This window comes from Cervus canadensis, chromosome 7 (assembly GCF_019320065.1).
Source record: "Cervus canadensis isolate Bull #8, Minnesota chromosome 7, ASM1932006v1, whole genome shotgun sequence".
In the NCBI taxonomy this organism is placed as follows: domain Eukaryota; kingdom Metazoa; phylum Chordata; class Mammalia; order Artiodactyla; family Cervidae; genus Cervus; species Cervus canadensis.
In genome coordinates, this window is record NC_057392.1 from 79,838,485 (window position 1) to 79,910,573 (window position 72,089).

Sequence of the window (72,089 nt, forward strand, 5' to 3'; positions counted from 1 at the left end):
TTTGATTTGCGTTTCTCTAATAATGAGTGATGTTGAGCATCTTTTCATGTGTTTGTTAGCCATCTGTATGTTTTTTAAAATACAAATGAAATATTTTATCAAGAGTCTCCTGTCTTCAGCTGAGGTGAAAGAAAGTTGTGTCCAACTCTGCGACCCCATGGACTGTAGCCCACCAGGCTCCTCCATCCATCGAATTTTCCAGGCAAGAGTACTGGAGTGGGTTGCCATTTTCTTCTCCAGGGGATCTTCCCAACCCAGGGATTGAACCTGGGTCTCCTGCATTGCAGCTGAAGTGATCACCCATCAATTGTTTTTCCTTTGGGGTAGAAGAAAAATTGGATTTTCTAACCACCATATCATAGCCACCTCCCCTGAGTCACCAGTAGGAATAAAGATAGGTTATTGAGAATGGCATTTTCACCCCTGCTAATTCATAGCCACCCAAAGAAAGAAAGTTGATAGGAAACTAAATAAAGTCAGTAACACAATATATGTTCTAAATAAGTGGGCCAAAATTAGTTCTTTTGATATTAAGTAAAAATTTTCACCAATGTAAGTAAATGTCCAACTATTTTTATTTTCATTTTTCAGTTGACAAGATTAAATATAAATGCACATTTTCCCCTTCCCTGCCTCTCAGAGGAAATAGAACAGAAGAGGCTAGGAAAGGCTAGGAAAAGGATAAGAAAAAAGAAAAGGAAGGAACAAACATGACTAGAAAACATTTTCCCCTCTAGTGTTGTATTGTTCCATTCCACCTAATCTCGTCCCTTGGTTATTTTTCCCTTTAGAGGTGATTCACTTGTGCTGATTCTTGACATTCTCACTTTCCACTGGTGAAGAGCAGCCTGCATTTGCAAGATGGATGACTTGTCATAGAGTTACTCTCTGAGGCCAAATAAAGAATGAAGATGCCTCCTCTTCCAGTGGGCATCTTCCCCCTCCACTGGACCTTCATCATCAACGGACTTCATTACTACTGCGTATTCCCGTGCCCACAAGCCAAGGAGAAGAGGTGGAACAGAGAAAGGGGGCAAAGAAGAGAACCTTGCAGTACAGAAGGGGGTGCCAATGGTATCCAGAATTTCTCTTAATAATCTTCTACCAAGACCAGATAGAAATGCAGCACTTTTCCTAGTGTCTATAGCGGACTACTTATGCTTTTGACAGCTCTGTCACAGTTCCATGAGTTCCCAACAGCATCCCACCCCACCTCACCCCACAAACCACTGGGAAGTTAAATTAGTGGAGTTTGCACTGAAGCTATGGGGGGAGCGGGGAAGAGACCAGAGTACTAAGGGCTCCAGCAGAATCAAGAACAATGTAGTGTCAGATTTTAGCCCCAAGAAAATGTTTAAAAAGAACTTCTACCAAACTTGGACTTTTCAAAGTTGGAAAATTACAAAATTACAAAATTTCAAAGCTGGAAAATTACAGGTTCCTGCCTACTTATTGATTCCCTACCCCCAAGAAGTGTTGGTAGCTGCCCAGGTGTGGTATTGATAGTAGCGGTGATTGTTGTAGTGGGGTTGGTCTATTCTGGTTTTGCTTTCATTTAATATCAAGAGTCAGAAATGTAAAACACCTTTCAGTTTCCCCTTACATTTTCATCAACAAGATATTCAGGTGGATATATTATAAATGTAACACCAGAATTTTGAGTGGCCACGAAAAACAAAATGTATGGATTCTTGAGATTTATTCTGACAGTGGTAAATGTTTTCACATCATATGATTTTACAGTATGATCAAAAATTCTCCAGAAAGTAATTAGCTGAATAAAATGCAGCATCATGCAAATGTAGTCCTTTTAAGATATTGCTCTGACAATCAGTATTAATAAAACCAAAATAAAAAACTTAATCAGATCAAGACGATAAAGTTACATTTCTAGAAAAGGGCACACATGAATGCAGGTGCTGGGGGGGGAGGGGTCACCATCCCAGCCCGGGGCCCCCCTGCCTGGCTCCCCTCCCATAAGCCCAGTGCCCTCATGGTCGAAGGTTGGAGTCTTCATTTGTACAATGAGAGTAGCCCAGTACAGCTCCTGGGACTGTCAGAAGGTTAAAAATTAAAGAGTTTGGTGAGAAAGTATCTAAAAACTTAGAAAATTGTGTCACTATTTATTATTTGCTAATACACTTGTCAAAGATAAAAACCATTCTTAAGATATGCGCATGCTCAGTCACTCAGTGATGTCCAATTCATTTGCAAGCCCATGGACTATAGCTCACCAGGCTTCTCTGTTCATGGGATTTCCTAGGCAAGAATACTGGAGTGGGTTGCTATGACCCCCTCCCTGGGACCTTCCTGACCCAGGGATCGAACCCATGTCTCCTGCATTGCAAGCAGATTCTTTACTTGCTGAGCCCCCTGGGAAGCCCTCTTAAGGCATACGGGAATTAAATTCTGGGTGAGAAACTGAAGCAAAGGCATGGGAACTGTTATTAGAGGCTACATTTTTGTCATATTAGCATTTATAAAAAAACTAAGACAAAGCACTCTATCTAGTAGAATGTTTCAGGAAACACTAATAACAACAACATTAATAATAAGCTTTGCATCTGTATGTTAAGCAACTCAAACTTCACTTCACTTTCCCAACTTGAATGTTATTCCTGTTTTATAATTAAGAAAAACATTAAGCAATCTGCCCAAGGTCGCTCAGCTCTACACTTCAGAGCCAAGACTGAAATCCAATCCTGACAGGTACTGATATGCTCTTTCCAAGAAGTGCTATTTAATAAGCAAATTTGTTAATGAAGCTAGATTCTGCTATTAAATGACCAAATTCAAGCAAAAAGTTTTTAAGAATAAATAACACACACAGTTAAGTTCATTCGCTCATTGATGTCCAACTCTTTGTGACCCCATGGACTGCAGCACACCAGGCTTCCCTGTCCATCACTAACTCCCGGAGCTTGTTCAAACTCATGTCCATCGAGTCAGTGATGTCATCCAGCCATCTCATCCTGTCGTCCCTTTTCCTACCTTCAATCCTTCCCAGCATCAGGGTCTTTTCAAATGAGTCGGTTCTTCACATCAGGTGGCCAAAGTATTGGAGTTTCAGCTTCACCATCAGTCCTTCCAATGAATATTCAGGACTGATTTCCTTTAGGATGGACTGGTTGGATCTCCTTGTAGTACAAGGGATTCTCAAGAGTCTTCTCCAACACCACAGTTCAAAAGCATCAAATCTTCGGCATTCAGTTTTCTTTCTAGTCCAACTCTCACATCCATACATGACTACTGGAGAAACCATAGCTGACTAGAAGGGTCTTTGTTGACAAAGTAATATCTCTGCTTTATAACATGCTGTCTAGGTTGGTCATAACTTTTCTTACAAGAAGCAAGCATCTTTTAATTTCATGGCTGCAATCACCATCTGCAGTGATTTTGGAGCCCCCCAAAATAAATCTCTCATTCTTTCCATTGTTTCCCCATCTATTTGCCATGAAGTGATGAGACCGGATGCCATGCTCTTGGTTTTCTGAATGTTGAGTTTTAAGCCAGCTTTTTCACTCTCCTCTTTCACTTTCTGGAGAAGGAAATGGCAATCCACTCCAGTATTCTTGCCAAGGGAATCCTGTGGACAAAATAGCCTGGTGGGCTGCTGTCCATAGGGTCGCACAGAGTCAGATACAATTGAAGCGACTTAGCATGCATGCATGCGTTGGAGAAGGAAATGGCAACCCACTCCAGTATTCTTGCCTGGAGAATCCCAGGGACAGATGAGCCTGGTGGGCTGCCGTCTACGGGGTTGCAGAGTCGGATACGATGGAAGCAACTTAGCAGAAGCAGCAGCTTTCACTTTCTACAAGAGGCTCTTTGGTTCTTCTTCACTTTCTGCCATAAGGGTGGTGTCATCTGCATATCTGAGGTTATTGATATTTCTCCTCATAGCAATCTTGACTCCAGCTTGTGCTTCATCCAGGCCAGCATTTCACATGATGTACTAAGTTAAATAAGCAGGGTGACTATATTGTACTCATTTCCCTGTTTGGAACCAGTCTGTTGTTCCATGCCCAGTTCTAACTATTGCTTCTTGACTTACATACAGATTTCTCAGGAGACAGGTAAGGTGGTCTGGTATTCCCATCTCTTTCAGAATTTTCCACAGTTTATTGTGATCCACACAAAGACTTTGGCATAGTCAAAAGTTCACTTCTGAATTGAAAGCAGGGTACAGACAGATAATGGCAACCCATAATCATAATAGTATTCCCCAATCCCAAAAGGTAGAAGCAACCCAACTGTCCATCCATAGATGAGTGGATAAACAAAATGTGGCACATACATACAACAATAATTCAACCTCAAAAAGAAGGAAATTCTGACATACTGCAACATGAGTGAAACTTGAAGACACTTGGCTAAGTGAAATAAGCCAGTCACAAAAGGCCAAATATTGTATGATTCAACTTAGGAGATGCCTAGAGTGGTCCAATACATAGAGACAGAAAGTAGAATAATGGTTACTAGAGACTGAGGGGGTGGAAGGATAGGGGGTTATTTTTCAATGAATACAGGTTCACTTTTGTAAGATTAAAACAGTTCTGCAGACAGATGATGGTGACAGTTGCATAACAATGTGAACATACTTATGTCACTAAACTGTCCACTTAAAAATGGTTAAAATGGGGCTTCCCTGGTGGCTCAGTGGTGAAGAATTTTCCTGCTGATGCTGGAGACTTGAGTTCAGTCCCTGATCTGGGAAAATCCCACTTGCCACAAAGCAACTAAGCCCCTGTGCAACAACTATTGAACCTGTGCTCTAGAGCCCAGAAGCCACAACTACTAAATCCACACACTGCTACTACTGAGATCCACATGCCCTAGAGCCCATGCTCTGCAACAAGAGAAGCCACTGCAACGAGAAACCTGCGCATCGTAACTGGAGAGTAGCCCTTGCTTGCTGCAACTAGAGAACAGCCCGCTCAGCAGCGAAGACACAGCAGAGGCAAAATAAAGAAATAAACATTTTTTAAATGGTTAAAATAGCAAATTTTGGTCGTGCATATTTTCCGTAATTTTAAAATAAATGAACAAATTTTAAAATAGCATCCATTCAATGAAAGGCATCTGGGATGGCTAACTTTATCAATCAACTTGGCTAGACTATGATATTTGGACTAATTTGGTCAAGTACTATCTAGTTATTAGTGTAAAGGTATTTTTAAGCTGTGATCAATATTTACAATCACTTGACTCTCAGCAAGATATTACCCTCCATAATGCGGGTGGGCCTCATTCAATCCATTAAAGGCCTTAAGAGCAAAATGGAGGCTTCCCAAAGAAGAAAAAATTTCTGCCTCCATACTGCAACAGAAATTCTACCTGAATTTCCAGCGTTTAGACTCAAGACTATAACGTCAGTTCTTACCTGAATTGCCAACCTGTAGATTGTTCTATGGAGAAGGACATGGCAACCCACTCCAGTACTCTTGCCTGGAAAATCCCATGGATGGAGGAGCCTGGTGGGCTGCAGTCCATGGGGTCACTAAGGGTTGGACACAACTGAGTGCCTTCCCTTTCACTTTTCACTTGCATGCTTTGGAGAAGGAAATGACAGTCCACTCCAGTGTTCTTGCCTGGAGAATCCCAGGGATGGGGGAGCCTGGTGGGCTGCCATCTACGGGATCGCACAGAGTCGGACACAACTGAAGTGACTTAGCAGCAGCAGCAGCAGATTGTTCTATAGATTTTACACTTTCCAGCCTGTACACTTGTATAGTCAATTTCTTCAAATAAGCTAAACACCTCTCTACCTCTCTCATATTCTATTGGTTCAGTTTCTCTACAAATCCTTAATTAATATATCTAAAAACTTTAAAGAAAAGCAGTCTTCTTTTTAAGTCATGTGTTTAATATTAGTATCCAGCAGAAATGCAAATTAAAACCACAATGAGATATCATTACAGACCTATCAGTGGAACTAAAGTGAAAAATGCCAAGTACTTACAGAGATGCAGAGAAACTGGATTACTCATACGTTGCTTGTGGTAGTGTAAAATAGCACAACCACTCTGAGAAGTTTGGCAGTTCCTTTCCAAACTGAAAATGGGCTTATTACATGATACAGCCGTTGTACTCTTGATCATTTATCCCAGAAAAAAAAAACATTTTCACAGAAGAACTTAGATATATTCATAGCAGATTCATGCATATGAGCCCAAACTATAAACTACCCAGATACCTTTCAACATACTGGTATATCCATGTCATTGCATACTACTCAGCAAGAAAAAAATCAATGAACGACTATGTGTAATAACCTGAATGAACTCCAAAAAAATAATGCTGAGTGAAGAAAGTCAATCTCAAAAGTATTCATATTGCAAGATTCCATCTGTGTAACAATCATGAAATTACATAGTTATGGAAACAGAGATAGGACTAGTGGTTTTTAGGAGGTAGGAAAAGGGGAGGAGACAGATATGCTATAAAGGAGGATCGCAAAGTAGTCTTGTGATGATGGTGCAGTTGAGTATCTTGATTACAGTGGTGGTTATACAGATTGCCCATGTGACAAAACTGCATAGAGCTACATACACACACACAAATGGCTCATGTGTAATTGATGAAATCTGAATATTCTGCGTAGATTGTGCCAACGTCATATTCTTGGCTGTGATATTATCCTGCAGTTGTGTGCAATGTTGGCATTGAAGGTTTACAAGGGATGTGTGGGACTGCCCTCTACATTTGTTTGTAACAGTCTATGAATCAATAATTACTACAAATTAAATGTTAATAAACTAATGAAACACCTGTTTTTGAATACTCATAAAAGCTTTCTCTCTATAAGAAATTAGACTTTATTCTGAATAAATTCTTTGTTCTAGAGTTCCTTTAATAAACATACATTTTTCTTGATCCACTTTAAGACCAATATTTTGTCCATTTAATTTGCCAGCAATTTATTTCCCAAACAATAACCATCTATGTAATAAAACTGCCAGGAGGTAAACTTACATCTTTTAAGACTGTTTACAGGTTTGTGAAAAGTAATTACACAAAAAATAAAGCCCAATGAACAAAATAGTGACTCCACTCACACTAATAATGTGATTCTATTATTTTAATAGTTAAGGACCCCTTTAAGACAAGTAAGCTTCAAAATTAAGAATGCCATAGACCATTCTGCCACCAGGCATTTCTACTGACTGTGTTAGTGCCCTTTCAATACCAAACTGATGAGCAATCATGGCAAACAATCTTACTAAGCTAGTTTGCATATTTATGAAGACCCAATAGCTTAATAAACTGTTATAGGGTAATGAAAGCTTATGGAGATCACTAGAAATGTCAGATTAGTACTCTAAAGATACAATAAAATTTAGTAATTCTCACTTAAATCCCAACCTATCTAAAATAGAAACCAGTAGGAGTTTTTTACTAGCCCTAACTCATAACAAAACCCAATTTTCTTATGTAGTGTTCTGTTTACTAACATTTAGTTGATCATATTGAAGTCCTGCCACGAGCTAGAGTAGATGCAATAAATTTAAGGGATTTAGGTTTAATTTCATGAAAGTTGACTTCTACTCTCTTTAGCGGTACATACAAAAGTTGATGGATATTTAGAGAGAAGGGATAGGATAGCTAAGATTATAAATAATACACCATACCAATAAAACTGCAACAACATTATCCCTAAAGCTAAAATATTATGCTATCACACTGTGGTTTGGACCTAGGTAATCAATCAGATGCTCTTGTTTTAAGCAGAGCATTTATCAGCTTAGAGTTTATCTCCACAGTGATGACTGTTACTGCTCAAAGTAGAATTATAGTTAAGCTTTTATGTATTATGGCAACTAAAAGCAATTGACAAGTTTATAGTGATAATAGCTTTAAAAAGTAGGATTCTGTAAGTTACTTGTCAAGCTCCAGTTAGAGCCTGGCCTCTTTTCTCTCAGTTGCAGCATCTGCCAATTTTCCTTACTCCTGAGCCTGTTAGTCCCCAGTCTGTACATCACAGAACACCAGGACAACCTGGCCCCATTTTCAGGGCTGGCTGAGAGAGGATGGAAAAACATAAATATCCAAAAATGTATATTCCAGCCCATCACATCATATAGCACTATTGACATGATCTCTGCAAAAATCAAAGAAGACATGTTTCTAAAAGATATTTGTTGCCTTTTTAAATAGTTCGCAAAGTTTGTCCCTCAGAAAATCATAGTGGAGTTAAAATCTCTGAATAGACAACAAGTTTAGCTAAGTTTTTTTTTTTTAAACTAAGTTGCTAAATATTTTTTCAAAGGGGCTTCTCTTTATAGATCCAGCCAAAACTGTCTATACATATAAATCAAGATGCTTCAACAAATATCTTTTCTACATATCCTGCCAGCCAATGGATGATGTTTGCAACAGCTAAGAGTACAGGGAAAACATCTGGATCTAAACAAAATCAGAAGAAAAATGGGCGCTAGATTTTGTATTCTTTACTTTACAGGCAAATTAAATAATTTTTGAAAAGACTCAGTTTAGACTTAATTTTAGAGTGGAAGCTTTTCTTCTCCATATAAAGCTTTCGTCACCAAACCACATAATCATACCAAATTTGCCTTACAGTACATTGGCTACGAAAAGATCATTAATCACTTTATACCTTCTGCTGATACAGTTTTTTTAAATTTCATAAATATACTTACATTTTCTTTCTCATTCATTAATTTTAAATAAAGTAAGCAAATGTAATATTTTATAAAGTTAAATTATAAGAATTTGCATTGTAAGAATAATAGTTCTCATTTAAATTATATTTAAACAAGTTGGATCATTTTTACTTCATTGAATCCTTTTAAAATAATTATTTTTACACAATAGAGAAGACTCTACACATGGACATCAACAGATAGTCAACACCAAAATGAGACTGATTATGTTCTGTGCAGCCAAAGATGGAGAAGCTCTATACAGTCAGCAAAAACAAGACCAGGAGCTGACTGTGGTTCAGATCATGAACTCCTTATTGCCACACTAGACCCTTCAGGTATGACCTAAATCAAATCCTTTATGATTATACAGCAGAAGTGAGAAATAGATTTAAGGGACTAGATCTGATAGACAGAGTGCCTGATGAACTATGGACGGAGGTTTGTGACATTGTACAGGAGACAGGGGGTAGGACCATCCCCGAGAAAAAGAAATGCAAAAAGGAAAAATGGCTGTCTGAGGAGGCCTTAAAAAGAGCTGTGAAAAGAAGAGAAGCAAAAAGCAAAGGAGAAAAGGAAAGACATACCCATTTGAATGCAGAGTTCCAAAGAATAGCCAGGAGAGATAAGAAAGCCTTCCTCAGTGATCAATGCAAAGAAATAGAGGAAAACAACAGAATGGGAAAGACTAGAGATCTCTTCAAGAAAATTAGAGATATCAATGGAACATTTCATCCGAAGACGGGCTCAATAAAGGACAGAAATGGTATGGACCTAACAGAAGCAGAAGATATTAAGAGGAGGTGGCAAGAATACACAGAAGAACTGTACAAAAAAGATCTTCATGATCCAGATAATCACGATGGTGTGATGACTCACCTAGAGCCAGACATCCTGGAAAGTGAAGTCAAGTGGGCCTTAGGAAGCATCACTACAAACAAACATAGTGGAAATACTGGAATTCCAGTTGAGCTACTTCAAATCCTAAAAGATGATGCTGTGAAAGTGCTGCACTCAATATACCAGCAAATTTGGAAAACTCAGCAGTGGCCACAGGACTATAAAAGGTCAGCTTTCAATCCAATCCCTAAGAAAGACAATGCCAAAGAATGCTCAAACTGCCACACAATTGCACTCGTCTCACACGCTAGTAACGTAATGCTCAAAATTCTCCAAGCCAGGCTTCAGCAATACATGAACCATGAACTTCCAGATGTTCAAGCTGGATTTAGAAAAGGCAGAGGAACTAGAGATCAAATTGCCAACATCTGCTGGATCATCAAAAAAGCAAGAGAGTTGCAGAAAAACATCTATTTCTGCTTTATTGACTATGCCACAGTTTTTGACTGTGTGGATCACAACAAACTGTGGAAAATTCTGAAAGAGATGGGAATATCAGACCACCTGACCTGCCTCTTGAGAAATCTGTATGCAGGTCAGGAAGCAACAATTAGAACTGGACATGAAACAACAGACTGGTTCCAAATAGGAAAAGGAGTACGTCTAGGCTGTATATTGTCACCCTGCTTATTTAACTTATATGCAGAGTACATGATGAGAAACGCTAGGCTGGAAGAAGCACAAGCTGGAATCAAGATTGCCAGGAGAAATATCAATAATCTCAGATATACAGATGACACCACCCTTATGGCAGAAAGTGAAGAACTGAAGAGCCTCTTGATGAAAGTGAAAGAGGAAAGTGAAAAAGTTGGCTTAACCTCAACATTCAGAAAACTAAGATCATGACATTTGGTCCCATCACTTCATGGGAAATAGATGGGGAAACTGGAAACAGTGGCAGACTTTATTTTGGGAGGCTCCAAAATCACTGCACATGGTGATTGCAGCCATGAAATTAAAAGACGCTTACTCCTTGAAAGGAAAGTTATGACCAACCTAGATAGCATATTAAAAAGCAGAGACATTACTTTGCCAACAAAGGTCCGTCTAGTCAAGGCTATGGTTTTTCCAGTAGTCATGTATGGATGTGAAAGTTGGACTATAAAGAAGCTGAGTGCCAAAGATTTGATGCTTTTGAACAATCGTGTTGGAGAACTCTTGGACTGCAAGGAGATCAACCAGTCCATCCTAACGGAGATCAGTCCTGAACATTCATTGGAAGTGCTGATGCTGAAGCTGAAACTCCAATACTTTGGCCACCCGATGCGAAGAACTGACTCATTGGAAAATATCCTCATGACGGGAAAGATTGAAGGCAGGAGGAGAAGGGGACGACAGAGGATGAGGTGGTTGGATGGCATCACCGACTCAATGGACGTGAGTTTGAGCAAGCTCCGGGAGTTGGTGATGGACAGGGAGGCCTGGCATACTGCAGTCCATGAGGTCTCAAAGAGTCGGACATGACTGAGCGAACGAACTGAACTGAAGTTCCACAGGGCCAATGTCATTGTCTCCATTTCATAGATGAAGAAACTGAAGCTTATAGAAATTAAATGATTTTTTAAAATTATACAATTAACAAAAGAAATGACATTTAAAACTTAGTATGTAGTTTTCTTTCACCTCCACTGTGCTTACTCAGAATTAATTTTCAAGTACATTTTTAAATAAACTTAGTTTTAAAAAAGTTTTTGAATTAAAACACATAAATTCATAGTATACATCATTTACTTCCCTTCTAATTTCAGTTAGATCATCCCATTTGCTGTTATTACTGTCAGTAACTGCAATATAATCTTAAATTTATCTTTAATCAATTCAAAGTAGGAAATCTTTGAACAGACACCTTTTTAATGACTTTAATTGATTCCAAAGGCAATTATGCCTTATTTTTAGTCTCCTGCAGAGCCCAATTCTTAATAATCTTCCTTTTGTTGCAACTTAACCATTTGCATGAATCTTCTGACTTTTTGGAAGCTACGCGTGCATGCTCAGTTGGAGGGAGTTTAAATGCATGTCTATGGAAGCACTGTTCACATAAAAAGATAGTAGAATTGTGTACCTATTCAGAAAAATTTCTAAAAGATGGGTGCTCCTGTGACTTGTTCTAACAAAATCATTATGAGTGGATAACATTCTAACGGATGTAAACAAAATGTCTTGCAAAAGAGGACCTTCTCAATTCACAAAAAGGGCTAAGCTGTGGTCCTGCAGAAATCAAGTATCTATAGTTAGCTACACAAGGCAATTATACAAAGATCTCTAAATGTCTCCAAAAATGGGAACTTTCAAAGGAAAAAGGCAAACAGGTAACAGATGTGATCAAGAGTTAATACCTTTAATTTCTGAAGAGCATGTTTAAATATCTAAGAAAACTTTAAAAAGAAAAAGAATGTAAACAAAATTTTCAGAAACAAATTATAGAATAGCACATTGGGAATGTTCAATTTCATTAGTAGTCAAAGCATGCTGCCAAGGCTATGATGAAAGTATGATGAAGGTGCTGCCAAGGGCACTGTGAACTGGAAAAATCCTTTTGAAAAGGAATATAAAAATAAGTAGTAAGAAACATCAGAAAAAAATTCATGGCACCTTGACCTGATCACCCCACCCCTGGGACTGTATGCTAGATACGGCAGACACTTCAGAATCACTGACTCATCCCTAACCCTTTTCTCTGCACATCTTCTGGTGCCAGGTAAGGCCACATATCATAGTTCTCATTGAGAAAAGTAACAGCGAATCTGCACCTTTCATTCCTCCTTCTTCCTGCTTTAAACGGGCAAGTGGCAGTTGAAGGTGTAGTAGCCATATTCTGGACATAAAAGAAAGATCACAAACATCACAGATTCACTGGCCTTAAAACCAGTGCACCCCCGAATCAATGCCAACAGCCACCACATACCCTCCAAATTCACTACGTAGGAGAAATCAACCCTGGTTTGTTTCAGCCACTTAATGATATACAAAGGGATAAATTCAGTAAGAGAATTGTTGAATATGCTTCTGACTATAAGAGTGAAAAAAAGGAAAACAACCAATTGCTTCCTAAGTGGGATATCTTTAGGAATAGCGATGCAAACATATCGAATGATCAAACTGAAGATCATTGGTGGATTAATTGTATTAACAACCCCAATTTTTTTATTCTTTCTGATATTCATACCTTTTCCCTTGAGGCTCTGCAGTTACTCTCGACAAAGAGACAAGATGACTTTCCTGCCCTTGATTCTGAGTTCAGGCATGGGACCTGCCTTGAACAATGGGGTGCTAGCAACCATGGCAGAAGTTGTCTTGAAAACTACTTTTGCAGTGTGCTTGTCCTCACACGAGCACCTCAGCCATCTCCATGAAAACCATTCCAGGCTAGCCTGCTGGAGGCCAGGGCGTAGAAGTGGTGCCAAGTCTCCCTAGTTGTCTGAGCTGTCTGGCTATTCCAAGCCATCTGACAGCCAGACAACTCTCAGACACATCAGGGAGCCCAGCCAAGATCAACAGAACTGCCCTCGACAGCCCACGGCCACCACATAAGGAAGCCTGCACGCAGTCAACTGCGCCAACCCCAGACCAGCTGGACTCTACAGACTCATGAAACATTTACTGCTGCATGTCACAAGAGGTTTTGTGGTTGTTACACAGTATTTATATGGCAATAGATAACTGACATAATGCAAAAAGCAAATTTTATTAAATATTTATTCATCTATTTATTATCTGGTACTCATCTACAATATACCAGGCATTGTATTCAGCAAAGATAAATAAACAGGCAATTGTATTACACTCTGAGGACAAAGTTGTAAACAGTATGAGGTACATGGGAAAGGCTAGAAAGGATGCTAATGCCATACACACATTGTCCTCTTTTTGCTTTTTGGATTTTTCTATTTTTTGGCTTTCTTTGAAAACGGCCTTTCACCTGCCATGTTTTTAGGTTGGTGGCATGCAAAGGATAAAGGAGTAAATGTGAATTAAAAGAGTGGAGAGAATGAGGGGCAAGAACAGTGTAGAAGTAGGTAAGGAGATATTGGGATGACCAGTCAGTCCTTTCTAGGATGGAGAATACAAAAACACGTTTATAAGCACGAGTGAAAGCACTGGAAAAGACAGAGCCTTAGAAGAGATGAAGACAGTAAGACTGATGTGTGAAGTCAGCGAGGAGAGGCAGGACACAGGTCACCCAGCGTAAGTGAGAGCCAGTCTTCAAGGAAAAGAGGCCACCTCTGTCTCTAAAACAGCAGCAAAGAGTGGGACAGTGGTATGTGCATTTAACTGTAGAAAATGAGAAAGCTGCTACCTTAAGGGCTGCACTTTCTTAAGCTGCAATGCAGCAAATTTATCTGCTAAAAGTGAAGAGAAAGACAGTGAGGAAGCAAAACAGGTTTGAGAGAAATAAAGTCTGTGAAAGGAAGCTGAATATGGGTAACCTCAATGATTCGTGAATTAATGTTGCAACTTATTATTTCCTGTCTCAAAGAAGAAGTTACATTTCAAAGAATTTTTAAAAGTATTTTAAAGTAACAACGAAGAAAGATCTAAATGCCTTCATTACTATCTTGATAATTGGTATTGCTGAAAAGTTCATTTTTTAATCTCCTTGTTAGTTTATTTAAGGGTCAGGATAGCTTCCCAGATGGCACTAGTGGTAAAGAATATAGGAGACATAAGAGATGCTGGTTCGACCTCTGGGTTGGGAAGATCTCCTGATGCCCTGGAGAAGGGTATGGCAACCTACTCCAGTATACTTGCCTAGAGAATCCCATGGACCAAGGAGCCTGGCGGGCTTCAGTTCATAGGATACTACTATGTAGCTGGCCAGACTCCTCTGTCCATAGGGTTACAAAGAGTTGAACAGGACTACAGTGACTTAGCATGCCTGCACTGGGTAACTAGCTCTGGGCACAGAGGTAGGTGTCGATGTTGACTCCCAGCTCTCTGAATATGGATTAATGTTGATGTGTTTCTCTGAGTCAAGCTAAATCAGTGAGGAAATAAGTATAAACCAAAGCAAAGATGTAGATTCAATAAGAAATGGAAATTTAAGTATAAAGTATCAAGAATTAAAATATAGATGCCCAGATGAGAAAAAAATTTTAGATTATCTTCATGTACTCCTCTTACAATTATAATGTTAACTAGAACATCTTAACTGCTCCATTGCTTGGTGTGGATTTTTTCTCCTAATTCTATTTTTGTTTCCTTAATAATTTCTGCCTTTAACTGCGTTAAAAGATTCTATGGCTATAAATTCCTTAGTAGCAGTATGGGAATAAAACAACCAAAAAAGTGGATCTAACCAAAAAAACATGTATAAGAGATCATGGTGTTTCGGTAAAAAGCAATTTCCCTTCTCTACTGCCACCATATTACTTTTTAAAACAAACAGAAAGAGGCTGATAGAAATTATTTTAAAACTAGTTTAACTTTGACAACCAGGGAATTAAAAGTTACAAGTTTTGAGAAAAAGAGTTGCTGTTATTGTTCAGTTGTCAGGTCACGTCCAACTCTTTGTGACCCCAAAGAGTGGTGGGGTCAAAGTTACAGACATCCACAGTTTCCTTGACTTCACCCAGTTATAGCATAACTTGAGGGAGTAGTCTAGTTAGTCCTGTGCTCCCATGACAGGTATCAATGCCAAAAACAGGTATTTTATGTTGACAAACACTGCAACATTTTTTCCCCTGAGGTTTCTAACCTGTTCGGGGTCATAAACCCTCTAACAACATATATTTGCACACACACACACACTGAGATTTTGCATGCCATTCCAGGAGGTTTATAGATCCCACAAAGCCCACCCAAGGGTGCTCGTTGAAGCTCTTCTTGATCCTGTTTTCCAAGGTTCTACTAGATTAATGAATCTATTAAACTAATTTTCTTTTTTTTGTTCAGAGCTGCATCAGCATTACCTGGGGACAGCTGAGTGTTACCAAACTGACGTTTCACCTGAGGCACCCAGAGACGTAATAGATCAAAATACAGAACGCACAGAGAAAATTATAAAACCTGATCTCCTGACTCTTAGACCAGTCAGCCAGGTTGGGATTTTTTTTTAAGGGGGTCAAAAAAGGACTTTTGCAGGAAGATATTTTTGGACCCCACCACAGTCCTAGCCCTCACCACCTCCTCCCTCCTGATTGCAACTCACCTAGAACTTTGTAAGCAGGTTCAAGGGGCTTCAGTGGAACACTCGAAGAGCCCAGTACATGTGATTTGTATCTCCCTTATTGTGTAGACTGGGGGTTGACTCCTAACCTAGGATATCCAGAGGGGCAGAGAAGTGACCAACTACTACAGACGGAATTGCTGTGTATATATACCCCCTCTTCCTTCCACAGCAGCAGCAGGTGAGAAATTCCTAGAGATGAGGATCGTGGAGGGAGCTTTGAAACAACCTCAAAGAGAGTGAATGTTAAATACCTGCCTGAACCAACTCACAATAGCATCATTTCAGGTAAGAACTTTATTAGAGCCTTCACCCCCTTCATCTGCCCTTCCTCTCCTCTCCTCTTTTCCCTGCCAGGGATAGCAAGCTGAAAGTTGAGAGAAGAGGTGAGGAAGAAAGAAAAGAAGAACAATGACTCTCTCTCACAGCAAGGGGCCAGCTGAGGGAAGGGAGAAAACTGGTGATAAATCAATTACGAAATTCTGATTAGTGTGGAGGACTGAAGACTCCATTGTGGGGGGTCTTTTACATAAGAAAAGTTCTCTGAACCTACTCACATTTTTTAGTGGGAAAGTCTCTTCCATTAAGTGCAGTTTTAAAGAGATCAGAGGAGATTAAGACAAAATTGCATTTTGATTGTCTTTCAAATCATTTGTTCAATCTATAGCATGAAAATTTAACAGCATTTCAGAGGTTGCAAACTCTTGGCATTCATGCTTGATAAGTCTGGGAAATGAATATGTTCGGCTGCCAAAATGATTTTTTTAAATTTAATGTGAATGCCTTTAGGTGAAAGAGGCACCCTCCAGTTTAGCCTCTACATGACTTATATCCCCTAACACCTACCCTTCAGTCACTCATTTATGTTCCTGGCTAGTGGGTGAAGGCATTTGAGTTTGAGGTGGGAAGGTCTCCACTTCAGAGTAATAGAGATGGATTTTATGTGGATTCAAGCAATTCAGAGTCAAAATCTTTGCTCCAGAATGTGTTGGCTTATCATGGACAAGATACTTAATGTTTCTGAAAGGTCTTGTCTATAAAATATATTCGATATCTATCTCATCAGTTACTTAGAAGTTAAATAAGATACTGTGTGCAATGCAAAGCACTCAGCAGAGTGATGGCCCAGTGAATATTAGCTTCCTTCCTTCCTCCCTCCCCTTTATTTTTATTGCTAAGTTCATTAGATGAGAAAATAGAGTTGTATAAATAACTGTTCATTGCATATACTGCCAGCTTTTCTTTCAGCTGTTTTAAAGTCTTTAGCAAAATTACATTAAGGGGAAATTCCACCTAATTATAAATAATAACCAAAAATTGAATTGGCCTCAATTAAAACAATTTCATCCAAGACTCTTCAAAACATTAAAGTTAAAATACATGGCAACAGTATAATTAAAATGTCAAAAGTCTTATAATTGTCTTGTTTTTGCAGTGAGTGAAGGTAAATGCATGAAATTATTTAAATTCTCTCCAAAGGACTGTTTACCTTTCACTTGGCCTCATCAATTTTTATTTGTTTTCTACTGTCTTACTAAGATCCTTTTCAATGACTATTTCAATAACTATAGCTTCAGGTTGATTAAGCTATGTCTTTAAATGAGTAGTTTCAATTGCTGGTTTTCTAAGGAATTACACTTTCTTGACTGGTATTGACAACTCACCAGGTGAAGAGTTACCATGACTTGTTGATAGATCAAATTCTAAATGAAGGTCGTATTTTTGTTGACATGACTAGAAATTAAGACATAATGAAAGCGTCTGATGTCAAAACAGTTACCTAGTCTAACCATGCATTCTGTGTGTGAACCTCTCGATCATGTCACTGATAAATGATTGCACCCCTGCTCTGCTTGGAAACTGCCAATAAAACAACTCACCATGACCATGGACATCTGACTAAATTTTAAAACAGGTGTAAGTTTTAGAGATTGTCTCCTTATATCGAACTGAAATCAACTGGCTCATTAGCAGAGATCCTTCCAGTTTCTGCCATCTGATACCTACATTCAATTTTATCTGCTCAGAGACCATTACAATTTTATCTGCTTAGAGACCTCAGCTCAAATGCCATCTTAGATGAACGCTGCCCAGCTGGTGGCATATGGTACTTAAGTCAGTTAATAACTGTTTCTAATGGCATCAAAAATAACTGCTTTTAAAGTTGCGGTATGTGCGTGTGTTTAACTTCTCTAGGAGTAACACCTGGGATAAAGAATGTTCTTAATCAGTGTTGCTGACAGTATCTAAAAAAAATGGTGTCCTCAACTTATGAGAAAAAATAAAATCCTGTTTTCTATGTCACCTGAACATTCTTCAGAATGAAGACACTGTTGGAAAAGAAGCTGGAGACCCATGTGACCAGCAGTGGCCATTTTTTTTTGTTTTGTTTTAATTGAAGGATAATTGCTTTACAGAATTTAGCTGTTTTCTGCGAAATATCAACATAATCAGCCATAGGTATACAAATGTCCCTCTCTCTTGAACCTCTCTCCCCTCTCCTTCCCCATCCCACCTGTCTAGGTTGTCACAGAGCTCCTGTGTGAGTTCCCTGAGGCATAGAGCAAATTCCCACTGGCCATCTATTTTACACGTGGTAATGTAAGTTTCCATGTTACTCTCCCCAGGGACTTTCCCATGTTGTCTGTCTGTTTTGCAACTGACCCTGTGCTAAATGCCTTATCTTCATTTAAGCCTCCAGTCACCCACATGGCAGGTGCCATCATCATTGCCTTTAAGAGTGAGGATACTGGGACAGAAAATGTAAATGATTTGTCCAAATGCACACGACTAGTCAGTGAACTTCCCTGGCGGCTCAGACAGTAAAGCATCTGCCTACAATGCAGGAGATCCGGGTTCAATTCCTGGGTCAGGAAGATCCCCTGGAGAAGGAAATGGCAACCCACTCCAGTATTCTTGCCTGGAGAATCCCATGGACGGAGGAGTCTGGTGGGCTACAGACCATGGTATCGCAAAGAGTCGGACACGACCGAGCGACTTCACTTGCACTTTTCAGTCAGTGAAGGAGGCCATCTCAAGCTCTAAGCCCACCAATGAACCCTCATTCCATCATATAAATACAGATACATATAGACAAAGAGATACATATATATATATATACACATATATATATGAAGAGAGATTGGAAGAGGAAGTGTTATATTAAGAATTGGCTCACGTGATTATGGAAGCCACAAAGTCCCATGAACTGCCATCCACAAGCCAGAGAACAAGGAAAGCCAATGCTTTAGTTCAGTCCAAGTCTGAAGCCTTCAGAACCAGAGAAGTCAATGACGTAAGTCCCATCAGCAGTCCAAAAGCCCAAGAAGGTGGCGGTGTGCGGGGAGGCACAACTTTGTAAGTCCTGGTCTAAGTTGTAAGGCCCAAGAGCCAGGAGCACTGATGTCTGGGGCACTCAGCCCAGGCAGAGAGCAAACTCACCCCTCCCCCTCCTTTTTGCTATAATCAGGCCCTCAGCAGATTGAATGAGGTCCACCTGCTTGGGTGAGGATTCTTTGCTTTACTCAGTCTACTGATTCAAATGCTAATCTCTTCTAATGGGTGTTTCCAGAAGACACACATTTTACCAGACATCTGGGCATCCCTTAGCCTAGTCAAGTTGACACATAAAATCAGCTATCACAAGGAAGAATAGATATTGGGTAATAACTAAATCGTCTAACATATTGAAGAAGAGCTATTTTCTTCTGGACATGACCAAGGAAGCATGCCTCCTTCGTTATTGCTGGCAATCATATTAACACAAGGGGAGAAGCCAGACTGAGAATAAAGACAATGCAGAGAAAAGAACCAAGAGCAGAGCAGAGAACAGGACAAGCCCCTGGTCTTCTCATGGCTGGAGCCCATGCTGCCTCTCAACCACAGTTACCTATCAGTTGAATTAAGTTTCCCATTAGTTGCAGCTGAAAGGAATCTAACTACTACAATGGCCAAAATACAGGCAAGAGGAGGGAAGGAGAGAAGCTGCCCCATCCCAGTAATCTCACAATAATTAATGAGCGCTTTAATTTCTCTCTTTAGATGTAAGATGGAACTTTTTACTCTCTCCCCTCAGCAAATTCTTAGTTTTTTACAGGAATGTTCTACATCATCTCTATTTAAAAACAGAACTAATTTGATAACCCTGACAGGATGGGCTTCCTTGTGCTGAATTGCAGTTCTCTCTACGTGTGGTACACAGTGATACATCTTAATTAGAGAGGTTCGTTGTAATCGCTAAGTCAATTAAAATTGCTCAACGGCTCCGTTGTAAGTAGTGTTCAGTGAAGCTGCTGAAGTATAAATAATAACCTCAGATCATCATGACTGCACACCAAGAACAACACCTAATAGGATAAAGCTTAAAAGTACAAGAAGGAATGGAAAATGTGATGTTTTCATCATGCTATGTAGTGCCCTAAAATCCACACAAAATGGATTTTAAAGTAATGCCTTAAATATCCATACAAAATACACTGCATTTAAGCTATTCTAAGTTTTAATCCATATACTATAACCAAGTTTAACTCATAAGTTCATACCTCAGCTAGAGCCATATTTACAGTCCCATTGCAAGGACTAACTTACGCTATTTCCACACATACAGGGAAAATGACTACTTCTGTCACTTGTTAGAATGGAAATCATGACAATATGCCTCCTGATTTTGCAGGGGGGAATCAGTTGTGTCATTTTCTTCAACTAAACAAAACATACAGACTGTGTCAATGATGCAGTTAATGTTGATAACATTGCAATTATATGTAGCTTAATCTACACAATGAAACATTCACCATCTCCCTCAGTCCATTCTAACCTGACCCCTAAAATTTGAGTTCCTATGTTTAAGGACCTATGTGTGGGTGTGTGCTCAATTACAGTCATGGCCAGTTCTTTGTGGCCCCATGGACTGTATCCCGCCAGCTCCTCTGTCCGTGGGATTCTCCAGACGTGAATCCTGGAGTGGGTTGCCATGTCCTCCTCCAAGGGATCTTCCCAACCCAGGAATCAAACATGTTTCTCCTGCTTCATTAGCAGGCAGATTCGTTACCATTGAGCCACCTGGGAATCCCTTAAGGACCTATTCAGTTCAGTTCAGTCGCTCAGACTGGGTCACTCTAACTCTGCCTGGATGAGTATTATTATCACATCAGTTCTAAATAAATAACTGCTCACATATTTCTCATTAATGAGTACGTCCAAATTATTATAGCCTGTGGAGTAAGAAATGGTGACCCACTCCAATACACTTGCCTGGGAAATCCCGTGGACAGAGGAGCCTGGCAGTCTACAGTCCATGGGGTCACAAAGAGTTGGATATGACTGAGTGACTGAGCGTGTGAGCAATTACGGCCTGAATTTGAATTTTTTCCCCACAGCAATCTTACTCCTAGTAAGTATTTCAGATCATAACAATGTAACTTCTTCCAATATAGCATGAAAAAAAATCTTAGAATATTTCCTTTGAACTGTAGTATTTTCTAATAGCTTCTGATCACAACACCTCTGAGAGCAGTTTCAGTTTATCTGTAGATGGTATTTTATTTGAAAAAAAGTACATAAATACATATATACATACATCATGGTAGCTTGTATTGATCAGCAATCATGCTCCCTTCTCCCACCCTTACTCTGTGAGAAGACTATACTTCTCAGTCAATTATGGGTTTGTTCAGAAGACTTTCTTTGCAAACAGAATTTGAGAGGATGACATATTGTGTCCAAGCAGAAACCTTTAATACAAGTTTCATATGAAGTTTAGCAACATGCAAAGTGAATCTATGTAATAGATATTAGAGTTATGGTCACGTTTGTGGGATGGGGTGATTTGACTGGAAGTGGGCACAAGGAAGACTTCCAGGTCCCGGAAATTTCCATATCGTGACATGGTGGTGATTTCATGACAATCGCCATCTGTTTAAAGCCACCAAGCTATATAATCAACCTATCTGTACTTTTCTGCAGGTGTATCATATACCAATAATTTTTTTTTCCTTTTTCAAAAGCATTTGGTTGCAATATGAATGCTATGATCTTTGGGTCCTTGGGTCACAAACTTTGGGTTACAGAATCCAGGCTTCAGACTGTCTTCCCTGATGAGGAGTTGGTTAGGTGACTATGGAGATCCTTTCCAAGCCTGGGTGAAAGTTTCTGCCTCCTTTGGTCTTGACTTTGCCAGGTCAACTTCTGATTTCCCCATAGAATTCTTTAGCCCGCTCTTGCTTATCAGTCCGAGAGCTTAGAAATAAGTCTTAGGGTCCCAGATGGTAACACCCAAATGTGAAAATGGTGTACTTGGATTTTTTGTTTAACATTTTTCTCCTGCTGAGACTGAACCTTTTGAAATAAATTGCTTATCTAGTACTCTGCGGGCTAGTTAAATAAGAACATCAATCAGCCAACTTGGGGATTAAGTGTTTTCTCCAGTTCTCATGTAATAGTTAATAACATCTATGGCATTTAGGTTCTTGGTCATCCCTGAGACAAAAAAAGATGAAACAACCATTGTCTTTACTTAGTTGCCTCTTCCATTCGACTGTGACTTCCTTGAAGACAAGAAATTATCTCATTCATCTTCGTATCCCTGGCATCAAGCCCAATGCCTGGTACATAGTAGGTGCTCATTAATTTTGCTTAAATTAAAATGAATGAATAAGACCTTCACAAAACCTTTTGCCAGAAGCAATTTTAACTTGCATTCAACATCCAAGGAGAGTGGGCTGCTGTTTTGGCAATAGCTCTGACATTGAATAATCTGGATGTTCCAAATTTCTTGTTGCTCATTTATCCTCAAGAAAAAAGGGAAGCAGGGGAGGATCGTGTTTGTGGGCCCAGCAGACACATCTCAGACTCATCACCCTGCACAACAGATCAGATGAGGCAGCAGCAAGACCAAGGCCACCTGCCCTGCTGTCTTCTGACTGCTGATGTTGCCTTAATCACCGAGCGGATGCAATTTCCTGCTGCTAACCCTTGCTATGGTCCCCGGGGAGGTCTCATTTGTCACTGTCATTACCTTTCAGATCAGCAAGACATCCATCTTTTGTTGGGCCCTCCTTCAGTGACTTATTCAGGTGTATAGGTAGCTCAGGACAGTGGTCCTTGGTGCTTCAATATGAGGTGGATTCATGTACTTTGATATATTAACTCTATTAATAGTGATTCTGAGCAAAGGATAAGCCTCAGTCTTATTTCAGAGAGGTAATGCTTTGTTTTTATGTATGCTTTACAAAACACTTTTTCTATTTTTTAATAACTCACATATTCTATGAAAAGAACTTGACTAAATTGCTCCAATTCTACCAATGCTGTCACCTCTGATATTACCCTGAGCCAAATCAGTGCTCGTCCCCACCATCAGCTGAAAAACACATACCAACTCCAAACACGTACCTAATCCTAAAGGTGTCTGAAGCACATGTGAAACTTTGGCACCCGCTCACATTTGACTTGAATAGAGCTGGATTTCATGTCTGACAAACATCTGCCTAGCATTTACTATGTGCCAGACAGAGTTTTGCAAATATTAACTCATTTCTAACACCAACATCTCAGTTCATGGATGAGGAAACTGAGGCACAGATAGACTCAGCATCATGTCCAAGGTCATAGCTAGTAAATGAAACTCAAACCCAGGGCCTCCTGCTCCTGAGTCCAAGCCCTTAATCACCACAGTCAAACAATAGGGGTCCTTGGACCTGAATGTCATGCTCAAAGCTTCCAACAGTGTTCTGACAACGCTATTTAATTACCTAATCAGTTCTTTCAGCCCTGGCTCAGAACACAGTGTGTGCGTGGGGAGGTTGGGGGCCGGGGTGGGGGCGGTATGTGCACGTGTGAATTTACCAGGAGCAACACTGTCCCCAAAACTGTCCCTTTATCACTGTCTCTCACATTTTCCATCTCATGGTCACAGGCTGGGTTTCCAGAAGCAGATGTTCAGAGAGAATCTGAGGTGCAAGACGTTTCTCAGGAATCAACCCCTGTGAAAGGAAGGGGAAGAAGGCAGACCTGGACAGGGAGGAGCCGAACTGTGAGGACGGCCTCCAGCGCCCCCGTCAGGCCGCGGAGAGTCCGGGGCGCACACAGCCCGTGCGGGTGACCGCCGAGAGCTGAGGCGCGGGTGACCGCCCAGAGCTGAGGCAGCGGGTGACCGCCCAGAGCTGAGGCGCGGTGACCGCCGAGAGCTGAGGCGCGGGTGACCGCCGAGAGCTGAGGCGCGGGTGACCGCCGAGAGCTGAGGCGCGGGTGACCGCCCCCATCTGAGGCGCGGGTGACCGCCCAGAGCTGAGGCGCGGGTGACCGCCGAGAGCTGAGGCGCGGGTGACCGCCCCCATCTGAGGCGCGGGTGACCGCCCAGAGCTGAGGCGCGGGTGACCGCCCCCATCTGAGGCGCGGGTGACCACCGAGAGCTGAGGCGCGGGTGACCGCCCAGAGCTGAGGCAGCGGGGCCTTTGGTCACTCACCCGGCTTGCTTGCCAGGGTGAGGCCACCCCAGGAAGGGTATGACCTCAAAAGAGGCCCCTCTGCGGCTGAGGAGACCCTGAAGGAGCTCAGTCCCCTCAGCGGGCACCTCGACTGTCCCTGAAGAAGGTCTGGGCAGTGGACCTCCTTGGGAGCCACACTCACTTTTACACTCGAGTAAAAGTCTAGTCTTTACCATAGCTTCCAACTCCTACACAGTCTGCGGCCCTGTTGCCTCTCTGACCTTATCCCCCACTTTCTGCAGTTCCACTGGTCTCCTCACCAGGCAAGCCCCTACCTCAGGGGTTTTGTCCTTGTTTTGACCCCCTGTTGTCTGACTGTGGCGATTCAGTGCTTGGGCTCAGAAGCAGGAGGCACTGGCTTAGAATTTCATTTACTAGCTTACTCACAAATTCACACCACTTGCTCTTTTGCCTGCTTCTTCTCTTGGCTCAAATATTACAACTCAGTGAAGCCTTTTCTGAACACTATTTTAAATACTTCTCATAGAGTACAAGGAACCCCATTCAATGCTCCATGGTAACCTAAATGAGAAGGAAATCCAAAGAAGAGGGGAAACAATGTACGTGTGCAGCTGATTCACTTTGCTCTACAGTAGAAACTAATACAGCATTGTAAAGCGACTATACTCCAATAAAATTAATTTCATAAAATAAATAAATAAGATGGCTTCCCAGGTGGCTCAGTGGTAAAGAATCTGCCTGCAGTGCAGGAGACGTGGGTTTGATCCCTGTTAGGAAGATCCCCTGCTGAAGGAAATGACAACCCACTCCAGCATTTCTGCCTGGGAAATCCCATGGACAGAGGAGCCTGGCGGGCTACAGTCCATGGGGTCACAAAAGAGTTGGACATGACTTAGGGACTAAACAACAACAACTCAAAAATAAATAAGATGAGTCCCTCTCACCGGCCCAACCCTACACTAACACTCCCAATCCTTCTTCCTACCGCATTTCTCTCCATACCATTTATCACCATCTGATATAATATACAGTTAATAGCTTATATATTTTAAATTCTTTTTCTTTATAAGCTCTATGAAGACAGAGCTTCCCCCGACTCAGTTGTGCTCAAGGACTTATCCTCGGTACCAGACACAGTGTCTGGCACAGAGTAACCCTAAGGCAATGCATGACTACACAGGGAGTAATAGAAGGAGACTTCTGCCCTCTCAGCTGCATCCACAAGCTCAAGACAGGAGAGATGACTTCCATGAATTTCCTACCTTAGAGGGAAGGAACCCTGAACATGCAAACTTTTCATGTCATCTCTTTTAGAAGCAATATAAATCTTATACCTCAACCAACAATAAATATACATTAATTCTAGTTCCTAGAACAATCAAACGCTTCTACTAAATTTTCCCATCAAATTCATATGGATTATACACTAAGGTGAACAGAGCACCCAGCTACAGATTCCATTATCAGTAAACCCCATAGGCTCCATCTGCGGTTTACAGAAGACCTACTCTTGTTCCTCTTGAGTGAATCCTTGTCCCCTTTTCATGCCCTTTCCCTTGGGGTGATAGCCTTGAGAAACTGGGCTACTACCATCATTTTCCGCATTATTTCAATACCAGGTTTTACCAGTCAAGCTTTTCAGTAAACTCTGCTTTGCTCCATTGGTTAAGAGTGTGGGTTCATGATATCCGTGAAACATAAACACACTCACAGACATAGAGAACAGACTCGTGGTACCAAAGGGGAGTGGGGTGGGGTAAGGAAGGGTTGGGAGTTTGGGGTTAGCAGAAACAAAGTTTTACATAAGTGAAAAAAAATGTTAGTTACTCAATCATGTCTGATTTTTTTCTTTGAGACCCCATAGACTCTAGCCCACCAGGCTCCTCTGTCCATGGAATTCTCTAGGCAAGAATACTGGCGTGGGTTGCCATGCCCTTCTCCAGGGGATCTTCTGAACCCAAGGATTGAACCTAGGTCTCCTGCATTGCAGGCAGATTCTTTACCATCTGAGCCACCAGGGAGGCCTAAAAATTTTATATATAGGATAGATAAATAGCAAATATATTACAGGGAACTATATTCAATATCCTGTGATAAAGCATAATGAAAAAGGATATATATATGACTGAAACCCTTTGCTAAACTGCAGAAATTAACAAACACTGTAAATCAACTATATTTCAATTAAAAAAAATTTTTTTTTAAAAACAGTGTGGGAAAAAAAAATTTAAAAAAACAAAAAACAGTGTGGGTTTCCTTACTCCACCACCTGCCAGAAGGGTGTCCTCTGGCACACTGCCTAATAGCCCCAAGCTTCAGTCTCCTCACATGATCTATCATATCATTTTAGACATGTAAAGCACACTGTTGAGACCTAGGAAATAAAAGTTTCTATGACTCCATGATTTCCAAAGTCTCTCTCTCCTGTCTGCCCCACTCCCCACTGAGTTGCTCTCAATTTTTTCTTCTAAGTCCTTCTTCCAAGTCTTACAACATCCTTAAATCTTAAAGACTGGCAGTCTTCTTGCCTCATTTAAAAACAATTTTATAGGTGGGTTCACAGCTATAGAAGATAGTAATTCCCAGGACTCAATGATCCATTTGGGGCTAGGGTGAGATAAAAATAGATCAGACCCAACTCAGAAGGAGAAGCATATCCAGCAACAGGAGACATCTTCCCCTTCTATGGTCCTAAACTCCTCACAGCAACGTCATGGAACTGCCCACTAGTCCCCTGTCCCCAGAGGGGGAAAATGTGTAGCTCTTTGAATCACTATGAAACATAAAATATGATATTTCACAAAGCCAGTTTCTTCATTATGAAATCTAAGTCACCATTTTATTTATTTTGCAAAAGACTAGTAGTTTGTCATTGTTTTAAATGAAGTTGGAAAACCAAAAGCAAGATAATATGTGAGCGCCACCTTGTGGAGACATTTATAACTACTGCATAAGCTTGGGCCCGATCAGCTTTTATTCCCTGAACACGTGTTTAATGTGCTGACGCTGCGGAGAAGGCAATAAAGGGACAAAAACCCTTGGTCTCCTGGAACTTACTTTCTACTGGGAAAACAGAAAATAAACACAATCAGTATGTGAAATATATAACGTATTAGACGTAGTGGAGAAGAGTAAAACAAGGAAGAGCAGCAAGGTATGGGACTGCAATTTTTTTTTTTTTTTTTTTTTTTTGCTTTTTTTTTTTTTAATTTTTTTATTAGTTGGAGGCTAATTACTTCACAACATTTCAGTGGGTTTTGTCATACATTGATATGAATCAGCCATAGATTTACACTTATTCCCCATCCCGATCCTTAAAATCACATACTATCTTATTCTTGGAGAGCATAAATGCCATAGATAGCAACTTATTATGTCTAAGTTGTGCTGAGCATCCATTTCCTTGCTTCCCTTTGTGTTCCAGTTCATCATTCTTGAGATACTTACAAATGGCCAGGGCTTGCAACAGTTGCATACTTAATGGCTAAAAGAACTGAACAATTCATCTCTCTCTAAATTTGTATTTATTTGGGTCCAAAAAAAATGTATACTAGAGCTAGATTCTAGAATGCTGTTTAAAGAGATGATGAAAATGGCAATGTAAGTGATCATAGTTTACAGGATGAAATTTAAATATTCTGAAATATTGTTTACAACAGTGATAATGTATTATCTGCAACCTCAATTACAGTACTTGAATATGACATGTAGAAGTTGTGGTTCATTTCCAAACCTTATTGCTAGTTCAGCTGAGCAAAGTTTCTCCTAACTGAATTGAAATTAATTTTTTTTAATTGATCTATAAAATTTTGAGCAATGCTTTGCTAGTGTGTGAAATGAGTGCAATTATGCAGTAATCTGAACATTTTTGGCATTGCCCTTCTTTGGGATTGGAATGAAAACTGACCTTTTCCAGTACTGTGGCCACTGCTAAATATTGCAAATTTGCTAGCATGTTGAGTGCAGCACTTTAACAGCATCATCTTTTAAGATTTGAAGTATCTCAACTGGAATTCCATCACCTCCACTAGCTTTGTTCGTAGTGATGTTACCTAAGGCCCACTTGACTTCGCATTCCAGGATGTCTGACTCTAGGTGAGTGATCACACCATCATGGTTATCGGGTCATGAAGATCCTTTTCGTATAGTTGTTCTATATAAAATTTTCCAAGCCAGGCTTCAACAGTACATAAACCATGAATTTCCAGATGTTGAAGCTGGATTTAGAAAATGCAGAGGAACCAGAGATCAAATTGCCAACATCCACTGGATCATCAGAAAAGCAAGAGTTCCAGAAAAACATCTACTTCTGCTTTATCGACTACGCCAAAGCCTTTTAACTGTGTGGATCACAACAAACTGTGGAAAATTCTTAAAGATAGGGAAAGACCAGACCACCTGACCTGCCTCCTGAGAAACCTGTATGCAGGTCAGGAAGCAACATGAACCAGAACATGGAACCAGACATGGAAAAACAGACTGGTTCCAAATCAGGAAAGGAGTATGTCAAGGCTGTATATTGTCACCCTGCTTGTTTAACTTATATGCAGAGCACATCATGCAGAATGCCAGACTGGATGAAGCACAAGCTGGAATCAAGACTGCTGGGAGAAATATCAATAACCTCAGATATGCAGATGACATCACCCTTATGGCAGAAAGCAAAGAAGAACTAGAGAGCCTCCTGATGAAAGTGAAAGAGGAGAATGACATAGTTGGCTTAAAACTCAATAATCAGAAAACTAAGATCATGGCATCTGATCCCATCACTTCATGGCAAATAGATGGGGAAACAATGGAAAGAGTGACAGACTTTATTTTGGGGGGCTCCAAAATCACTGCAGATGGTGACTGCAGCCATGAAATTAAAAGACACTTGCTCCTTGGGGAAAAAACTGTGACCAACCTAGACAGCATGTTAAAAAGCAGAGACATTACTTTACCAACAAAGGTCCGTCTAGGCAAAGCTATGATTATTCCAGTAGTCATGTATGGATATGAGAGTTGGACTATAAAGAAAGCTGAGCATCAAAGAATTGATGCTTTTGAAATGTGGTGTTGGAGAAGACTCTTGAGAGTCCTTTGGACTGAAAGGAGATCCAACCTGTCAATCCTAAAGGAAATCAGTCTTGAATATTCTTTGGAAGGACTGATGCTGAAGCTGAAACTCCAACACTTTGGCCACCTGATGTGAAGAACTGACTCATTGGAAAAGACCCTGATGCTGGGAAAGATTGAAGGTGGGAGGAGAAGGTAACAACAGAGGATGAGATGGCTGGATGGCATCACCAACTCAATGGGCATGAGTTTGAGCAAGTTTTGGGAGTTGGTGATGGACAGGGAAGCCTGGCATGCTGCAGTCCATGGGATCGCAAAGAGTCGGACACAACTGAGCGACTGAACTGAACTGAACTGAATCTATAAAATGCAATGATTCAACAAGAGTGGCCTAATTTGATAAAACTGCCAATAGAACATTAACTGTGTAAATTTTAATAGTGAAAGCACATATTTTACTGAAATAAAGTTTTAAAAAATAACATCTATGAAAGAGAAAGTGTTAGTCACTCAGTCATATCTGATTCTTTGTGACCCCATGGACTGTAGCTCGCCAGGCTCCTCTGTCCATGGGATTTTCCAGGCAGGAATACTGGAGTGGATTTCCATTTCCTTCTCCAGGGGATCTTCCCAATCTAGGGATTGAACCAGGGTCTACTGCATTGCTGTCAGATGCTTTACCATCTGAGCCAGCAGAGAAGCCCAGAACATCTATAGGGTAAACATATAGTAATTCATGAGGTAAACTCTTTCTATAAGCAACCAAATAACACATTCCCATAGAACACCCAGATATACACACAATAGTAATTCAATCATCTGTGATGTTTTGCTTACTGTTGGTCAAATAAAAACCATTCATTGTTTTTTACTTTTTCAACATAAGATTATACATTAAAGTAGGAGAATAGAAAATATTTTTAATAACTTTGTTAGATTGACTCATAAAATTTAAATATTTATTACATTTGGTACAATTTTTATTTTGGCCCTGAACCCCTTGTGTTTTAGGGAAATCCATTTGGAGGTTATTGCAATAAAAAAGAAAATCAAGGTCATAAATGATGGTGCTTTGATCAGGGTAGTGGCAAAGGAGATATGAGAAGTCATCAAATTCTTGATACTTCCTGAAGAAAGCACCAAAAGGATTTCCTGACAGATTGGATTTAAGTGTGAAAGGGAAAAATCACATGACCCAAGCTTTTTGGCCTGTTCAACTTCAGAAAACTTGTCATTTTGTGAGTTACATTAGGATGTGGGAGGGCAGCTTGGGGAGACTTTCAGAAGCTTGTTTTGTCATGTTAAGCCAGAGATGCAGTTTAATTCTCAATGGTTTACTACTCCGGGGAGATCCACTCTGTTTTTTGTGCTTCTGACAGGATGGGAGACGTGGTATAGTTGAAATAAAGGGACACCACTGTGCCACTTCACTCTTGTAGCATAAAGAACCTAGAAGCCACCTCCCAAAGCCATCCCTAAGGCTAAGAGCTGGGATGCCCTGGGGAAAGCTCATAACTAACCACCAATCCTGGACCTTAACCCCAAACTCTTAACTTCAGACTTCCTATAAAATGTTTATCACAAACACACATGCAAGACACGACTGAACATCATAAAGCCTCCGTGTGAACTGCTGAGCTCTTACTGGCCCTCTTCCCAGCTGCCGTTTACATCACATCCTTTGATGTGGTTCCTCTTGCATCTTCCTCAGCTAGCTGGCTCTCAGCCTCCCCAAGTCCCTCCAACCCAAAGATGGAGATGGCATAAATTAAAAAATAAATCTGTAAGAGCTCTTTGTTTTTGTTCAGTCGCCCAGTTGTGTCCGACTGTTTGCAAACCCATGGACTGCAGCATGCCAGACCTCTGTCCATTACCGTCTCCCAAAGTTTGCCTAAGTTCATGTCCATTGCATTGGTGATGCCATCCAGCCATCTCATCCTCTGACGCCCTCTTCTCCTTCAGCCCTTGATCTTTTCCAGCATCAGGGACTTTTCCAATGAGTCAGCTGTTCACATCAAATGACCAAAATACTGGAGTTTCAACTTCAGCATCAGTCCTTCCATCGAGTACTCAGGGTTGATTTCCCTTAAGATTGGCTGGTTTGATCTCCTTGCTGTCCAAGGGACTCTCAGGAGTTTTCTCCAGCATCACAGTTCGAAGGCATTGATTCTTCAGTGCTCCATCTTCTTTACAGTCCAGCTCTCACACCTGTACGTGGCCACTGGGAAGACTATAGCCTTGACTATATGGACTTTTGTCGGCAGAGTAATGTCTCTGTTTTTCAGCACACTGTCTAGCTTTCCTTCCAAGAAGCAAATATTTTCTGGTTTCATGGCTGCAGTCACCATCTGCAGTGACTTCAGAGCCCAAGAGGAAGAGATTTGTCGCTACTTCCACCTTTTCCCCCTCTATTTGCCAAGGAGTAATGGGGCTAGATGCCATGATCTTGGGTTTTTAATATTTAGTTTTAAGCTGGCTCTTTCACTCTCCTCCTTTGCCCTCATCAAGAGGCTGTTTAGTTCCTCTTCGCTTTCTGCCATTAAAGTGGTATCATCTGCATATCTGAGGTTATTGATGTTTCTCCCACCTATCTTGATCCCAGCTTATAACTCATCCAGCCTGGTATTTCTCATGATGTGATCAGTGTATAGATTAAATAAATAGGATGACAGTCCTGTCGTACTTTCTCAATCTTGAACCAACCAGTTAGTTGTTCCATACAGTGTTCTAACTGTTGCTTCTTGACCTGCATACAGGTTTCTCAGGAAACAGGTAAGATGGTCTGTTATTCCCATCTCTTTAAAAGCTTTCCACAGTTTATTATGATCCACACAAGTCTTTGGTGTAGCTGATAAAACAGAGGTGGATGTTTTTCTGGAATTCCCTAGCTTTCTCTATGATCCACAGAATGTTGGCAATTTGATCTCTAGTTCCTCTTCCTTTTCTAAATGCAGCTTGGTTCACCTAATGCTGAATCTTAGCATGCAAGATTTTAAGCATGAGCCTTACTAGCATGGAAAATGAGTGCAGTTGTCTGATGGTTAGCACATTCTTTAGTACTACCCTTCTTGGGAATTGGGATGAGGATTGACCTTTTCCAGTCCTGTGGCCACTGCTGGGTCTTCCAGATTTGCTGACATATTGAATGCAAAACACCTTGATGCCATCATCCTTTAAGGTTTTAAATAGTTCTAATGGAATTCAATCACATCCACTACTTTATTATAAGAGCATACAGAGAGACAACACTGTAAGTTCCTGGAATCTCTTCACTATCCCAGCCTCAAATTGGAAAAGAAAATTCTAAGTACAAGTATCACTATTTTAATCACTTGAAAATTCTTACCCTCTCTCTGACAAATACAAGCAAAGCCACAATTAAAGCAATATTACAATCTAAATAGAGAAGAATTTGCTGAAGGAAGGGCAAACTCTTGAGAGTAAACTTTACCCCAGCCTGCTGGGTAATCTTTGGATGAGAAACTAATGCAGTATTTCCAAAATTGGCATCTTACAGAATGCTGTTCCATGGGATGTTGCTTGATGAATTCTGTATTCAAAATAAGTATAGGATCATTGGATAAAGCAAAGTTAAACAAATTTATTTTCTGTGGGAATGTCAGGGACTACACTCACATGCTTTATAAACCTTTAAAAGGGAGACAGAATATAACATTTTCAACATTTGTTTGACACAGAATCCATTCTTTGCAGTAGCTCATAAAAACAACTTCCAGTAATGGTTTTCCTCTGAATATAGTTTGGGAAACATTTATCAAAAATGAATTATGTTTTTCAGAGTTTATCTGGCAAAGCCAGAAAATCCGCCATCACCCAGTCCCTTATCTGACCACCAAGATTTGCAAATCTGTATAACTATATGCCTTCATTAAACCAAATTCAATTTAGAGTCAATAAATTCACTTCTTTTAAAAAAATGAGGCTGCTAAGTTATTATATATTCACAGTATTAAATAGTCACATTGCAAATGAATTCCCAATACTCACCAGTTCCAGCAGTGTTATTACTGAATAACCAGAATTAATTATTTTAGAGATTATAATGAAGCCAAAGAATTTATCCAAATTAAATGTTCTTCCATAAAGAAAGGGCTGAAATTTTAGATCAATAATGATTTAATTTTCCTCTGGAATCTTTGGGGGGGCATTCAATTCTTCTAAGTACAATAATTAGATGACTGGTTGGATCTTTGCTATGATGAAGCAATATCTTTATCAACTTTCTATCTTTTACCCAACACACAAGTCCATATAATACAGGTTTTTTATGAGCAAACACTTACACAGTGATTAATTTTAAAGATACTTTAGCTAGTCTTTATTATTCTTTCTGTGTTTTCAACCTGAATTAAACTAACATGGGACTAGTTCCATTTCATTGGAAGGCAATCCTCCCAACAGAATTAAAAATTTTTGAGAAGTATCTGCCCACTATATGTCATCTGTTAGCCTCATATTCACACAGAAGAGAGTTATATACATGTGTATGAAATATAGAAAATATTTAGTAAGAATATATTTATTATAAATCTTCATATTTTTATATACAGATATTGTTATTTAAAGGACATAAGAAATGCCATTATAATGCTAAAATGAAAAAACCTAGCTACAAAATTAATAGATACATGCTCTCAAATACGTGTAAATATTCTTAAAGGTGATGTCTTAAAATAGGAATTATTCAACCTAAGTGATATCATTTTTTTCTTAATTTTTCTGTATTATTTTTATAATTATGAAAATAATGAAGGTTATTTTTTCCAATAGCACTACCCAATGTTACTTGACTTCTACTAAACCCAAACTAGAGTGTTGAGGACATAAGATTATGGTGAAATGCCAGGGTTTTCATCTGGGTACAAAAGGAACCCGGTAAAAATGCTGTCATCCTCAGCACTGACATACACCCCATTCCAATCCTTTGAAACTTCCAGCCAGACTTGGTCCCCTGCTCTTAATTTCAGGATGATGAGGAGAGAGGTCTGGTCTATTTCATGGCCATAGAGCGTCTCTCTGGACTTGAACTGCTTCCTATTCCAGGCCACCAGGCTGATCCGAGCAGGTCGGCCCCTCACGGTGATGTGGTAGGAGAAAACATAGGCCCCAGGAACACTACAGTTAAATTTCCCAGTGACAGGGCTATAATTCCCTTGGTCATTATAGAGGACCTTGTCAAACTTGATAGGGGCGTTGGGAGGAGGGAAGGGCTTGGATAAAGCGGCACTGAAAGCCGACCGTGGGACTCTGGCCCCCTCCCCTTTGGAGCCCTTGAGGCCCCGAGAACCCTTCTTCCCGATCGACCCCCTGACCCCTTTGCTCCCTAGCTCGCCCTTGGGTCCCGCAGGTCCCACGAGACCAGGAGGACCCAACTCTCCCTTATCTCCTTTGACTCCTGGATCACCGGGCACCCCAGGCAGGCCGTCTGAGCCACTTTTCCCTTCCGTTCCACTATCTCCTTTGCTGCCTTTCTCTCCTTTAATGCCCTCCTCGCCTTTTTCTCCCTTTCCTCCCCTCTCCCCGGAATCTCCACCATAGCCCTTGTCCCCCGCTTCGCCCTTCTCTCCCTTGGTGCCAGGCTCTCCATTCAAGCCGGGTGCTCCTATAGGCCCTCTGTCTCCTTTATCTCCTTTGGTCCCATTGGCACACGGGTCCCCCTTCGAGCCTTTTTGTCCTTCCACTCCTGTTGGGCCAATGTTTCCTGTGTCCCCCTTAGGACCAATTCCACCTGAAATGGAAAATTTAAATCATGGTTAAGGCTCACATAGGGTATGACCAGGATGCTATTATCAGTGTATGGATGTGCTCAGCCTGTGTCCGACTTTCTGCTGCCCCATGGACTGTAACCCTCCAGGGTCCTCTGTCCATGGAATTTCCCAGGCAAGAATACTGGACTGGGATGCTGTTTTCTTCTCCAGGGGATCTTCCTGACCCAGAGATCAAACCTGCGTCTCTTGCATCTCCTACATTGGCAGGCAGGTTCTTTACCAGCTGAGGCTATTATCAGAGAGCTCACAAAAGGAAATAGAACCTCCTAACTGGAACTGGAAATCTGGTGGCGCGGAGGAGACTTTTATACTGAGCCATTCAAATAAAGCTACTCTCTCATAAGGGGAAGAGCTAATGCTACTGAAAAGCAATAGCTTATATTTAGATATTGTGTATTGACTGTTAAGATGAGGAAGTATTAGAACTATAGTTGCCCACTGTGTTCTATTACACTTTGCATTTTGGCCCAATCCAGCTATTCTCATACATCTCCACATTGCCCATCAAAACCCAGAATCTTCCAGGGAAAGAACCTCAACCTGGAAAGGTTGAGGTATCTTTTCCCCAAGGACAGCTAGAGAGAGGAGCAGAGCTCAGATACTTCTACCATCTCCAGACTCCTAAACTAGTGCTGGTGACATTCCACCAATCAGTACACTGAATTATTAGAAGATTATTAATAATTTATATTTCCCTTTGACCTCCTTGATAACTTTAAATACAAACAGGAAGAAAATTAAAGGCTATACTGCACATGTGACCGCACACAATAGATATACTGATAAGCTCTTGAGAGTCCCTTGGACTGCAAGGAGACCCAACCAGTCCATCCTAAAGGAGATGAGTCCTGGGTGTTCATTGGAAGGACTGATGTTGAAGCTGAAACTCCAACACTTTGGCCATCTGATGCAAAGAGCTGACTCACTGGAAAAGACCCTGATGCTGGGAAAGATTGAGGGCAGGAGGAGAAGAGGACGACAGAGGATGAGATGGCTGGATGGCATCACCAACTCAATAGACATGGGTTTGGGTGGACTCCAGGAGTTGGTGATGGACAGGGATGCCTGGCATGCTGCAGTTCATGGGGGTCACAAAGAGTCGGACATGACTGAGCGACTGAACTGAACGGAACGGAACGGATAAGCTACCTGGTTCTCCAGGCTTTCCTGGGTATCCTGGAACTCCGCTCACTCCTCGGTCCCCACGTTCTCCCTTGAGTCCTAAAGTGATACCAAGATTAGCTGTTTTCCAGCTATATTAATCACGATATAACTAACATTCCAGTGTTTCCTTTATCAAAATGTGTAAAGGTAAAGACAATATGGGAAAAGAATTCATTGAGCATCATTAGGAACATTTTATTCCAATTGATGGTAAGCCATTTAAAGGAACCACTTAAAGGATTTGGAGGTAGTGCCAAAGCTCTTCGGACAGAGTTCAGCTTTTGCCTCAGCATTCTTGTAGCTTTTCAGATCTCATACAAAACTCATGATATCCTGCTTTACATTATATACATCTGTGTTTGTGCACTTCCTATTATGAATTTTGAATGACAGTTTAAAAGTCCTCTTTTTTATATTCCTCACAATGCCTGAGAAATAGTGCCATGCACTGTATAAGCTGACACAGAGTACAACATTTTGCAATCAGCTAAAACTATTCATGCTAAAAACCCACTTAGGAAAAAAATATTGTCCTTGACATACATAAAGCGTCAAGGAAAAGCTGATTTTCATTTTGTTTGGATGTTTTTCATATGCTCTTTGGGCAAATTATAAAACTGAAAATTCATGTTTTAAAAAAATTAAAATATCTGGGGTATTAGATATTTGCTGTATTACCACAAAATGAACTTTTATACTGGGCCTGGCCAAAGGCCAGCCTTATTACAGTACAGCCACTCTAGATTTATTTTAATTGTAAATGATAATAGCAAAAATAATAGTAATAACAATAACTAACTCTCATTGAGCATTTACTTTGCACCACATAATGTTCCAAACTCTTACCATGAATTTTTACATTTCAACCTTTTTAAATATAATATTAACATTTATTTGATAATAAAACAGTCTCTAATATAACAGGGAAACTCATATAACAAAGCACATTGCATCACCTGGGACGTTTTTCGTTTCCAAAAGTCTGTAGCATTTCTCATCAAAAAAGAGCAGATGTTTTTGTCAACACTTTGTCAACAGAAGAAGCTTAGGCATGAAAAAGTTTAGAAATTTGTACAGAGTCAAACTTGATTGTATATAATATTGGTTGGCATCAATTTGCCAGCCATATTATTTATGATATAACCAACATAATTTGTTTCATTTTTGCCGGGGAAAAAGAAATCCTAAACCAAATTAAAAGTCATGAGAAAAGACTCAGCCAAATTTCATAAGACTAGCTAGAGAAATCCACCTCCATCCCCCCCACCCCTGCCACCCCGCCATAAGCCAGTCAGCAGAGTTTTCTAAGTAGCTGGCTCTTCCATTATCATTCCACATGAAATTTAAATTTTGGAAATTAACCCATAGGCCATCAGGAAAATGTCTGTATACCTTTCAAGGGAACGTAACTATGAATGGAAGTGAAGGAATAATTCTATTCCCAGTCCTTGTCAATATTCATATCCTGACCTTCACTGCACAGTTACTCTGATTCTCGAGTTCATTTAAAGAGTTTAACGACTTACAATGAACTTAATCAGATAATGATTATCCAAAATGCAGTCATTCTAGTCATTTATTTTTTTCACTGTAAGGCTTAAGCAAGAGTCCAAGTTAAGTGGAAGTAAAAGGAAAGTACAGTTGTCACTTTATAGACTGGCTAAATGAATTTCTACTTTTGATCCTTCATCAAAGCATATTCTTAAGAACTTTATTTTAACAATACTTGCCTGTTTTTTTTCTTCTACTTGCAAAAGTCTAACTTCCAAAATGTATGAATCACTGGGGAAGTTCATCACTCATCTTTATTTCACAGAGCTTTCTGCTAACATAATTCAGCCACAGAAGGATTAAATGTTTCCGAGAATGAAAATCGCCTAACTGACAAGTGTGAGGTGGCTCTCTCTTACCTTAGCATCTTTTCTGAGTAATTACTTCACTGAATGTTCTACCAGAAATGAGTTAGGCAGTTCCTGAGCCATGCAGAGGGTGATGTATAGATGATATTAGATTTTTTGACTTGTGACACTGAGGCTAAGACATTTACCTTGATGGATAGATGGTATTTCTACAGGCTGGTGGTATTCCCTGAGGAATTTCTAAATGTCCCAGTGAATCTGTAACCTTTCTTCAATACCTCAAAGCACTTACAGAGCCAAGGATTTCCCCGGGCTGGACACCCTCTTTGCTGATAAATCTGTGGAATTATAGAATTTCTGAACTGGAAAAGATCTAGTAAAGCACACAAAACAACAAATCTTCTTTAAACAGAGTATAAAGAAATATCTAGTCTAGTCCCCTCAATATCCAGATGAGGTAAAGTGATGGGTCCAAGGTCACTGCAATTAGCCTGATATCTTCTATTTTAATTCAGTTTTCTTCCCACCGTTGACACCACCCCTGATTTGAGAGAGCTAAAGGATATGTCATATTTTTCTTAGCAGGTAGGCCATTTGTCTAAATGGAATATTCTAGAGGATTGCCTGCTCTGATTAGTTTTATCTAGTAGGAAGTTAATTTGCATCATAAAGAAAAACTCAAAGGGTAATATATAGGAAAATATCCCCTTGAATTATCTGACATTCCATTGGTTAGGGCTCTGTGTTCCACTACAGACGGCATGGGTTTGATCCCTGGTCAGGGAATTAAGATCCTGCAAGCTGCAAGGTGTTGACAAATTAAAACAATAGAAAAGCATGCTTCCCCAGAGTCTCTGTGCCCTGTGGCTCCATCACTGGGTCAGCCAGGTGGACTATGAGAAATAGAAAAGATGTGTGTGTGTGTGTGTGTGTGTGTGTGTTGTGAAAGAGAGATTACCAGGCAAGTTTAAAATTCTCAGTTGGCTATTTATAAAGTTAACATTTTAATATCAAATGTAACTCATAGTATGTCTTACCAAGTTTTTACATTTTAAAAACTTGATCCACCTGCAAGAAGCTGGTATTTACTTAGCAAGCTGCTCTTCTTAAAAATGATGCAGAACATCTGTTGAGTTTGACATGAAATGAATATAATCACCTACCTTTCTCTCCTTTCTGGCCTTTTGGACCTTGGGGTCCAACAATTCCTGGTGACCCTGGGATCCCTATATCACCAGCCTCTCCCTTAAAACCTGGAAATGAGATTTAAAAGCCATCAGGGCAGGGAAATTCTCTTCTGAAATTCACTAGTTCAAAAACAGCAGTCACTTTATTGAGGCCAATGATTGTCAGTGTCCTAATGATAAGATCTGGGTGAAAATTAACTATTACAGAGTTCTAAGGACAATATTTTTGTCTGATTTGCAATTTTGCACTACCTGAATAGACAAATTGAGCCCATTAGTACTTGTCACTGAATTCATGGCAGTGATCAAATGATTCAGAGAAGCAGTACTATATCAAACAATAGGAACAAAATATTATCTGACTCTTAAGCTCATGTGGACTGCACTTTCAAATAAGAAGTAAAACCAGAATACCTAGCACTTTTCCCATTCCTTCTCTTAGGCACTGACTCGGGGACCACTGCAGAGTCCTACACACCAAGCATCCTGCTAGGTGTCAGGAATCAGCCATCAACATTCCAGCAGCCCCTTTTCCCCCATGGAGCTGAGAGCCCATAAAAGAGAAACATGAGCAAATAACCACACAAATAAATAGAAACGGCTACACTGCTTTTAGCAACATGAGGAAAAGAAGAAGTTCCTATTGTAGATTGTGGTTTAAAAAAAAAATTAACTTAAGGGATCAGAGTAGACATCCTGGAGAAAATAAGGAGGCATTAAGCTAAGACCTAATGAACAAATTAGAATTTTCCAAGACCAAAAAAAGAAAAAAAAAAAAAAAAATGAGTATTTCAGGAAAAACAGCAGTGGACAAGACCATGAACAGACCTAGCGATCAGGGTAAAGAAGGCCAAGGGGCAAATGGTGTGGGGTTCATAACATCACTAGTTCCTTGCTTGTCCCAGCAGTCTGGATCCCTTCTACTTACCTGGGCCACACAGAGACCCAGGCCAAAGACAGTTATCCTTCCTGCACCCCCAGCCTTGTTTAAGCATAGGAACTGTTTTGCAACCCCTGACTGGAATAATTTGTGGCCAGTTTCTTTGAAAGTTAACCCTATAGATAACTGCACTCAATTAAATTGTAATCTTTCATCTTAATTATTACAATTAATGCTGATGGAATGCAGAAAATTATATTCAATCTGTTGAATTTCCTCTTTGAAAGAACACTGTATTTATTTGGATGAAGCGCTTTAATAAATTACTTGCAACGGAGGTTAAGGCTGAAGGCACGCTTAAATGGTGGTTAAGCTCCTCTGTCTAGAAAAGCAGGAAGAGCAGAAAGGAAAGTAGTGGAGAAAAAATGGGGGTGGGGGCGGGGCAGAAGCAAGCAAGGGCGGTTAGTCACTGTGCAATGATCCCCTTCTTCATGACACCCAAATGCCTGATGTGGTCATGAGGGAAATGATAAAGGGCAGTGTCCAGGTCGGCACAGGGAGCATAAAGCAACTGTCTGCAAGGTTACAAGGGGGTTACAAGGTGACAATCTACTGGGGCTACTCTTCCATCTATGTGAGACCTACATCCTGATTAGTTTAGTGTAAATACCAGAAGGCTAGACTTAATTGAAGAGCTGGGGCTGGAAGCTGCAAAAATTGAGTTTGATTCCAGGTTCAACACTCTCAGGTTACATGACCTCTAGAATTACATAAAACTCTCTGAAATGCAATTAAATCATCCACTGACATGTAATAATATTTTAAACATTTTCTACAAAGATGAGAAACAATAAAGTGCTTAAGAGTTCTTGGCACCCAGTAGATAGTTCAGTCATGTCTGACTCTTTGTGACCCCATGGACTACAGCATGCCGGGCTTCCCTGTCCTTCACCAACTCTCAGAGCTTACTCAAACTCATGTCCATTGAATCAGTGATACCGTCCAACCATCTCATCCTTTGCTGTCCCCTTCTCCTCCTGCCTTCAATCTTTCCCAGCACCAGAGTCTTTTCCAATGAGTCAGTTCTTCGGATCAGGTGGTCAAAGTACTGGAGTTTCAGCTTCAGCATCAGTCCTTCCAATGAATATTCAGGATTGATTTCCTTTAAGATTGACTGGTTGGATCTCCTTGCAGTCCAAGGGACTCTCAAGAGTCTTTTAATCTTCTCCAACACCACAGTTCAAAAGCATCAGTTCTTCAGTGCCATACCTTCTCTATGGTCCAACTCTCACATCCATACATAGCTACTGGAAAACCAGAGTTTTGACTATATGGACCTTTGTTGACAAAGTAATGTCTCTGTTTTTTAATAGTCTGTCTAGGTTTGTCATAGCTTTTCTTCCAAGGAGCAAGCATCTTTTAATTTCATGGCTGCAGTCACCATCTGCAGTGATTTTGGAGTTCAGACATCTTGGAGTGCAAAGTCAATTGGGCCTTAGGAAGCACCACTATGAACAAAACCACTGGAGGTGATGGAATTCCAGTTAAGCTATTTCAAGTCCTAAAAGATGATGCTGTTAAAGTGCTGCACTCAGAATACCAGCAAATTTGGAAAGCTCAGCAGTGGCTACAGGACTAGAAAAGGTCAGTTTTCATTTCAATCCCAAGAAGGGCGGTGCCAAAGACTTGATCAAACTACCATACAATTGTACTCATCTCACATGCTAGTAAAGTAATGTTGAAAATTTTCCAAGCTAGGCTTTAACAGTATGTGAACCAAGAACTTCCAGATGTTCAAGCTGGTTTTAGAAAAGGCAGAGGAACCAGAGATCAAATTGTCAACATCCATTGGATCACAGAAAAAAGCAAGAGAATTCCAGAAGAACATCTACTTCTGCTTCATTTACTATGCTAAAGCCTTTGACTGTGTGGATCACAACAAACTGTGGAAAATTCTTAAAGAGATGGGAAGACCAGACCACCTTACCTGCCTTCTGAGAAATCTGTATGCAGGTCAAGAAGCAACAGTTAGAAGTGGACATGGAACAGACTGGTTCCAAATTGGGAAAGAAGTACATTAAGGTGTATATTGTCAGCCTGCTTGTTTAATTTATATGCAGAGTCAGTTCAGTTCAGTCATTCAGTCGTATCTGACGCTTTGCGACCCCATGAACCGCAGCATGCCAGGCCTCCCTGTCCATCACCAACTCCCAGAGTTTACTCAAACTCATGCCCCTCGAGTCGGTGATGCCATCCAGCCATTTCATCCTCTGTCATCCCCTTCTCCTCCTGCCCCTAATCCCTCCCAGCATCAGGGCCTTTTCCAACGAGTCAATTCTTCGCATGAGGTGGCCAAAGTATTGGAGTTTCAGCTTCAAAATCAGCTCTACCAATGAACACCCAGGACTGATCTCCTTTAGGATGGACTGGTTGGATCTCCTTGCAGTCCAAGGGACTCTCAAGAGTCTTCTCCAACACCACAGTTCAAAAGCATCAATTTTTCGGTGCTCAGCTTTCTTCCCAGTCCAACTCTCACATCCATACATGACCACTGGAAAAACCATAGCCTTGACCAGACAGACCTTTGTTGGCAAAGTAATGTCTCTGTTTTTTAATATGCTATCTAGCTTGATCACAACTTTCCTTCCAAGGAGTAAGCGTCTTTTAATTTCATGGCTGCAGTCACCATCTGCAGTGATTTTGGAGTCCAAAAAAATAAAGTCTGACACTGTTTCCACTGTCTCCCCATCTATTTCCCATGAGGTGATGGAACCAAATGCCATGATCTTAGTTTTCTGAATGTTGAGCTTTAAGCCAACTTTTTCCCTCTCCTCTTTCACTTTCATCAAGAGGCTTTTTAGTTCCTCCTCACTTTCTGCCGTAAGGATGGTATCATCTGCATATCTGAGGTTATTGATATTTCTCCCAGCAATCTTGATTCCATCTTGTGCTTCTTCCAGCCCAGCGTTTCTCATGATGTGCTCTGCATATAAGTTAAATAAGCAGAGTGACAATATACAGCCTTGACGTACTCTTTTTCCTATTTGGAACCAGTCTGTTGTTCCATGTTCAGTTCTAACTGTTGCTTCCTGACCTGCATACAGGTTTCTCAAGAGGCAGGTCAGGTGGTCTGGTCTTCCCATCTCTTTCAGAATTTTCCACAGTTTATTGTGATCCACACAGTCGAAGGCTTTGGCGTAGTCAATAAAGCAGAAATAAGTGTTTTTCTAGAACTCTCTTGCTTTTTTGATGATCCAGCAGATATTTGCAATTTGATCTCTGGTTCCTCTGCCTTTTCTAAAACCAGCTTGAACATCTGGAAGTTCACGGTTCATGTATTGCTGAAGCCTGGCTTGGAGAATTTTGAGCATTACTTTACTAGCATGTAAGATGAGTGCAATTGTGCGGTAGTTTGAGCATTCTTTGGGATTGCCTTTCTTAGGGACTGGAATGAAAACTGACCTTTTCCAGTCCTGTGGCCACTGCTGAGTTTTCCAAATTTGCTGGCATATTGAGTGCAGCACTTTCACAGCATCATCTTTCAGGATTTGAAATAGCTGAACTGGAATTCCATCACATCCACTAGCTTTGTTCATAGTGATGCTTTCTATGGCCCAACAGAGTACATCATGCTAAATGCGGGGCTGGATGAAGCACAAGTTGGAATCAAGTTTGCCAGGAGAAATATCAATAATCTCAGATATGCAAATAACACCACCCTTATGGCAGAAAGTAAAGAAGAACTAAAGAACCTCTTGATGAAAGTGAAAGAGGAGAGTGAAAAAGCTGGCTTAAAACTCAACATTCAAAAAACTAAAATCATCACACCCAACCCCATCACTTCATGGCAAATAGATGAGGAAACAATAGAAACAGTGACAGGTAGCTATTATAATAACTGAATTAAAGAAGCTGGAGATAAAAGTTTCAAATGGAATTTTACCTTTGCAAGATATTAGATACAGCTGTATACTTCAAAATACTTTCATTCAGAAACTGTAAAATTAGGCTCATGACTTTTTAAAGTCTACAGTTATTACTTGTATCACAGTAGATGATACAAATGTGATATATGTAATGTATGTGTGTTCATGTGACCAAGAACTAACAGATAATGAAAAAAATAAACAGTTGGGTTTGAGCAGGTTTATTTTCATTTTCAAGTTTGTTTAATGTTGTTTTTATACAACATAAGCATTGCACATTAGTACAATGCTTTTGACAAAATCATGGTTACTAAAGAGGGAAGAGAATGAGGGAAGGATAAATTAGCAGATATCAACTAGTATATATAAAGTAAATAAACAACAAGGTCCTTCTGTATAGCACAGGAAACTATATTCAATATGCTGTAATAAACCATAATGTAAAAAATATGAAAAAGAATATGCATATATGGGCTTCCCTGGTGGCTCAGATGGTAAAGAATCTGCCCGCAATGCAGGAGACCCAGATTCAGTACCTGGGTTGGGAAGATCCCCTGATGAAGGGAATGGCAACCCACTCCAGTATTCTTGCCTGGAAAATTCCATGGACAGAGGATCCTGGTAGGTTACAGACCAGAGGATCGCAAAGAGTTGGATACAGCTGAGTGACTAACACTTTCACTTTTTTCTTTTCATACACACACACACACACACATATATATATATAAACTGAGTCACTTTGCTATACACCAGAATCTAACACAACACTGAAAATCATCTATGCTTCAATTAAACAAATAAATAAAACAAGAAAACAATGTTTTTGAAACACTGGTAAAGCTAGAACAAATATCTATGAATCTTGAAAATAGGATCCTATCAGGTTCAGAATATTGCGCAGGATAAGAAAAGACTCCTACTACAACTAACCAGAAAAATAAACACAGTTTATTGAGTACGTGTTCTATTCTAGGCATCACACTGAGACCTTGTATATATGACCTCATTCAGGTCCCTTGAAGACTCCAAGAAGCTGCCGTTATTCTTACCCATTTTACTATTTTAGAAACTGACACTTGGAGTGCTAATGAAGTTTCCCCAAGGTAGGACCATGACAGCTTGACCTTCTGAACTCTCAAGCAGTCTGTCTATGGCAGAGCTAGTCAGACTAAGATATATGCATGCCCCAGGCAGTCCAACAACATGGCACACCTTTAGAATATATGTCCTGAGTATTTGGAGTCTCAGCTCTGAGAACAGCCTAGCTAAATCCATCAGTGTAAGACAAAAGCCCTGGATGTTACAGCCTTAGAAAACAGTTTAGCAACCAGCTGTGTTTACTTGACCTTCCACTCCTCCCAAGCAGCTTTCCAGACAGACTTGATACTGAAAGAAACCCTGGTAAATAATATAATTTCCCCAGTCTCATTAGGTCGCCAGTAATGTTGTGGCAACTCTGAAATCTTGGGACCCCAGACTCCTACCCAGCTCCCTTCCCCTTCAATTTCACTTCTGCATAAACACTGATCACATTTCCCAAAAGGTACCTGCAATAGGATGAAATGAACAAATAGCTTAACAGGGATGCGGAATTTCTGATTTTATGACTTTTAAGTCCTTCAGGCAAGACACAACAAATATTTATATGTAATTCTGTCAGGGAATAGTGGATTTGAAACTGACATTCTGGTCTCACTTTTACCTTGAATTTACTGCTGTAGGACATGGGAAAGCTGAAACGTAGTAAAATAAAAGTGAGAGTATATTCGTACTGCATGCATTAAAGATATTTAGAAATTTTGAAATATTTAACCATGATGTTCAATGAAGACTATTGGGCAAGGAGATAGTGCTGCCTCAGAATTTCAATGAGAAGCGCACTGAGTCCTGCCTTTATTCTCTACCTCACAGGTGTTCCATTGCTAATCCTAACTACAAATAGCACTCCGAAAATCCATCAGTCAGTACACATCCTCACTAGACCACAGAACTTTCAGTTCACCTTTTTATATCAGCCACTGAGATGATTGCATAATTGGGAGAACTACCTTCCAGTCTACTGTTGGGAAGCTCCATCTCTGCTCTGACCAGCACCACCCAATAGAAGCTTCTGCAACAATGGAAATGCTCTGAATCTGTGCTGCCCTTTGGCCACTTGTGGCTGCTGAGCACGTGAAATGGGGCCAGTGTGTCTGAAGAACTGAAATTTTAATCCCATTTCAGTTTAGTATTAACAGCTGCACGTGTGACTCTTTATCACACTGGGCAACGGAACCCACTGCATTTGTCACAATGTTATTCCTAGGCCTGTCCCGCCGGCAGGATGGTGTAGAAACCCTCAGGCAATCCCACCACCAACCCACCACCTCTCACTCTAAGCTTGTACAAGTGGGAAATATACGGCTGCGTGTATTTTCAAATACCTGGCTTTCCAGTCTGTCCCGGTTCTCCCTTTTGCCCTGGTCCAGATGAACAACAATCACAGCAATTCAAGAAGAAATCAGCAGTGTCAAGAGTGAGGTTTTCGGAGGGGAAGAGAGTGGCAGCATCAAAGGCGGAATCGAGGACTAAGGGGTCAGGGGTTGGCTCTGCCCTTTCAGCCGCTTCTCTGAAGGGGGCTCCTTCTTCTGGAGGTAGGCCACTGGATGGCTTTGGGCCCTTTGGCATCTCTTTTCCCTCAGATTTCTTCGTGAATTTGGTATATGGTGTGGTCTTGGCTACTGCGTCCATACTAGCAATAACCAAAATAATGAAAACGGCACAAAACCAAGAAAACATCCACATGTTTGAGGCTGAAAGATACAATGGGAATATATACATGTATCACGTGAGAACCAAATGAAAAGACTAAATGATACAGATATACACCTATATGAGAGGGATATATATACATATATGAACCATAAGAATGAACAGTAAGCATAATACTAAATGATTTATCTATGCTATATGTAAACATATACTTCAATTACAACAGAATATTTTATTGACTTAAAGTACTCACTGTAAGGAACAATTGCTTCAATTCTCCTTTCTGGTTGCTTTCCTACCATTACATGTGCTAAAATATTGTTCTCAATCATTCAAATCATCTTGCCAAATAGAAAACATGATCTATAAAAAATGCAACATATACTCTTACTAGCTCATATACTATGTGGAAAACAAGTAAGTAAAAAATCCTGACTGACCTCACTCAGATTTATAGGAATCAAATGCATTCGTGTTAGAGGGAGAAGAAAAATATTGAGCTGAATAGTTTATTTCACCAAACTCAATTATTTCAAGAAAAAAATACTGGTAAAGAGTGCTTAAATCTACTCAGGAAAATGGTCTTCTTGTGACAGCAATCTTTTGGAATCTGTTGTAATAAATTCAGAGAGAGAGAGAATGAAAAATTATAAATTTAGATATGTGCTATATCTTTATATTCTTCACTTGTCATTTAACTCTCCAATTCTTTGCTTTATAATTTAAGGGTTTTTTCCCTGAAAACTCACATTTATCTCTGTATTATTTTAAAAGGCCAAATGGTGGCTATTCTTATTAAAGTTTTTATCAATGTTCACAGGGACATAAGATTCCTGATGAAATGAAATTTTGATCATAGTATTCCATTCCCCAGCAACTCCCAGCATTCCAGTGACTGCTCACAGATAGCCAGGGTTAGAAATGCATGATTTCTGAACAGAAAAGGAAGGCATGATTAGGATAAATAGTAAGAGAGTAAAGAGAGTAGAAAAACAGATAGTAACCACACCTACTGTTTATAGAATCCCTACAAAGAGTAGGCACCTTACATTCATCAATCCAATCTGTTCTCAAAACAGCTCCGCCAGGCAGGTTGACACACTCACCTTCACAGATGAGAAAACAGACATCAAGCGCTTACAAACCTTATTCAAGATCACACAACCTGTGAGCTATTAATTCAGAACTTAAATCCAGGTCTGTTTAACATCAAAGCCTCCACCCTTCCCCACAAATCATGTGACGTTTATATGGATGAGATTAAAGGGCAATAAATCCAAGGGTAGGATCAATGAAAGAGCTCTAGAGGAGACAGATATAAATCAAAGCAGATGAGAAGGGATAAAGGATGCTGTATTTCCAACATTATATAAAGATCCAAAAATGCTAACCTTCCTTTAAGCTGCTTTTGCTACTATATTTATCCTTTCAACCAACAGTAACTGAATAACCAACAGTGTTACAAGCACTGAGAAATTATATGTAGTGACATATGATAATATAGACTAAGCTATGGCCTCTGTTATGGACACAAAGGTCTATCTAGTCAAAGCTATGGCTTTTCCAGTAGTCACATATGGATGTGAGAGTTGGACTATAAAGAAAGCTGAGCACCGAAGAATTGATGATTTTGAACCGTGGTGTTGGAGAAGACTCTTGAGAGTCCCTTGGACAGCAAGGAGATCAAACCAGTCCATCCTAAAGGAAATCAGTCCTGAATATTCATTGGAAGAACTGATGCTGAAGCTGAAACTCCAATACTTTGGCCAGTATTGGCCAAAGAACTGACTCATTGAAAAAGACCCTGAGTCTGGGAAAGATTGAAGACAGGAGGAGAAGGGGATGACAGAGGATGAGTTGGTTGGAAGGCATCACTGACTCAATGGAATGAGTTTGAGCAAGCTCCAGGAGTTGGTGATGGACAGGGAAGCCTGGCGTGCTGTAGTCCATGGGGTTGCAAAGAGTTAGACACGACTGAGCAACTGAACTGAACTGATGGCTTCTGCCCTCAGGGAGTTGACAATCTAGTAGCAAAGATAAGAAACTACAAAAGCAAAGAGAAAAGTGTGAAGAGCAGATGGTTATAAAGCATCTCTCCAAATACAGATCTTGCACCCCTCCTTCCCCCATCCCTGTAAGATTGAGCATATATACATGGTCGCTGTACATCAGTCAGCTAAACCCAGCCCCAGCCAAAACCAGACACAAAAATATTCTGCTTAGATATAATACAATTCAACTTTCATGAGTTCATATGATTGCATTCAATGAAACATTCATTTGTTCAACAAACATTTGCTTGAGCATCTAAGAAGTGTTAGGAACTGTGCTGGGTCATACAAAATAAAGATAAATAAAATCAGTAAGGATCTTGTCTGCAGTAAATATTCAAACATTGCAAATAGCCAAAGTGCAAAACATGGAAAGTGAAATACTGGACACTTTCCATTTTCTCACCACTTTGCTATAAAAATAATTCAAGTTCGCAAAATGCTGTATTAATGCTCTAACATTGTTTATGTTCTTTAAAGCAAGTGAGGTTATATAGGGAAATAACCAGGTTTTTTTTTCCTCACTAAAATATATCTGTATTATTCTTTTTGGCACAGCAAGTATTTTTGATCCTGAAAACATGTTATGATAGCTTCTTGGTAAACCAGTCCTGAGGCAGCAAATAAGAGATAGCTGTTGAGCTGGGGAAGGGAGAAAACTAACACTGAGATCATGACAGGCATTTTCCAGGTAATTTATAATTATTATTACAATTACATCACACATAAACCATGAAAAGTAAGATTTACTATGCCCACATAATGGATTATAAAACCAAGGCACAGAGAGGTTGAGTAGCCTGCCTGAGATCACAGTATTAGTCAGGAGCAGAGCTGGGATTAAAACCTAAATCCATTTGACTCCAAAGTCAACCCATGCACTCCTCGCTGTGCTGGGCTGCCTGGGGATGAATGAGTGATCAGAGATGCTGCACAACAAGCCAAGTCAGGCCCTTCACGTTCAGGGAGTTGACAGTCAAAGCTGACAAGCAAAGATAAGAAACTGTAAAAGCAAAGAGGAGAGTGTGAAGAGCAGATGGTTATAAAGCATCTCTTCAAATACAGATCTTGCACCCCTTACAGATCTTGCACCTTCACCTTAAGGCCCTGCAGTGGGAGAAAGTGATTTCCCACAAGCAAGAAATGGGAACTTAATGGGAGACATGAGGAAGAGGAGAGATGAGATGTCTGGCTCTGATCATGGAACAAACTAGTGTGGGGCAAAATTACAGAAGGGAGCACAGCCCATCCGAAAAGTGGCTAAAGGTTCCCGGAAAGGAAACTAACCAATGTTGGGAAGGTGCCTGGTGTCCCTAACTGAGGGTGTAGATTGTCCCCGTAAGTATCTTCCTTGCAATGTGGCTTCCTGCTTCCCAGTTTAAATGTAGATAATAAAGGATAATGTCATCAGTGCTTGAAGATTTGATGAGGCTCCCCAAGAACTTGGAGATGAGTAAAACATGAACCCCTTTCAAAAAACAATACAGCAAATGCCGATAGCAACCTGACTGATGGTGCACAGATATTATTTCCTTTTGACTATGGATTGTTTTCATATTTGTGTAAACACACAAAAACCAGCCAACAAAACCTTCACAATGAGTCTAGCAAGTGAGGGCATTTAACCAAAATTTAAGTCACTAGAACAAAAAACATGACTCAAATGCTAAGTCTGAAGATTAACATAGGTATAAATCTTAACAGAGGGGTTAGAAGCAAAGATCTAAAAGGAGGCTGAGGTCCCCAGTCAACCTAAATACAGTAAAAGCCCTTTTACTCCTCCTGAAAGTTGACCAGATTGTAAGCATTTCAAGAGTAGAAAGTTGCGTCTCTTTTGTTTCTATGTCCCCAAGGCCTATCAAAATATGTATCCTATAAATTTTTTCTAAACTGAAATGAAGTAGTAGATTGCATTATTGTCTCCCATCCTTCCAGGTACTCATACTCTTTGCTATATAGGTTTTTCACGGTCTTCCACAAAGAATGAGGTCTATACTCCAATCCTGTGACTCTGAGTTCAGCCATGTGACTTTGGCCAGTAGAATGAGGTAGAAATAACAGGGTAACATTTCCAAGTCTAAGTTTCAAGAGCCCTTACGTGTTTCTACTTGCTGTCTTGCGCTTTGGCCATTGCCATGAGAAGGATATGCATGGCTGAGCCTGCTTGTTGCAGAAGAGGATGAAAGACAATGCAGAGCAGCGTTGGCCCAGGTAAGCTGCTCCAGCCCAAGACAGTCTGGATGGAAGTCCCCACCTGATCCACAGACACATGACTGAATACAGCTGAGACTAGTTAAAGCCAATCTAGATTGAACAGCTCTCCCTGATCCCACAGACATGTTCCAGTTATCTACCACTGTGTTACACAGTTCCTCAAACTCAGTGAGTTTAACCATTTTACCAGAACTCACAAAGCCACGGGTCAGGAATTTGGTTGGGAAGATCCCCTGGAGAAGGGAAAGGCTACCCACTCCAGTATTCCTGCCTAGAGAATTCCATAGACTGTGCAGTCCATGGGGTCACAAAGAGTTGGACGTCACTGAGTGACTTTCACTATTTAGATGATTCTTCTGTTCCATGAAGCATCAACTAAGGTCACTTAGCAGTATTCAGCTGATGCATGGGTTAGCACAGAGAGGCTTCACTGTAAATTCAGTGCCTTAATAAAAGTGGGGGGAAAGGCTGAGCTCATCAGTCACAATAGTCTCCCTAGCATGCTAGGCTCAAGATTGTCAAATTTCATCAATCAGACCTCAGGGTTCCCAAAAAGACAGCTCCCAGAACGTGAAAGCTGCCAGTCTCCTTAGCCTGCACCTGAGAACTGGCAGCAACACTTTTATTGAATTATGTTAGTTACAGCAGTCACAGAGGCCAGCCAGCCTCCAAGAGAAGGGGCATAGACCCCCATCTCTCATTGGAAGAAGAGCCGAATAATCTTTGGCTGTTTTGAATCCACCAGAGACACTCAAACTATAATCTGTAAGCCATGGAGTGAGTTGGGGAAAGATTAGGTAGCAAAAACTGTAACCAATAGTTCCAGCTTCTAGGCTAACTAACACTATATTTGCTACAACTGAGACAAAAATGATTAAGCAGCTTCCAGCCCCATTTTTACCTTTGCCCAGCAGCAGGGATCCTACATGCTCCTCCCCCTTGTCAATCAGCCCCCATGGTCCAGGATGTTGCCCCCATTGAAAGTTCTTAAGCAGACACTGGGCCATCCCTTGATGAAATTTATAATGAGCCTGTTTGCTAAGTCGCTTCAGTCATGTCTGACTCTTTGCAACCCTACGGACTGTAGCCTGCCAGGCTCCTCTGTCCATGGAGATTCTCCAGGCAAGAATACTGGAGTGGGTTGCCATGCCCTCCTTCGTGGGATCTTCCCGACCCAGGGATCGAACCCGCATCTCCTGTGGCTCCTGCATTGCCAGCAGATTCTTTACCGCTGAGCCACCCGGGAAGCCTGAGATCCTATTATAAAGGATTTTAAAGATTCTCCAGTATTCTCGCCTGGAGAATTGCACGGACAGAGGAGCCTAGCAGGCTGCAGTCCATGGGGTTGCAAAGAGTCAGACATGACTGAGTGACTATCACTCATTCAAAGATGCTTCAACCTTGAATGTCCCATCTAACCTTGAGATTCTATGATGTGGTTCTATACGAAAATTTTATCAATATATGAAAATGAATTCATATCATAAAATTACATTCTAAATACAAGGGACATTACATTTCTTCTAAAGCTGTGTTCTTTAAGTTGGTGCCTATGTTCAGGAGGATGATCTTTAAAGATGTTTTAGTTCTTTTCCCAAAATAAGTGGAAATTTAAGTTATATTTTCATACCAACTTAATAATGTGTATTTGTAAGATGATTGGAAAGTTTTATGTTGATGCTAGGGCCATGAACTTAAATAAATTTAATCAATGACTAGCAAGTAATATAGTATAAAGACTAAAAGTCACTGGCTTTGTAGACAGTGAGAACTGAGTACAGGATTCAGATCTATTTATGAGTTGTTTGACTGGGAGCAAAGTCTTGGCTCCTTGTTTTTTAATGGAGATAATAACAGTAGAGAAATCTTGTACAGTTGTGAAACTTAATGATATAATGCATGAAGAGCTCTTAACCCAGTGTCCTTAGTTGTTACTGTTGGCTATTATTTTTAGTTAGGATTAGAGGTAATGAAATTAACTAGCCAGAAATAGTATTTTAAAGCAATGACAAGTATTTCCTGTTCTCATACTGTGCCAGATTGGCCTTTGGCACCATTTCCATCCCTTTTTACAGTCTCCCCTTTATCTCAGGGACTCAAAGTCTGAAAATCATTTTTCTCAGAATCTTTTTCCATCAAGGATACAGTTTCATCTCTGCCAGTGAGAAACATCTGTATGGATGTGGAAGACTTTCTAGTGACCTTGCGGACTTTGGCAGAATCGAAGTTTTGCAGTGTTTTCTGGCACGACAACGTGATTCCCTGCCTACATTATTCCATGCAGGTGGCTGTGACCCTCACTAGCAAAGCTCTGGTTCTCGAAAGGCTGGTGATGAACCGGAGAGCTAGTGGCAGTCCTAGCTGCCCTGTGCTCCTCCCTCTTCAGCAAGGGCATGAACACCTGATTACTTGTGTCACATCCCCTCCTGCCTGACACACCTACAGTGGTCCCGGAATAAATCCTGCTATGTTCTTCTTTTTTCTCCATTTGCTTTTACTTCTACTTCTCTTAATATAAACTCCTGGTCTGCCAGCTTTAGCCTGCTTTATATCCAAAACAGGATATTCTCTTTTTTCTTATCCCAATCACTCTTCATCCATCCACAACATCTTAATCTCTTAGAAACTAGCTGGATCAAATTATATCCCCCAAAATTTTGTCAAAAGATCCTCCCACAATGTCCCAAGCCTCCCACAACATTCCATCCACAACAAGGATATACCCCAAGTGCATTCTTGAATGTTGATTCCAGTATAAATATGAAAGCTTTTGAAATAATTTTAGGCACATGGATAGATGTGAATATGCAGCTGAACTGCAATAGTAATGACCTTTTAACCTTATGCAGAGCATTATTCCTCTCTGACACTTGTATAGTTATATAAGATTATAAGATGGACTTTTATGTATATAACATTCCTTTCCTGTGTGAACATTTACTTTTAATTTCTCACAACATTTCATTATGACCAATATTCCATGATGTATTCCTTCTCATATCCATGTCTCACATTCATTCATCCTTTAATTCAGTCAGCAAATGTTTATTAAACACCGTTTCTGTATAGACATACTAAATGAAGGAGTTACAGAACAAAATATCTGCTCTCATAGAATTTGCACTCCACTGGGAGTAATAAACATCTGATGATAAAAAATTCAATATTTCAGATGGTAATAAGTGCTGTCAAAGAAATAAATAGGGTTATTTGATAAAGAGATGGCAACCCACTCCAGTATTCTTGCTTGGAGAATCCTATGGACAGAGAGGTCTGGTAGGCTACAATATATGGGGTCACAAAGCATCAGACATGACTGAGTGGGTATGCACGACAAGGAAAAATTGTTTCAGACAGGTGGCCAGAGAAAGCCTACCGCAGGAAGTGGTACTTAAGGTAAGAAGGCCTGAAGAAGGAGCAGTGACAAATCAGAGCAGCCAGTCTTAAGAAGAGCAAGGAGAAGAGCCTTCCAAGCAGCAGGAAACAGATGTGCCTTGTACAAGAGAGAGAAAGAAGGCCAGGAGGCCCTGACTGTATGGAGTGAGAAAGAGGCTGTGTGATTACTCAAGATGAATTTGGTTTGTCCACTTATATTGTCCACCATAAAGGTTTGGGGTTTATCCTATAAGCTGTAAGAAGTCACTGAACATGAGAACCGGGGAGAGACCCTAGCTGCTGTGCAGAAGAAGATTGCATGTGAGTCAAAACAATGATCAGTCAAAGCACATGGGAGTTGCTGCAGTCCTGACAAAGAGATGAGGGTGGCCTGCAACAATGTGTTGACATTAATTTACAATTCAAAGGCCAACCCATTGTGGAAAACAATTCTTACTTTAATTTCTATATGAAAAGTGTATCGTGTAACTTATTAACAGTTCAGTTAGAATTTAACTTTCTATTTAGACTCTAGGAGGTTCTTAGGATTGTGGTGTTACTATATTACTTCGAGAAAATGAGCATAAGAAAGCAAAGTATGAGTCTATGCATGGGAAATCTCCTAAGGAATATGACTAATATTATTTTCCTTTAGAAATACAGGGTGAGCTTTAGTTACTGGTCAAGGTTTTAAATTAAATTAGACAATGACAATGAATCAGAGGTAATTTTGTACTGGGCAGCACAACTGAGACAGAAATGCTTGCATAAAAATGGTGTTTGTTAAATTTTGTCTCCCTAATACCAAAGTAATTAATTCCCAGCTTCCCTGAGTGGATTTTAGGAGTAAAGTGAGATCTCAGCCACAACTCCAGCTTTGATAAAGCTTGAGACGTTCCTCTGAGGGGCTCCCCTGTGTTGAGGAATGCACAGAACAGAGGAAGTGTTATGAGAGGCCTGAGACCCAGTTGAGAAATGGGGTGACTTCAGGACTTGTTCCCAGAAGGCTCCTAGGACCTCCCCGCTTAAACAAGTAACCAAAAGTAGAGTTGTGAGTCAGGAGCCATAGCCAACAGGGATCATTAACATCACACTCATTTTAGGCATGTTACCCGAGGAAGAAGGTCCCATATGGTATATAAGGATATGGTATATAAGGATGTCAGGAAACAGGTAGAGCCAGTTGCCACCACTGCTTTCTTCTCCTTCGTCAAGAGCGACATCCATCAAACAATCTCCTCTTTTGCTTTTTAAGGTACCGGGTGTTGAGGTCTCAATGCTCTGCACCCACAAGGGTAAATTAGGAAGAATTTCTTAGAGCCTGTTTTCTCCTGCCTGGATGCTTTCAGCAAACTCAGACAAGCCTCCTTGAGCTCAAAGTTTGAGTCTGCAAACTTTGCAAATCATCAAAAGGAAGGATGAGAAACTTTGCAACTACAGATTCCTATTTCCCCACTTTCTTTTTTAAGTGTGACTTTAATCAGCTCTGATAAGCCTTGCTCATCTTTTTGTGACGAGAGATGCAACAAAAGCGTCACAATTTCCATTATGCAGTGGGAGACTGTTTCTCCAAGAGTGTGAAAATAAGTGAATCCTTCACAATTTTATTAAGCACATTGAACATAACATTACCTTCTACTAAGTTAAATGCCTCTTGTATTTAACAGTGTGCAGTAAAATAAAAACATATTCTCAGCATTTTTCAGTTGGATAAAAGGAAGAGCTGACTCATTGGGAAAGAACCTGAGGCTGGGAAAGATTGAAGGCGGGAGGAGAAGGGGGCAAAGGAGGATGAGATGGTTGGATGGCATCACCATCTCAATGGAGATGAGTTTGAGCAAGCTCCGGGAGTTGGTGATGGACAGGCAAGCCTGGCGTGCCGAAGTCTATGGGGTCACAAAGAGTCAGACACAACTAAGGGGCTGAGCAACAACAATGAAAAGGAAGTGGCTTTGGTTCAGAGTCTAAAACCATAAAAAAAAAAAAAGTCCATCAGCAAGTGTGAATACTTTTTTCCCCTCTGTGCATGCCACCACTTTTTCAGTTACTCCTTTTCTCTGCCCACTCTGTATTAAATCCAGGTAGTATGAGAGGAAGCAGAATGTTCTAGGTCGCAGCCGAGGTCCATGGCACAGAATTGGGTGCAAAGAGGGAATGGCATTTAGGAGAGCTGGGAGCAATCAAGCTAAGGGAAAACAAAGTAATCATTCAGGTGACGGGTTAGTGGAAAAGCAAATTCACCAACAGGGATGAGTAGACTAGTTACAAACATACATAAAATTTCAATGTGAAAATAAACCCTGGCTCCACACCTCCAAAAGCCAAATCAAACCTTTAAGGATGGGATTAGGCAAAGGCAAAAACAAGATTCTCACTACTCTGTTTCATCTATTTTTATTTCCCTCCCAGGAATTCTGAGTGTGTCTGCTATAGTGGTTTTCCTGTTTTATGGAGAAAGAGAAAGGAGGTAAGAAAAGGGACAGTGTGACTGGATGGGTGACAATGAGCCAGCTTTGCAGGCAGATACCTTTCACTAATTGTAAAAGGCAGTGGGTTACAGTGTGTGACAAACCTAGACAGCACATTAAAAAGCAGACATTACTTTGCCGACAAAAGTCCGTCCAGTCAAAGCTATGGTTTTTCCAGTAGTCATGTATGAATTCGAGAGTTGGACCATAAAGAAAGCTGAGGGCCAAAGAATTGACGCTTTTGAACTGTTGTTTGGAGAAGACTCTTGAGAGTCCCTTGGACTGCAAGATCAAACCAGTCAATAATCCTAAAGGAAATCAATCCCGAATATTCATTGGAAGGACTGTTGCTGAAGCTGAACCTCCAACACTTTGGCCGCCTAATGCAAAGAGCTGACTCACTGGAAAAGACCCGATGCTGGGAAAGATTGAAGGCAGGAGGAGAAGGGGATGACAGAGGATGAGATGGTTGGACGGCATCAGTGACTCAATGGACATGAGTTTGAGCAAGCTCCAACAGCAAGCAAGATGTGAAGGACAGGGAGGCCTGGTGTGCTGCAGTCCATGGGGTTGCAAATAGTCAGACACAACTAAGTGACTGAACAACAATGGTGTATGGGGGAGATGAGTACATGGGACCCTGTACTTTTGCTGCTCAATTTTCTGTAAACCTGGAACTACTTGAAAAGATAAAGTTGATTGATTTTTTTAAGAAGTCCATTGATTCTTTTAAAAAAAGAAAAAAAGCAATGGGGTCCAAACATGATTGATTTGTTCACTTACTTGTTTATGAGTTGGTCTTGCTGGCAGTTAATAATTCTATCAAAGTTGCTACTGAAAAACTGAATTTAAAATTTACCTGTGCCCATAAGCTCTGGCATGTTAACAAAAATTTGTGGTGGAGGCAAAAGGGGTTCCATGTTAGAAACTTTCTTCACAAAGTAGAGATTTCACTGAAATTTTTCCACATCCTTGACATGAGTTATTTAGATACCCATTTAAATAAGTATAACCAAACCTAAGCAAACTGCTTCCCCTTTCTGGAGACCAAGCAGGACGTCTGTTGTGGGATGTTCTTCAGTAGGGAATTGTAGAAAGATGTGGGAGTCAGCTCACTCCTGCTGCATCAGGTATGCCTGAAAATTAGCCAGAGGTTCCCTGCGAGGGAGGTTCTAGGGAAGCTCCAGGATACAGAATCTAACAGACTGAAGGATTTAAAAGGAGTTAGTAACAATCTATAATGGCAAAGTATCTTAAAAAGTATATGTATATGTAACTGAATCACTTTGCTGTACATCTGAAATATTGTAAATCAACTATATTTCAATTTAAAAAGAAAGAAAGAAAAGGAATTTGTCTTCGAAGCAAAAGGTGTTTTTCAGATAACACCTTTTCCTTCTCCAGGGGATCTTCCCAACCCAGGGATCAAACCCGGGTCTCTGGCATTGCAGGCAGATGCTTTATCCTCTGAGCCACCAGGGAAGCTCCTTTCAGATAACAGGATAGATTAAATTTTTCATCAGTAGCAGATTACCTTCTACAGAATGCCTTGCTTCTCAGTGTTAAAAGATCTATGTTAATCTTTTTATCAGCTTACTCACATGCTCATATGTAGGGAAATCAAATATGAAAGTAAATATATTCGGCATGAATGATATGGCATGAAATAAATGCTTTGTTATTAAAAAAAAAAAAAAGATTTCCAGTTGCAAAACTTCCATTTGCCTCCAATTTCTGAAGAAATTGCAGTGCTTCAGATCTCCTTTTTTTTTTTTAAATCCAGAGTTCCAAACCTGTTCCAGTGCTCTGAATGTCTTAAAAACAACATTAGGAAAGCCAGAAGTTTGTGCATGCCAACAAACATTACATCTATAACCAAAGATATCGGTCTCTATGATGCCAACTAGAATCTGAACTAGTATCAGAGCTGCCTAGCCTCTTAGATCAAGGCTAGCACAGGCCTCATAGAAACATTGTAATCAGAAGTTATCAGGAGAAGTCAATATAGGCCTGTAGGTAATGGTTTTACTCTGCTTCTGAAACAGTTCCAAAAATTCTTGAAAAACCCTTAATTACACCTCATCACTCAGAAGGCCATTGTCACTGACCCACACCATTGGCCAAATAAAGGCAGGAAACAAGGATATTAGCCACACTGCATCCTTCCAGGTCATACTGACATGTTGATTCTAGCACTTTCCTGCTTTGCTCTAACTCCACAATGGGGCATTAGTTTCTAAGACTTAATCATGGATCTGGATCCTGTTAATTCCACAAAATGGAGCCAAGAACCTAGGTCACTGTGAGATCGGGGGCAAATCAGTTTACCACACAGACACAGACAACAGACTATGGACACAAGGCAGCAGGGGAAGGAAGGAGAAGACGAGATGCTTGGAGAGAGCAACATGGAAACTTACATTACCATATGTAAAATAGATAGCCCGTGGGAATTTGCTCTATGACTTGGGGAATTCAAACAGGGGCTCTGTAAAAACCTAGAGGGGTGGGATGGGGAGGGAGATGGGAGAGTGGTTCTAGAGGGAGGGGACATATGTATACCTGTGGCTGATTCATGTCGATGTTTGGCAGAAACCAACAAACTTCTGTAAACCAATTATCCTTCAATTAAAAAATAAGTAAATTTTTTAAAAAGTTTACAGTGGTAATGAATGCACAACTTTGAATACACTGAAAACCTCTGAACTGTGTTCATTAAAAGATGAGTGTTATGGTATGTGATTTATATCTAAATAAAGCTGCTTTTAAAAATTAAAAAAATAAATAATAAAAGACAATGAGTTTGGACTAGATGAGCCAGCGATCAACCCTTTTCTAATTCTAAAGTTGTTGCTGTTTCATTGCCAAGTTGTGTCTGATTCTTTTGAGACTCCATGGACAGTAGCCCACCAGGCTCCCCCGTTCATGAGATTCTCCAGGCAAGAATACTGGAGTGGGTTGCTATTTCCCTTTCCAGGGGATCTTCCTGACCCATGGACTGAACCCACATCTCCTTCATTTGCAGGTGGATTCTTTACCACTGAGTCACCTGGGAAGCCCTAGTTCTAAAGTATTAAAACTCTTTTCCTAACAAATCCTGTCTAATCATACCACTCGAAAACTAAATACTGTTTCATCCTTATTTTGTCACCTGATTCAGGACTTGAGAGGCAGGTCTTGGAAAGCTCTGCCTGTGGTAGGGGCTCTGGAAGACCCTTTAGAGGTCAAGGACTCTCCTAGGGAGAGCTGAGAATCCCAGAATAACAGGGGTCTCTGATAATCATCAGGTTTGGTATCAGCCCAGAGAAGAACAGAAGAGAGTCTGTCCCTGAAAAAGCTACCAAGAAGTTAATGCTTCCCATGCACACCAGCAGTCACTTCCTCTTTCAGGACAGCCGTGCTATTTAATACCCCAAAAGACCAAGGACAAAGAATGGCATTGTATAAGCACTGTAACTCAAGCAATTAGCCAGGTAATGGTCTGTGGGGTTCATTATAGCAGAATGTCAATTAAAACACTTGGAAGGAGATTATACAAAGCCCTTAGATTTCAAATCTTATAAGTGATCCAGCAAGACTAAATTATAGTAAATGTCATATCACTACAGTAGGTATCACACAAATGAAAATAAAGTTTCTTTTTTAGTGTGGACTCTTGCTTAATATCTCATCAATCCTAGAAATTGAAAAGAGCAGCCAAGTGTCCAGTTTTCATTCGACAATAAAAGATATGGGATAAAGGATGTGATGTTTGAATTGAATATCTTCTTTCCTATCTTTGGCTTTTTTAAGTATTTTGTATCTATTTTGTATATCTCTAGTTAATTGTATTTTTAAAGATTAAAACATAAAGCAATTAGTTTCATTTTAGACTTCTGCCAGTGGACTTACAGAGGAAGAAAAGAAGAGGAATGAATAAAATATGAATTTCAGAGAGAAAATTATTTCTTAGAAAGATCTTCAGTTAAGATTTCTTTTGTTTAATGACTTGTCTGACTTCATTCTCACAGAAGCATAGCATTTCCTTTTTTTTTAATGCAGATATGTTATTAGAAAAAATGGCTTCTTCAAAGTAGAATAATAACTGACAGAGTTCTTTATGTAATTTCAAAAATGCAAATAGTATTTAAGATCCAAATAGATGGCCACAATGATTTACCTAAAAGTGTTAGGAAAAACATAATATATAAAAATTAGTTTCTGTCCTAAAAACCCTCAAGTCAAGTTTAAGCTGGCAGTTAATTCTTATTCATGAATTATAAATCCTTTACAGAGGGAGTGAGAATAACATGACCAGTAGATCTAGAAATATAATGTTCCACTAATTATATCAGAAGAGTTAAATGTGTATTAAATTTTTATTATTATTTATAACTGTTCCCTAAAATACCACAGGCATAACATATTTTTAAAAGCAAGCTATCTTTTTCCTCACCAGACAATTGTTATGACAGAAACTACATTTTTGATACAACTTCCTACATCATTTTAACTGAAGATATACTACAGAATTGTAATCTAAACAAAACCTGATTTTTAAGACCTTCATCTCTGAAAGGGAGTTAAATATCACATGGAACCAAAAATATGTAGCTTAACCCCAGTAATATCAATATATTATAATCTCCATTTAGAATTTATTTATTCTACTTATCTCACAGATACTGACAAATGTAGTGACTTTAAAATTAAGAATGGTTTTATACTCCATACCACAACCTTCCACACTTCAAAACTCAATACAAAAATTGGATTTAAGACAGCAAAGACTGCCTTCTACCAATTGCATGCTTTTATCACGTCTATTCATATTCTTATTTCCATGAAGCAAATTATGTCAGCATGACTGTTTATGCCTGGAATCTTACTGCAAAAGTCCTGATAAAGATAAAATAAATCAATGTTTACAATCATCACCTACCTTATGGGCTCCTTATCAGTAACCTCTCTTCTGGACAGCACATTAGAAAATTCAGTCTCCCTCACCATTATACAGGGTCTGTTTTATTCCTTTTGAGATTTACCCCTACCCAATGAGAGACGAGCACCCTATGATGAGGGGAGGGGTGGCTTTTCCTGACTCTGAAGGAAGGCTCTGAAATCTGATGAAATGCAAATATCTTGGGAATATTAAAGCCTTAGCTCTTCACTGGCCTGACCTTGTCTGCCATTCCTCTTGGTTTACAGGATTATCTTTCATCCTAAGTCTTTAAGGCCATGGCACCAGTGTGTCAAACTATTCTCTTACTTAGTAAATGCCATAGTTTTCTTGAGAATCTTTTATCTGTTATCTGGGTAGTACTTGAGTATTTAGAGACATCTGCTTCCACTGTTGAGTGAGCCTTCACTGCAGGAGAATGACCACTTGGGTGACATTTCTGAACAAACATTCTCTCCATCCTTCCCCTTTACTGCATGAGCCTCACATCCACTAAGGATTGACCAAGACTTGTAGATTCTTGGCCGAGTTCATTTCTAAGAAGATAACTGTGTCGTATTGTTTGAGACTTCAATAAGATGTTGCTGAGAACTTATAAATTACAAAAGCAATAGTGGTCTTGTGAGAGATCATTCATTCAGCAAAGAAGCAGGCAGACTTTCATGAGAACCTATCAATTGCCAGATCCTGTTCCAGATGCTGGGAATAGAGTGAGAGAAAGACTGACAAGGTTCCTACTTTCATGGAGTTTATTTTCTAATGGGAGAGACAACCAAAAATTAAAACACAAAGATGGAAACAGTAAATATCATATAGTAGTAAGCCCTTGAGCGTTATGCACAAGCTAAAATAAAGTGAAATGATGGGGGCTGAGTGGCTTCTTTAGAATGAGTGCTCAGGGAAGGTCCTTCTAACAGGCTGACTTTTAAGCTGCTGCAGTTGGAATGTGGAGAAGGAAGATATCAGAGAATAATCCAAGAGCCTCCCAAGTGCAGAGACTCTGAGACCGTGAGAGCAATACAAAACAGATCAGAACAGAGATACAAAGAAAACCAAACTAAATCCCAGATCAGCAGAATGGTGATATGATTGAATACACTAATATATTTAAGACAGGTGCTACAGAAGAGTACTGATCCACCACCAGAACATAGAAAAAGGAGTTTGGGAGGCACAAGCGGAATTGGGATCCCATCCAGACAAGTCCGGGGAGCCTAAGTCAATGGGACTTCAGTACTCCAGTCCCTTTAGTAACGTGATCCCCATTATGAGCTGGATGCAGCTGATCAGCATAACCAGAAGCCAGGAAATGTTTGATTAATATAAATCCTCTCCTTCTGATCCCACACTCACCACATTAAAGTGATGGGGACTGAGTGGCTTCTTTAGTCTTTCTTCATTCTGCCCTCAGAGAGAATGGGTTGACCCTAACGCTTAAAGTAATCTGACGTAGTGATCGCTCATGGTAAGTTACAAAGTGGGTTTCTAATTATCGTTTGGCTTCCCCTGTAGCCTGCTGGCTTGAAGAGTAGGCTGTGGTCAGGCTGATACAAGCCCAGATGGTTATATTTCTCATTATAAATTAATAGGAATTCTTAAAGCTGTCTGTCCCTCATTTTAGAGTTTCTGGGGTCTTGATTACTCCTGGATATTGACAAATTTAATCAAATTTAATTTTGACAAATTTAATATTGCAAATTTAATCAAGCCACTACCTAGAGAATCCCAGCCCAGCCCCAGCTGGCCTTTTCTTCATAACCACTGACTCCTGATGATTGAAGATACATATGCCTATGGCTCCCACATTGTCACTTCCTTGGTGGCTCAGACAGTAAAGCGTCTGCCTGCAATGCAGGAGACATGAGTTCGATCCCTGGGTCAGGAAGATCCCCTGGAGAAGGAAATGGCAACCCACTCCAGTACCCTTGCCTGGAAAGTCCCATGGACGGAGGAGCCTGGTAGGCTACAGTCCATAGGGTTGCAAAGAGTCAGACACGACTGAGCGACTTCACTTTCTTTCTTTTCACCACATGTGAAATGCTGGGCTGGATGAAGCACAAACTGGAAACAAGATTGCTGGGAGAAATATCAATAACCTCAGATATGCAGATGACACCACCTTTATGGCAGAAAGAGAAGAGGAACTAAAGAGCTTCTTCTTCTTTTTTTTTTTTTTGTTCATTTGGTCATTTTAATTCTTCAGCACAGCATTTTAAAGAGCTTCTTGATGAAAGTAAAGAGAAGAGTGAAAAAGTTGGCTTAAAGCTCAACATTCAGAAAACTAAGATCATAGCATACAGTCCCAGCACTTCATGGCAAATAGATGGGGAAACAATGGAAAGAGTGACAGACTATTTTGGGGGCTCCAAACTCACTGCAGATGGTGATTGCAGCCATGAAATTAAAAGTTGCTTGCTCCTTGGAAGAAGGGCTATGACCAACCCAGACAGCATATTAAAAAGCAGAGACATTACTTTGTCAACAAAAGTCTGTCTAGTCAAAGCTATGGTTTTTCCAGTAGTCATATATGGATGTGAGAGTTGGACCATAGAGAAAGCTGAGCACCAAAGAATTGATGTTTTTAAACTGTGGTGTTGGCCAGCCCAGGTTGGATGCATGAGACAAGTACTCAGGGCTGGTGCACTGGGCAGACCCAGAGGGACGGGAAGGGGAGCGAGGCGGGAGGGAGGATTGGGATGGGGAACACATGTAAATCCATGGCTGATTCATGTCAATATATGGCAAAAACCACTACAATATTGTAAAGTAATTAGCCTCCAACTAATAAAAATAAATGAAAAAATAAAATAAAATAAACTGTGGTGTTGGAGAAGACTCTTGAGAGTCCCTTGGACTGCAAGGAGATCCAACCAGTCAATCCTAAAGGAAATTAGTCCTGAATATTCATTGGAAGGGCTGAGGCTGAAGCTGAAACTCCAATACTTTGGTCACCTGATGCGAAGAACTGACTCAGTAGAAAAGACCCTGACGCTGGGAAAGATTGAAGGTGGGAGGAGAAGAGGAGAACAGAGGATGAGATGGTTGGATGGCATCACCAACTGGATGGACATGAGTTTGAGCAAGCCCTGGGAGTTGGTGACTGACAGGGAAGCCTGGCATGCTGCAGTCCATGTGGTCACAAAGAGTTGGACATGACTGAGCGACTGAACTGACTGGCCACAGGCATGTAGGTGTGCTCCATTTTGTCTGACTCTTTGTGACCCCATGGACTGTAGGCCGCCAGGCTCCTTTGTCCACGGGATTTTCCAGGAAAGAATATTGGAGTGCATTGCCATTTCCTACCCCAGGGGATCTTGCTGACCCAGGAATCGAGCCTGTGTCTCTCATGTCTCCTGCATTGGCAGGTGGACACTTTACCACTGCACCACCTGTCCACATCTAAAATGCCTGATGAGTTCAACCGGGCATGATGAAGAAAGCTAAACTGCCCTGAAATAAGTAGTCAAGCACAGGGAAGTCTCCCTCTGAGTTTATCAGGCTCTCTGAGAGCCTTGGCAAGCAAATATTAATGTCTGTTCCATCTCTATAAGAGGGAAGACTTGGTCTCCTTCAGGTGTTTTTTCCATAGATTTTCAATTACACCAGTAATATATCAATACATTTGCCCTGTAAATGCATAAAACATTACAGAGGACAACACCTCACTGCCCTAGGAGGAGCACTGTTATCACATATGAATTCTTTCAACCTTTTAAAGTATTTACATCCTATGTCTACATACATATATCCACTCATTAAAAAAAAAAAAAAAACTGTGTTTGCTTTAGGCTTAATAAATAGTTCTACATGGTACATCTTGCTCTGTAACTTACTTTCACTAAACCATATGCCTTGGAATTGGACTCATCTTCATAGGCAGTGTATGAATAACAGTGGAAGATGGTTTGAAGTTGACATAATGGTACCATGACTGACACAAAGGTAGTTTTCTTGGGTTACTTAGACGTCTTTTTCTCTCTAAATACCTAAAATCATTATACTACTAAAATATCTTTACCTAACAAAAATTGTAATAGTTTTGTTTAGATCTACTAAGTAAATCTAGAAGTAGGTATTTTTGGGTTTCCCAGATGGCCGCTAGTGGGAAAGAACCTGCCTGCCTATGTAGGAGACATAAGAGATGCGGGTTCGATCCTTTGTAGATGTTGACGTTTTCCTTATAAAGTATATGAAAGCAAATGTAGATTTTTCCACGGAAGAACACATAACTTTTCTCTTCATCTCTTTAATTGTTGCCTAATATTCCCCTACTGGAGTATGATGGCCTGCTGCTCTGACTGGTTTTCTATCATTTTTCTTCTATTATTACCAAATCTGCCTGAGCAGCCTTTCTCCTTAGAAAGCAGAAGAGACACTAAATGAGCAATGACCCATGTTTGCTGTGGTTAGAAGGTTATATAGAAAGCTGTAAATATTAACATATTAATCACTGTATTTAATTATTAATTTACTAGTAAGTAAAACCTCACAAGGAAGTACTGTTATCCCCATGTTATAGAGGAGAAAACTGAGCACAGGGAAGTTAAGAAACTTGCCCAAGAGAACCAGCCAGGGAGAGGTAGATCCAGCATTCAAACCCAGCTCTGTGCGGTGCCAAAGCCCAGCTCATAAGCCTATTTTATACTATTTTCCATTTCTAGCCTACAGGTACCTGTGAATTTTATCCTTCCTCTTTTCTTGACATTTAGACAGGACTTTATTGCTGAGGGCTTCCCTGGTGGCTCAGTGGTAAAGAATCCACCTGCCAAGCAGGAGACATGAGTTTTATCCTTGGATGAGGAAGATCTCCTGGAGAAGGAACCTGCACTAGTATTCTTGCCTGAAAATTCCCATAGACAGAGGAGAATGTCCATGGGGGTCACAAAAGAGTCAGACAGGACTGAGTAAACAAAATAATTACTGTTGAAGTACAAGAAGCAACCTTGATCATGAAGTTTGAAGGAGCATGGGCCATAGAAATCTTCATCAATTCATTTAAAAGTGTTCAGTAGGCATCATGCATTATGCTGACTCACATTAGGAATCCATGCCAGCCTATAATTCTTCACCCTCTCTGGCATGCTGGCACTGGATGGATTTATGTACCACTAAACTCAGATAGCTTAAAATATCTCATTGCCTAAGCCCTCAATAGTGCTGATAAAATATATGTAGCTGCATTTATAAATCATTATGTTTACTCACATTTAAAAAATTGAAAATAATGTTTTCCAAGAAGTTGTTGGACAGTTTCAACTTACTATGGACTGGCTGCGATTGCTTTTTATGTACCAAATCCTTATAATACTCTTATCACCTCATGTAGTTACTATGAAATGAATTATGCCTCTCCCCTGCCAAATTAATATATTGAAGCTGTACCTCTCAATGTGATGCTATCTGGACTTGGGGCCTTTCGGAAGTATTACTGATTAAGTTGAGATGCGATCATGAGGATGGGGCCCTCAGGATGGGACTAGTGTTCATATGAGAAGAAACACCAGAGAGCTTACTCTCTCTCTGCCCTGTGAAGACACAACAAGAAGGCAGCTGTCTGCAAATCAGGAAAAGAGCTCTCATCAGAACTCTGCCACCCTCTGGCACCCTATTCTCAGATTTTCAACCTCCAGAACTAGAAGAAAATTAATTTCTGTTGTTTAAGCTACCCAGTCCATGATATTTCGTTATGGCAGCCCAAACTGACCAAGACAATAGTATAATAGAGCTGCTGCTGCTGCTGCTGAGTCACTTCAGTCGTGTCCAACTCTGTGTGACCCCATAGATGTCAGCCCACCAGGCTCCCCCATCCCTGGGATTTTCCAGGCAAGAACACTGGAGTGGGTCTCCATTTCCTTCTCCAATGCATGATAGTGAAAAGTGAAAGTGAAGTCACTCAGTCGTGTCTGACTCTTAGCGACCCCATGGACCACAGCCTACCAGGCTCCTCCATCCATGGGATTTTCCAGGCAAGAGTACTGGAGTGGGGTGTCATTGCCTTCTCCGATAGTACTAGACAATAGCATAAGATTACTTTATTTGGGTCACTTTTTATGCAATCTTTAAAGATAAAATTAAGTTTCCCAGTGGCTCAGTGGTAAAGAATCACCCTGTCAATGCAGGAGACACCAGAGACATGAGTTCCATCCCTGAGTTGGGAGGATCCTTCGGAGGAGAAAATGACAACCCACTCCAGTATTCTTGCCTGGAGATTTCCCAGACAGAGGAGGCTGGCAGGCTATGGTCCATAGGGTCACAAAGAATCAGACACAACTAAGCAAGTGAGCATTCACAACATAAAATTATTAGGATTTTTAATCATTTATAACCTAGTTCAAATTTAGTTGACTGAAAGAAAGTCCCTATTCTTAGAGTTCTTAGTTAAAGCATTTAGCTTCAGTGAAGCATCATGATGCCTACAACTTATTTTCAATGGTTCCCAAAAACTTCTAGTGAGAAAGATAAAAACAAAAATGATAAAATGTTAGCAACTGTTTAAGTTGCGAAGTGAAGAGATCACAGGTGCTCATTCTGCCCTTCTTTCATTCTTCTGTAGGTTTCAAACTTTGAAAAACAAAAAGTTGAAAGTATGCCAGATTCAGCTATGACATAGTTATACAACAAACATCTCTAAAATCTCAGTGGCTTTGTGACAAAAACATTACTTTATTTCTCATTCACAGGTTTACAAGTGGGCTAGGCTGCTTGGCTTCAAGTTGGGAAAAAAGTGAAAGTCACCGTCGTGTCGATTCTCTGCTACCCCGTGAACTGTAGCCCACCAGATTCCCCTGTCCATGGGATTCTCTAGGCAAGAATATTGGAGTGGGGTGCCATTTCCTACTCCAGGGGATCTTCCCAACCTAGGGACTGAACCTGTGTCTCTTGCATCTCTTGTATCGACAGGCAGATTCTTTACCACTAGCGCCACCTAGGAAGCCCCATATATAGATACACATAAAACCAAGTGACTTCATAAAATGTTTTAAGTTCCTCTTCGGGGTACATTTGTACTCAAAATAATTTATTAGGAGGAAAACAATGAAGGCCTAGAATAAAGCTCCTTTTATAAAACAGCTACATCACCAAACAGATTATATTCCTGACCCTGACCTGAAGGAACGTGTCAGCTTTCTTTCTTTCCAAGGAAATCTGCCCAGCTGGGCTTCAGTCCAGAAAGTCTTTCTGCTTTAGTTCACTGTATCTCTCTCTGACCTTTACTTCTCAGATGTGTATCTCATGTAACAGGTCTGTACACTTGACCTTGACTCTTTTGAGTGAACACAAAAGAGAAAGGAGTTCAAGGAGAAAGTTTCCCTTAGTAAGTGGACGGCCGAAAATCTTCAGATTTCAGAGCCTTTTGTTTTTAATAAAGCAATTTTCCCTTAAACTTACCTATTTAAAAATTAAAGTTTCTCAGTAGCATGGAGTTCTGAAACTCCCAGTTTGAAATTAATTTTATACTTTATAAGATTTCAATTGCTATGAAGTTGTGTTTCATCCCTCCTCTTATTGAAAATCTCACTGCAAAAATATTCATTCGTTTTCAACTCTGGTAAAATTATAAACCTTATAGTGGAAAATTTAAGTGGTAGAGAGCTTCCTTCTATTTTGTAATTTAATGAGTAAATAAAGTCAAATTTTAACAGCTAGACATTTCACTATACTTGTTAATCATTCAAATTGACTACCAGAAAAAAAGAAAGATTATCTTTTTGGTTGCTTCAAACCTTTTTCTAAAGCCATTTAGCTTCTTTCTCATTGATTCAAGCAATAAGAGACCTAATGTTCCTTGAACAACTTATATTTGAAAATGCTTTTGCTTCCTGAAAATATTCAAGTTTTATAACATTGGGATTTTTTTCAATAAAGTGGAGTTCAAGAATATAGGCAAATCTCTCACCAGGGACTTTTGAAATACTGCAATATACCAGCAATTCAATTTAAACACTAAAAATAGTTTCTTTTATATCATACATTTTCTTAAAATCTGACAGATCTATAATTTCCCTCCATAAAATCAATTAATTTTTGCTAATACGTATCCATCATGAATATACACTTATGTCTAAGTGTTTGTTTTAAATACATGGTAAGGTGCCAATTAAAATGAAAATCTTTTTCAGTTATTTGAATTCTACCAGCGCAGTGACTGTGTGCATACGGAAACAGTCCTGGTTACCCACAACACAACCCCAACAATATATTGACGAATCAAAAATGAAATGTGTATTACCTGATTTTTCTCCAGCTTCCAAATCACCTAAAAGTAGTTACTCATATTTTACTTACTTTCATATCTATGCCCTACGACCCTCCCCTAAGTTTTCTAAGATTCCTCATGGGTGTCTTGCCAGGTGGCCCTATGGGCCCTACATGGCCCACTGTGCCCCATCCTCAAGTCTCTAAGGACCCCATCTCTGCTCGCCCTCCAGCCATGGAGGGGACAGTGCATTGTGAGGCGGGGGAGATACTGTCCCCTGCCGTGTACACCCACTTGGATGTCTGCTTATTCTCTTGATGTCTTAGAGAGATTTAAGTGTAAAACATTTTCTGTTTCTCTTTCCTGCTCCATGCAGAACTCAAACATGAGCTCAAAGAGGGCTAGCCTGGGGGATAAATCTAAATACATAGACAGGTTGCATTAGAATTCTCCTTTCTCAGTGGCAAATTTTTTTAACTGAAGCATAGTTAGTTTACAATGTTGTACTAGTTTCAGGTGTATAGCAAAGTGACTCAGTCATATGTGTGTGTGTGTGTGTGTGTGTGTGTGTATTCTCACATGGTGTGAGTGGTAAAGAACCTGCCTGCCAATGCAGGAGACATAAGAGATATGGGTTTGATCCCTGGGTTGGCAAGATGCCCTGGAGGAGGAAATGTATTTCCATACTCCATTCCAGTATTCTTGCCTGGAGAATCCCAAGGACAAAGGAGCCTGACAGGCTGTAGTCCACAGGGTCACAAAGAGTCGGACACAACTCAAGCAACTTAGCGGGCACACACACACACACACACACACACATTATATATATATATATATACACACACATATATATGTATTCTTTTTCAGCTTTTTTCCATCATAGGTTAATATAGTATATTGAGGATAGTTCTCTACTGTGCTATACAATAGGTTCTTGTTGTTTACCTATTTTATACATAGTAGTGTATATATGTTAATCCCAAACTCTTAATTTCTCTCTCCCCCAACCCTGTTATCCCCTTCAGCAACCATAACTTTCTATGTCTGTGAGTCTATTTCTGTTTTGTAAATAAGTCCATTCGTATTATTTTGTTAGGTTAAGTAATATATGATACTTGTCTTTCTCTGTCTGACTTATTTTACTTGCTGCAAATGGCAATATTTCATTCTTTTTATGACTGACTAATATTCTATTGTATACATATGTAGCAAATCTTATCCATTTATCTATTGATAGACATTTAGATTGCTTCTTTGTCTTAGGTATTGTAAATAGTGCTGCTATGAACATTGAGGTCATGTATCTCTTTGAATTAGAGTTCTCTCTGGATATATGGTCAGTGGCAACTTTGATCTCAAGAATGAATTCCTCCCCCAAGAGAGTTCTTCATCCTTGCTCTTAGGGAAATTAAATGGAAGTAATCTTGTTCAGGCTTCAGAGACAAGAAAGTAAAGCAGGCCTCTGACCTTGCTTCTGACCTGCCTGGACACTGCCCTAACAAGTCTGCTCCTGAGTGCACCTGTTGTTACCAGGAAGCTATGGGGTACTACAGATAAGATAGGGAGCAGGTCTTAGAATTCTTAAGCCCTTGGAGGAGATCTGGCCAACCACACCCAGGACTTAACAAAATTCTATGACTCACAAGATAAAACAAACAGCATTGTAAAACAAACAACAAACAGATTAAGGTAACACCAGAGCTGCTATTTGCTCATAAACCAATGATGATATCAGTTTGTGGCCAGGAATTATAAACTGGAACCCCCAATTTGTAATTTGAAGTCTCACCCAAGGAGCAGATGTGCTGCCCAGGAACTTTTCCCAACTGGGACTCCAGATTGCTGTTACATGGGACTTCCCAGTGCTGTTTGAAGTCTGGATGTTAGCTCACCCCAATTAGGTGATGTATGTACCATTCTATTTCTCTTTCCTTTTAATGATTGCTTATTGAAAGTAAAATCAATAATTTTATATTAGATATTGATTCTCTTTTAATGATTATATATTGAAAGTAAGTTAGATAATTCTCCATTAAATATTGGAATTGTTTATCT

At 40.2% G+C, this 72,089-nt stretch overlaps 1 protein-coding gene across 1 annotated transcript; it reads right to left on the reverse strand.

Moving 5' to 3' along the window:
- Positions 1-33,987: 33,987 nt before the first annotated feature.
- OTOL1 (otolin 1) lies at positions 33,988-46,826 on the reverse strand. Its single transcript, XM_043474592.1, has 4 exons — positions 46,463-46,826; positions 39,210-39,299; positions 36,173-36,244; positions 33,988-34,983 (listed from the first exon to the last, which is right to left on the reverse strand). Exons 1-4 carry the CDS (start codon positions 46,821-46,823, stop codon positions 34,085-34,087), a joined length of 1,422 nt encoding a protein of 473 aa, XP_043330527.1. The 5' UTR covers positions 46,824-46,826; the 3' UTR covers positions 33,988-34,084.
- Positions 46,827-72,089: the final 25,263 nt, after the last annotated feature.

Bases quoted from the DNA above. Each gene is read 5' to 3' on its own strand.
- OTOL1 (XM_043474592.1), bottom strand. From the start codon at position 46,823: ATGTGGATGTTTTCTTGGTTTTGTGCCGTTTTCATTATTTTGGTTATT. The intron at 39,300-46,462 runs GTATTTGAAAAT...TCTCATTTCCAG, and splicing joins GGGACAGACTGGAAAGCCAG to GTTTTAAGGGAGAGGCTGGT. The intron at 34,984-36,172 runs GTAGCTTATCCG...TTTCCATTTCAG, and splicing joins AGGAAAGCCTGGAGAACCAG to GTGGAATTGGTCCTAAGGGG.